This window comes from Panicum hallii, chromosome 9 (assembly GCF_002211085.1).
Source record: "Panicum hallii strain FIL2 chromosome 9, PHallii_v3.1, whole genome shotgun sequence".
Taxonomy (NCBI): domain Eukaryota; kingdom Viridiplantae; phylum Streptophyta; class Magnoliopsida; order Poales; family Poaceae; genus Panicum; species Panicum hallii.
The window spans coordinates 32,480,721-32,552,809 of record NC_038050.1 but is presented as its reverse complement, the minus strand read 5'-3'; the positions used below and the strand labels follow the sequence as shown (position 1 = coordinate 32,552,809).

General features: G+C 45.7%; 2 protein-coding genes across 2 annotated transcripts; both read left to right on the top strand.

Annotated features, from left to right (window-relative positions):
* Window positions 1-36,379: 36,379 nt before the first annotated feature.
* On the top strand, window positions 36,380-38,592 carry LOC112877474 (cytochrome P450 78A11). The gene is made up of 2 exons (XM_025941782.1): window positions 36,380-37,396; window positions 37,530-38,592. The coding sequence occupies exons 1-2, from the start codon at window positions 36,380-36,382 to the stop codon at window positions 38,151-38,153; spliced, it is 1,641 nt and encodes a 546-aa protein (XP_025797567.1). The 3' UTR covers window positions 38,154-38,592.
* A 10,255-nt stretch (window positions 38,593-48,847) lies between these two features.
* On the top strand, window positions 48,848-49,162 carry LOC112873004. Its single transcript, XM_025936034.1, has one exon. The coding sequence runs from the start codon at window positions 48,848-48,850 to the stop codon at window positions 49,160-49,162; it is 315 nt and encodes a 104-aa protein (XP_025791819.1).
* Window positions 49,163-72,089: the final 22,927 nt, after the last annotated feature.

The window sequence follows — 72,089 nt, the reverse complement described above, 5'->3', positions numbered from 1 at the left end:
TGTGCATTAATTGCCCCAGTTCGGCCCATATTGCACCAAAGCTCGTGCAATAACGAAAGGTTCTGAAATGCCCAAAACATGAGTTTGGTGAAAATATGAGTTTGGGGTTCGTGTAGTAATGAAACAATTTGAAACGCCCAAAAATATGAGTTTGAGGTTCAATGTGGTGGATCGGGTGCGTTCGTTGCGAAAAATTTGGACGCAACTTCGTTGCCCGAACTTGTGCATTAATTGTACCAGTTTGGCCCGTTTTGCACCGAAGTTCGCGCAGTAATGAAATGTTCCGTAACGCCCGAAAACATGAGTTTGGCGACCAACGGGGTGGATTGGTTACGTTCGTTGTGAACAATTCCGACGCGACTTCATTGCATGCACCCGTGCATTAAGTGCTCCAGTTCGGCTTATTTTGCGCCAAAGTTCATGCAGTAACGAAATAGTCTGAAAAACCCCAAAACATGAGTTTGGGGTCCAAGATGATGGATCAGGTGCGTTTATTGCGAAAAATTTGACGCGAACTTGTGCATTAAGTGCTCCAGTTCGGCCCATTTTGCACCAAAGTTGGTGAGTAACAAAACATTCCGAAACGCCCCAAAACATGAGTTTGGGATGCAATGGGGTGGACCGGGAGCGTTCGTTGTGAAAAATTCCGAAGCGACTTCGTTCAACGAACTTGTGCACTAATTGCACCAATTTGGCCCATTTTGCACCGAAGTTCGTGCGGTAACGTAACATTCTAAAACATCCCAATACATGAGTTTGGGGTCAGAAGGGGTGGATCGGGTGTGTTCGTTATGAAAAATTCCAACGCAACTTCGTTGCACGAACTTGTGCATTAAAGGCACCAGTTCGACGCTTTTTGCATCTAAGTTCGTGCATTAACGAAACAATCTGAAACGCCCCAAAACATGAGTTTGGGGTCCAATGGGGTGGATCGGGTCTGTTCGTTGCAAAAAATTCCAACGCGAATACGTTGCACGAACTTGTGCATTAATTGCTCCCGCTCGGCCCGTTTTGCACCCAAGTTCGTGCAGTATCGTAACTGAACGAGACCCCACAAAACATGAATTTGGGGTCTAATGGGGTGGCTTGGGTACGTTCGTTGCGAAAAATTCTGATGTGAGTTCGTTGCATGAACTTGTGCATTAATTGCACCAGTTCGGCCCAATTGTCACCCAAGTTCGTGCAGTAACGAAGCGCTTCTAAATGCCCCAAAACATGAGTTTGGGGTCCAATGGGGCGGATCGGGTGCACTTGTTGCGAAAAATTCCATTGCGACTTCGTTGCACAAACTTGTGCATTCAAGACACCAGTTCGGCCGGTTTTACACCGCAGTTCGTGCAGTAACGAAACAGTCCGAAACACCCCAAAACATGAGTTTAGGGTTCAATATGATGGATCGGTTGCGTTCGTTGCAAAAAATTCCGACGCAACATCGTTGCATGAACTTGTGCATTAAGTGCTCCAGTCCAGCCCATTTTGCACCAAAGTTCGTGCAATAATGAAACGTTCTGAAACGCCACAAAACATGAGTTTGGGATCTAATGGGGTGGATCAGGTGCGTTCATTGTGAAAATTTTCGACGCGACTTCGTTGCATGAACTTGGGCATTAAGTGCTCTAGTTCAGCTTATTTTGCTCCCAAGTTCATGTAGTAACGAAACGGTTCGAAACGCCCCAAAACATGAGTTTGGGATCCAATGGGGTGGATCGGGTGCGTTCGTTGCGAAAAATTCCGAAGCGACTTCGTTCAACGAACTTGTGCACTAATGGCACCAATTTGGCCCATTTTGCACCGAAGTTCGTGCGGTAACGTAACATTCTGAAACATCCCAATACATGAGTTTGGGGTCAGAAGGGGAGGATCGGGTGCGTTCGTTATGAAAAATTCCAACGCAACTTCGTTGCACGAACTTGTGCATTAAAGGCACCAGTTCAGCCCTTTTTGCATCTAAGTTCGTGCATTAATGAAACAATATGAAACGCCCCAAAACATGAGTTTGGGGTCCAATGGGGTGGATCGGGCCTTTTCGTTGCAAAAAGTTTCGACGCGAATACATTGCACGAACTTGTGCATTGATTACTCCAGCTCGTACCGTTTTGCACCCAAGTTCGTGCAGTAACGTAACGATCTGAAACCCCACAAAACATGAATTTGGGGTCCAATGGGATGGCTCGGGTACGTTCGTTGCGAAAAATTCCGATGTGAGTTCGTTGCACGAACTTGTCATTAATTGCACCAGTTCGGCCCAATTTTCAAACAAGTTTGTGCAGTAACGAAGCGCTTTTAAACGCCCCAAAATATGAGTTTGGGGTCCAATGGGGCGGATCGGGTGCGCTCGTTGCGAAAAGTTCCATTGCGACTTCGTTGCACAAACTTGTGCATTCAAGGCACCAGTTCGGCCGGTTTTGCACCGCAGTTCGTGCAGTAATGAAACAATCCGAAACACCCCAAAACTTGAGATTGGGGTCCAATATGATGGATCGGGTGCGTTCGTTGCGAAAAATTTGGACGCAACTTCGTTGCACGAACTTGTGCATTAAGTGCTCCAGTTCGGCCCATTTTGCACCAAAGTTCGTGTAGTAATGAATCATTCCGAAACACCCCAAAACATGAGTTTGGGGTCCAATGGGGTGGATTGGGTGTGTAGGTTGTGAAAATTTCCGACTTCGTTGCATGAACTTGGGCATTAAGTGCTCCAGTTCGGCTTATTTTGCTCCCAAGTTCATGCAGTAACGAAATGGTTCGAAATGCCCCAAAACATGAGTTTGGGATCCAATGGGGTGGATTGGGTGCGTTCGTTGCGAAAAATTCCGAAGCGACTTCGTTGCACGAACTTGTGTATTAAGTGCTCCAGTTCGGCCCATTTTGCACCAAAGCTCGTGCAGTAACAAAACGGTACAAAATGCATTGAAACATGAGGTTGATGTTCGATGGGGTGGATCGGGTGCGTTCGTTGCGAAAAATTCCGATGCGACTTCGTTGGACAAACTAGTGCATTAAGTGCCCCAGTTCGGCCCGTTTTGTACCGAAGTTTGTGCAGTAATGAAACGTTCCGAAATGCCCCAAAACATGTGTTTGGCAACCACTGGGGTGGATTGGTTACGTTCGTTGCGAACAATTCCGATGCGACTTCGTTGCACGAACTTGTGCATTAATTGCACCAGTTCGGCCCGTTTTGCACCGAAGTTCGTGCAGTAACGAAACATTCTGAAACGCCCCAAAATATGATTTGGGGTCCAATGGGGTGGAACGCTTACGTTCGTTGCAAAAAATTTTGATGCGACTTCGTTGCACGAACTTGTGCATTAAGTGCTCCAATTCGGCTTATTTTGCTCTGAAATTGTTGCTGTAACGAAACGGTCCGAAACGCTGCAAAACATGAGTTTGAGGTCCAATGGGATGGATTGGGTGTGTTTGTTGCGAAACATTCCGATGCAACTTTGTTGCACGAACTTGTGCACTAATTGCACTAGTTGGGCCCATTTTGCACTGAAGTTTGTGCAGTAACGAAACGTTCTAAAACGCTGCAAAACATGAGTTTGGGGTCCAATGGGGTGGATCGGGTGCTTTTTTGCAACAAATTCCGATTCGACTTTGTTGCACGAACTTGTGCATTAATTGCACCAGTTTGGCCTATTTTGCACAGAAGTTCGTGCAGTAATGAACCGTTCCGAAATGCGCCTAAACATGAGTTTGGCGACCAATTGGGTGGATCGGTTACGTTCATTGCGGACAATTCTGACGTGACTTCATTGCATGAACTTGTGCATTAATTGCTCCTATTCGGCCCATTTTGCACCAAAGTTCATGAAGTAAGGAAACAGTTCGAAACCACCCAAAACATGAGTTTGGGGTCCAATAGGATGGATCGGGTGCGTTCGTAGTGAAAGTTTCCTACATGACTTTGTTGCACGAACTTGTGCATTAAGTGCTCCATTTCAGCCTATTTTGCCCCAAAAGTCGTGCAGTATCAAAACGGTCCGAAACGCCCCATAACATGAGTTTAGGGTGCAATGAGATGGATCGGGTGCGTTCGTTGTGAAAAAATTCCAACGTGACTTCATTGCACGAACTTGCGCATTAATTGCACCAGTACGACCTGTTTTGCACCGAAGTTCGTGCAGTAACGAAACGTTCCAAAACTCCCCAAAATATGATTTGTGGTCCAATAGGGTGGATCGGGTGCGTTCGTTGCGAAGAATTCCGACGCGACTTCGTTGCACGAACTTGTGAATTAATTGCTCCAGTTCGGGCTAATTTGCCCCAAAATTCGTGCAATAACGAAACGGTCCGAAATGCGCCAAAACATGAGTTTAGGGTGCTATGGGATGGTTCGGTTGCGTTAGTTGTGAAAAATTCCGATGTGAATTCGTTGCATGAACTTGTGCATTAATTGCACCAGTTTGGCCCGTTTTGCACCGAAGTTCGTGTAGTAACGAACCGTTCCAAAACGCACCAAAACATGAGTTTGGCGACAAATGGGGTGGATCGGTTACGTTCGTTGCAAGCAATTCTGACGCGACTTCATTGCATGAACTTGTGCATTAATTCCTCCTATTTGGCCCATTTTGCACCAAAGTTCATGAAGTAACGAAACAGTCCGAAACACCCCAAAACATGAGTTTCGGGTCCAATAGGATGGATCAGGTGCGTTTGCAGCGAAAGTTTCCAACGCGACTTCATTACACGAACTTGTGCATTAAGTGCTCCATTTCAGTCCATTTTGCCCCAAAGTTCGTGTAGTAACAAAACGGTCTGAAACGCCCCAAAACGTGAGTTTAGGGTGCAATGGGATGGATCGGGTGCGTTCGTTGTGAAAAATTTCCAACACGACTTCATTGCACGAACTTCTGCATTAAGTGCTCCAATTCGGCTTATTTTCCACCGAAGTTTTTGCAACAATGAAACGGTCCGAAATGCCGCAAAACATGAGTTTGGGGTCCAATGGGGTGGATCAGGTGCGTTTGTTGCGAAAAATTCTAACGCTACTTTGTTGCACGAAGTTGTGCACTAATTGCACCAGTTGGGACTGTTTTGCACCAAAGTTTGTGCAGTAACGAAATGTTCTGAAACGCCCCAAAATATGAGTTTGGGGTCCAATGGGTCGGGTCATGTGCGTTCATTGCGAAAAATTCGGATGCGACTTCATTGCACGAACTTGTACATTAATTGTACCAGTTTTTCCCATTTTGCATCGAAGTTTGTGCAGTAATGGAGCATTTCAAAACACCCCAAAAACATGAGTTTGGCGACCACTTGGGTGGATCGGTTACGTTCGTTGCGAACAATTCCAGTGCGACTTCGTTGCATTAACTTCTGCATTAATTGCCCCTATTCGGCCCATTTTGCACCAATGTTCATGCAGAAATGAATCAACTCGAAACATCCCAAAACATGAGTTTGGGGTCCAATGGGATGGATCAGGTGCGTTCGTAGCGAAAAATTCCAACGTGACTTCGTTGCATGAACTTGTGCATTAATTGCACCAATTCGGCCTATTTTGCACCGAAGTTCATGCAGTAACGAAACGTTATGAAATGGCCCAAAATATGATTTGGGGTCCAATGGGGTGGATCGGGTACATTTGTTGCGAAAAATTCCGACAGGAATTCGTTGCACGAACTTGTGAATTATTTGCTCCACTTCGGCCCATTTTGCCTCAAAGTTCATGCAGTAATGAAACGGTCCGAAATGCCCCAAAACATGAGTTTGGAGTCCAATGGCATGGACCGGGTGCGTTTATCATGAAAAATATCCGATGCGACTTCATTGCATGAACTTGTGCATTAAGTGCTCCAGTTCGGCTTATTTTGCACCGAACTTCATGCAGTTACTTAACAGTTCGAAATGCCGTAAAACATGAGTTTGGGGTGTCCAATGCGGTGGATCGGGTGCATTTGTTGTGAAAAATTCCGACGCGACTTCGTTGCACGAACTTGTCCATTAATTGCTCCTATTTAGCCCATTTTGCACCTAAGTTTGTGCAGTAACGAAAAAGTCTGAAACACCCCAAAGCATGAGTTTTAGGTCCAATGGGATGGATCAGGTGCGTTCATTGCGAAAAATTCCGATGCGACTTCGTTGCATGAACTTGAGCATTAAATGCTCCAGTTTGGCCCATTTTACACCAAAGTTCGTACAGTAACGAAAGGATCCGAGACGGGCCAAAACATGAGTTTGGGGTCCAATGGGGTGGATGGGGTGCGTTCGTTGCGAAAAATTACGATGCGACTTCGTTGCACGAACTTATGCATTAAGTGCTCCTATTCAGCCCATTTTTCACCAAACTTCATATAGTAACCAAAAAGTACGAAACACCCCAAAACATGAGTTTGGGGCCCAATGGGATGGATCAGGTGCGTTCATTGCGAAAAATTCCACCACGACTTCATTGCATGAACTTGTCCATTAAGTGCTCCAGTTCGGCCCATTTTGCACTAAAGTTCTAGCAGTAACGAAACGGTCCGAAACACCGTGAAACATGAGTTTGCGGTCTAATGGGGTGGATCGGGTGCATTCGTTGTGAATATTTTCGACGCGACTTCATTGCACAAACTTGTGCATTAATTTCATCAGTTCATCTTATTTTGCACCTATGTTCTTGCAGTAACGAAACGGTTCGAAATGCCCCAAAACATGAGTTTGGGCTCCAATGGTATGGATCGGGTGCGTTCGTCGTGAAAAATTTCCGACGTGACTTCGTTACGCGAACTTGTGCATTAAGTGCTCCAGTTCGGCTTATTTTGCACCGAACTTCGCGCAGTAACTAAATGGTCCAAAATTCCGCAAAACATGAGTTTGGGGTCCAATGGGGTGGATCGGGTGCGTTTGGTGTGAAAAATTCAGACGCGACTTCGTGCACGAACTTGTCCATTAATTGCTTCTATTCGGCCCATTTTGCACTGAAGTTTGTGTAGTAATGAAACAGTCCAAAACACCCCAAAACATGTGTTCTGGGTCCAATGGGATGGATCGGGTGCATTCGTTGTGAAAAATTCTGACGCGACTTCGTTGCATGAACTTGTGCATTAAGTGCTCCAGTTCAGCCCATTTTACACCAAAGTTCTTGCGGTAACGAAACGGTCCAAAACGCGCTGAAACATGAGTTTGGGGTCCAATGGGGTGGATCGGGTCCGTTCGTTGCGAAAAATTCCAACGCGACTTTGTTGCATGAACTTGTGCATTAATTGCCCCAGTTCGGCCCATATTGCACCAAAGTTCGTGTAGTAATGAAGCGTTCCGAAACGCCCCAAAACATGAATTTGGGGTCCAATGGGGTGGATCGGGTGCGTTCGAAGTGAAAATTTCCGACACGACTTTGTTGCACAAACTTGTGCATTAAGTGCTCAATTTCGGCTTATTATGCACCCACATTCGTGCAGTAATAAAACACTTCCAAATGCTAAAAAACATGAGTGTGAGGTTCAATGGGGTGGATGATGTGCGTTCTTTGTGAAAAATTCCGATGTAGCTTCGTTGCACAAACTTGTGCATTAATTTCGTTAGTTCCGCCCACTTTGCACCGAAGTTTGTGCAGTAACGAAACGTTCTAAAACGGGCCAAAACATAAGTTTGGCCTCCAATGGGGTGGATCGGTTACGTTCATTGCGAGCAATTCCGACGCGACTTCGTTGCATGAACTTGTGCATTAATTGCTCCTATTCGGCCCATTTTGCACCAAATTCATGCAGTAACGAAACAGTCTGAAACACCCAAAAACAAGAGTTTGGGGTCCAATAGGGTGGATCCGGTGCGTTCGTTGCGAAAAATTCCGACGCAACTTTGTTCCATGAACTTGAGCATTAATTGCAACAGCTCGGCCCATTTTCCACCGGAGTTCGTGCATTACGAAATGCTCCAAAACGCCCCGAAACATGAGTTTGGGGTCCAATGGGATGGCTTGGGTGCGTTCATTGCGAAAATTTCCGACGCGACTTCGTTGCATGAACTTGTGCATTAAGTGCTCCAGTTCGGATTTTGCACCCAAGTTCGTGCAGTAACGAAACAGCTTGAAACGCCCCAAAACATGAGTTTGGGGTTCAATGGGGTGGATCGGGTGCTTACGTTGCCTAAAATTCCAACTCAACTTCGTTGCACGAACTTGTGCACTACTTCCACCGGTTTGGCCCATTTTGCACCGAAGTTCGTGCAGTAGCGAATCGTTCCGAACGCCCCAAAACATGAGTTTGGCGACCAATGGGGTGGATCGGTTATGTTTGTTGTGATCAATTTCGACGCAACTTCGTTGCACAAACTTCTGCATTAATTGCTCCTATTCGACCCATTTTGCACCAAAGTTCATGCAGTAACGAAATAGCCAAAAACTGTCACAACCTAAAATATTTAATTTTAGGATATGAATCCCTTTTATAATGCGCTCCTCTATCAATGGGATTTTCCGAGAATTTTAAAGATCTTTTTGCCAATTATTCTATTTATCCTAGAGCTAGATCCATTTTTATTTATTTATTTTATTTGGAAAGCTCTAAAATTCTTTTCATGTGTCCCAGATATTTTATTTGGAATCCTCGTGTCCCAAATTACCTTCCGAGTTTCCTCGGAAATTTTTGGGATTCTTCCGGATATAATTTTCATGGGTTAAAATATTTATCTGGACTTTTCTAGATTTATTTTAAGCTTAAAAATATGTTCTGAAAAATAGGTCTATTTTGATTCTCATCGTAGTCTGACCGAGCCGTATCTTGTTGTACATCCTTTTAATCTTGTCTTCTTCGAGTTCTTAATATGCCCCATCGAACTCCCGATTCTTTATTCTTCCTTCCCGATCAAATCTCGCTCGAAACGAAATCGTGCCTCGACTTTGGCATTTTCCGGTGATACTTCATTATCGTCAACGTCAGCTCTGGTGCCTACCGTCGCACAAGAGCTAGGCCGTAACGACTCGGTGTTCCCTAAGCATGAACATCTAGAATTCGGTGGCCATATCTGGACCGGTCATGTGCGTCTCACTCTTCGCGTGCCTGTGCCGCAGAAAGAAGAAAGACGGGGAGGTGGAACCGCACCGGCGCAAATAGACGGGCCGTTTGAGAGCGAGCCCGCACCAAACGAACCTGCTCGGCCAGCCCAGGTTCAGCTCTCGGCCCATGGCCGAAACTGTTTTGGCCCACGACCGAGCCCCTCAGCCTCGCACTGTTTTTCCCTGCTCGCTAAACCCTCCTGCGTGCCCTATAAATCGTCGCGTAACTCTAAGCCGCATCTTCTCTCCTTGTGTTTCCCCCTGTCGCCACACGACCTCCTGTTCGCAAGGCCAATCCCTGAGCCCTGCGCCCCTGCCCCTATGCGCCGCCTTAAGGTGCGCCTGAGCCCTGCATCACCGTCACCTAGCCCCTGGTGTCGCCCCTGTACCCGTGCTGCCCTGTGCCCCCTGCACGTCTGGCCCCGCACCTGAGTTCCTGCCGCCAGCGGTTGTTGCTACAGCCGGCCCCCTCCTGTTGCCGCGCCACCATGACACCTCCCTCCTGTTTCCCGTGCACCTAGCGCCGCCCTCACCCCTGCCGCTCCTCCCTGCAGGCCACCACCATAGGGACAGGCGCCAGCCGCCCAGAACAGACGAGCAAACCCGCCGCCATGACTTCCTCCGCAAAATTCGATCGCCTCGGTGCTCCTCCGCTGCGGGTAAGGCATGGAATCGAATCCCCTCCCTCTCCTCTTTCTTTTCCCCCACTCCCCGCGCTCTCCCGTGGCCGAAATCACCGGAATTTCGGCCAACAGTGGCCGCCGGCGCCATAGGGTCTATGCTGTGAAGTTTTCGCAATTTAATCCCTGAAGAATTCTGTAATTATGGCGTAAATTTCTATGTCTTGCGAAATTTGCAGAAACCCCCTAGATCTATTACATCTTCTCAATCCAGCCCCACCGTGGAATTTTTTTAGATCTAACCCTGAACTTTTCCTATTTTGCAAGCACTATCTTCTGTGTCTTGTAATTTTTTCCTGCTAACCCCCGAAGTCTATAGTTAATTACGTATAGGTCCCTGCAGCACTGTTTCATGCATAGTTTCCGCGTTTTAGATCCGTTTCGATCCTTTTTTTTGCGTTAGTCTTCTAAAACCCTAAGCTATCGTTTAGTAGTGTTGTTGTACCATAATTCATGTTTTTAAAGTTAGATATCAATTCAATTTGAATAATATCCTCTCATCTAGTTTACTGAAATAAAATCCAATTAAGTCTTTACTCCGGTTTTCATAATTAATGTTAATTTGATTAATATCAACTTAAATATGTTTGTAATTTAATTTGTTTAGTTCAACTTGAATCATAAAGTTCGATGTTTAGATGCTCTCACCGGTTTCTTTCTAATTAATTGTTTAATTCAGATAATTCGTACATAGACAATTATATATAAAATTTGATTAAGTTGTATCTCGTCTTTATAGATACAAATATAATATGAGTTAATTATAATTAGGGATATTTCTCTTTTATATCTTTTACATTAGTTTTCTAAATTAAAATAAATGAAAGCCTATAGTTCTTTTATGTCTTTTATAACGTAAATCTTCCGATAGTTGTTTCTTTTCAACCCTAACTCCGTTTTCTGTGTTTCTTGCGCTCTCGTGATCGTAGCAACGAGTCCTATCCTTTTGTACGCTCTTTTAGGGCATGTTTGGGAGCACTCCACTCCACAAAAAATTGTTCCACTCCACCAACTCTACAAAATTGCCATCCAAACATATACAGCTCCACCAACTCCAGCTCCAGAAAAAAGTGGAGTTGAGGGCCAGATCCACGTTTTTTGTGGAGTATCTCAAGAGATGCTCCAAAAACATTAGTTTCATACCAACTCATGGAGTTGCGAGGTAATTACCCACCATACCACTGGTTACAGCGTAACGGTTCGATCGATCTCCTGCCTCTTTCCTCATCCTGTCGCCTCCTGCCCCTCCCCTCCTGCCGCCCCCTACTCCCCCCAGCCCGCGCCGCCGCAACCCCCTGCTCCTCCCCCCCCGCCCCCCCCCCCCGCACCGCCGCCGCTCCCTGCTCCTCCCCCGCGCCGCCTCCTGCTCCCCCTCCGCGCCGCCCCCTGCTCCCCCCACCTTCGCGCCGCCCCCTGCTCCCCCCCCCCACGCGCTGCCCCCTACTCCCCCTCCGTGCCGCCCCCTGCTCCCCCTGCTCTTGGCCTGGAGTAGCTTTCCTTCCCCTTGCTGTTCTCCCCTAGACCCGCCCTCTGCCCCCTGCTGTCCTCCCCTAGCCCCGCCCTCGGCAAAAATGGAAGGCTCTGCCGGTGCTCGCTCTCCATTTGTTCCGCCGGCTCCTGTGGCCAGCCTGGGTAGCGGCGACCTCGGCGACGAAGTGGAGGAGCTAAGCTCCATCGGCGGCCGAGCTGGACCGGGCAGCGTGGGCGGCGGCCGTGGCCGGGTTGCATTGGGCGTCAGTCGTGGCCGTGCAGCCCTAGGCACAGGCCGTGGACGAGGTGCCCTGGGCGTAGGCCAGGGCATGTCCGATCTTGGCAGCCAGGCTGGCAAAGATGTGAATGGCCTTGGCAGCCAGGCGATCGCCCAACTATGTATGCCTTTCGTGATGAGTTGGCCACATCACTCTCTATCGCTTGGAACTAGTTTGTAATGAAAATATTGATTTTGTACCATAATTATTGCGATCTTTAATATTATTTGGTTGAACAATGACATTGGAACATTATTGGGCTAGTTTTTTTTGGAATGAACAGTGCGCGGGTACTGTAGCATATTGTAGCAGCGGAAAAAACAAACCAACCCTTCATCAAACCACCATGGGAAAAATAAACTATTCCTAACAAATTCTCATATTTCTGGAGCTGGAGCACCACAATCTCCCAAACACGTATGTCAGCTCCAAGTTTGCATAGAAAAGATGGAGTGGAGCTGCTAAAAGGTGGAGCTGGTGGAGTGGAGCTTGTTTTTGTAGAGTGGAGTGCTCCCAAACATGCCCTTAAAGCTTTCTTTTTGTTTGGTGCATTTGTTCTTAGTCGTTCTTATTTGTTTGCTTGTATGCTTAGGCCCGATGCTTGTGTGACGTTAGAAGGAGCGTGATTCAAGAGCTTTGAAGATTTAGAGTTTCAAGAACAAGAGTTGAAGACTCTGAGCAGCTATTCTCTAAAATAAAGGCAAGTGTTTCCTTAATCATGCTTTTGTCCTAATAATCACAATAAATATAACTTTTTCTTTATATGCATGCATGTGTCTTAATTTTGATGGATCCAAATTAAGGATATGCCTAGTCTTTATGATCATTCCTTATCAACCTGGGTTTTACCTTTATTGTTGGGTAGCTATTGCTTAGTTGCTAAAACTGGTTCTGTTTTGAGAATAATATATAACCATGATGACAACAATGATGATGTTACACCTGTTTTATCCATGTTCATGCTCGTTGTGTTGTTAATCACAAGACAACATGTCTTAATCGGAACATGGAGAACCACCTAGAAAACAATGCAACCACAATACTATATGGCTCTGGTTTTGACTGATTAATTAGAAACACTAGCTTATGACGATCTTACCGAAAGGGCAAGAGGGGTTGCATCGTCGAGGTATAGCTCGGTCCTCCTAAGGGTATGATATGGTCCTGGTTAAGGCGTCTGCCTCATTAGAGAGAGTTATGACCGCTTTGACTTGAAACTTTTGCGGATTGTCATGAGTTAGGGAATCTTTGTAAAGACCTCGTAGTGAATCCCTTGCCACTCACCTCGGAAGTGTATAAGAGGCTAGCTACCTCAAGCAAATCAGGAGATGCGAATTGTGGGTAAAGTGTACAACCTCTGCAGAGTGAAAACTGATATATCAGCCGTGCTCACGGTTAAGAGCAGCTTGGACCCTCACATGATAATTGGACTTGAAGACAAATTAAATCTTGGACCATGTTTATGGTTATGGTTATGTTTATGCTGTATCTCTCCTATCTCTTTTAATGTGGGTTTTGGTATAAACTTATACCATAGTAATAAGGTGCTAATAAAACTTGAACTAAAATTGCTTATCGCAGTAAGCCAGTCAGCCTTTCCTTGATTTTGGCCTTCATGTCATATAATTCCAACCACTTGCTGAGTACCAACCATAAGTGTACTCATATTTGTTATAATTGCTGCTCAAAGAAGAAAGTGATGTGAAGTCTTTTGAAGATGATGCTGAGTTCTAGGCCTGCGCAACCCCCGGTCGATTGCCTGTGAAGTTTGGAGTCTTCATTTCCAAGATAAGCTGTATAACTCTGATAATCTTTATAGTCCTTTAATTCTCTTTTCGTGATACTGTTGCTGATTATTCACTGATGAAGTCACTATATGTATAGAATTTGATCCTAGCATACATATAGTTACGTATTCGGTTTTGTCTTTAAAAACCGGGTGTGACACAAACATCCCAAAATATGAGTTTGTGGTCCAATGGGATGCATCGGGTGCATTCATTGCAAAAGTTTCCGTCGCGACTTCATTGCACATACTTGTGATTTAAGTGCTCAAGTTCGGCCCATTTTGCACCAAAGTTCGTGTAGTAATGAAACGGTCCGAAACACCCCGAAATATGAGTTTGGGGTCCAATGGGGTGGATCAGGTGTGTTCGTTGCGAAAATTTCCGACGCGACTTCGTTGCACGAACTTGTGCATTGAATGCTCTAGTTCGTCTTATTTTGCACCGAAGTTCGTGCAGTAACAAAACAATTCAAAACGCCCCAAAATATGAGTTTAGGGTCGAATAGGGTGGATCGGGTGCGTTTGTTGCGAAAAAGTCCGACGCAACTCCATTGCATGAACTTGTGTATTAATTGCAGCAGTTTGGCCCTTTTTGCACCGAAGATAAGGCAGTAACGTAACATTCCGAAACACCCGAAAACATGAGTTCGGGGTCCAATGGGGTGGATCGGGTGCGTTCGTTGCGAAAAATTCCGACGCGACTTCATTGCACGAACTTGTGCATTAATTCCTCCAGTTCAGCTTAATTTTCACCCAAGTTCGTGCAGTAACGAATCATTCAAAAATATCCCAAAACATGAGTTTGGGGTCCAATGGGATGGATCGGGTGCGTTTGTCGCAAAAAATTTCGACGCGACTTCGTTGCACCAACTTATCCATTAATTGCACCAGTTGGGCCTGTTTTGCACCGAAGTTTGTGCAGTTATGAAACGGTCCGAAACGCCATGAAACATGAGTTTGGGGTCCAATGGGGTGGATCGGGTGCGTTCGTTGCGAAAATTACCGACGCGACTTCGTTGCACGAACTTGTAAATTAATTGCCTAGTTCAGCCCATATTGCACCGAAGTTTGTGTAGTAACGAAACATTCCGAAACACCCCAAAACATGAGTTTGGGGTCCAATGGGGTGGATCGTGTGCGTTCGTTGCGAAAAATTCTGATGCAACTTTGTTGCACGACTTGTGCATTAATTGCACCAGTTTGGCCCATTTTGCACGAGGTTCATTCAGTAATAAAATGTTACGAAACAACCCAAAATATGAGTTTGGCAACCAATGGGGTGGATCGGTTACGTTCGTGGTGAACAATTCTGACGCGACTTTGTTACACGAACTTGTATATTAATTGCTCCGTTTCGGCCCATTTTGCTCCAAAGTTTGTGTAGTAATGAAATGGTCCGAAACGCCCCAAAATATGAGTTTGGGGTGCAAAGGGATCGGTCGGGTGCTTTCATTGTGAAAAATTTCCAATGCAACTTCGTTGCACGAACTTGTGCATTAAGTGCTCAGTTCAGCTTATTTTGCACCGAAATTTTTGCAATAATGAAACGGTCCGAAACACCACAAAATATGAGTTTGGGGTCCAATAGGGTGGATCAGGTGCATTTGTTGCGAAAAATTCCGACGCGACTTCGTTGCACGAACTTGTGCACTAATTGCACCACTTGCGCCCGTTATGCACCGAAGTTTGTGCAGTAACAAAACATTCTGAAACACCCCCATAACATGAGTTTGGGATCCAATGGGGTGGATCGTGAGCGTTTGTTGCATAAAATTCCGACGCGACTTCATGGCACGAACTTCTAAATTAATATCTCCTATTCGGCCCATTTTGCACCAAAGTTCATGCAGTAACGAAACAGTCTGAAACACCCCAAAACATGAGTTTGGGGTCCAATGGGGTTGATCCGGTGCGTTCGTTGCAAAAAATTCTGACACAACTTCGTTGCACGAACTTGTGTTTTAATTGCACAAGTTCAGCCCGTTTTGCAACAGAGTTCATGGAGTAATGAATCGTTTGAAATACCCCAAAATATGAGTTTGGCATCCAACGGGTTTGATCGGGTACGTTCGTTGCGAACAATTCCGACTGCGACTTCGTTGCACGAACTTGTGCATTAATTGCTCCTGTTCAGCCCATTTTGCACCAAGTTGGTGCAGTAATGAAACAGTCCAAATTGCCCCAAAACATGATTTTGGGGTCCAATGGGATGGATCGAGTGCGTTTGTTGTGAAAAAATCCGACGCGACTTCATTGGACGAACTTGTGCATTAATTGCACCAATTCGGCCTGTTTTGCATCGAAGTTCGTGCAGTAACCAAACGTTCCGAAACATCCCAAAATACGAGTTTGGCAACAAAAGGGTTTGATGGGTTACGTTCATTGCGAACAATTCTGACGCGACTTCGTTGCATGAACTTGTGCATTAATTGCTCCTATTTAGCCCATTTTGCACCAAAGTTCATGCAGTAACAAAACAATCCTAGACACCCCAAAATATGAGTTTTGGGTCCAATGGGATGGATCGGATGCGTTCATTGTGAAAGTTTCTGACGCGACCTCGTTGCACGAACTTGTGCATTAATCTCACCAGTTCGGCCTGTTTTGCACCAAAGTTTGTGCAGTAACGAAACGTTCCAAAACACCTGAAAACATGAGTTTGGGGTCCAATAGGGTAGATCGGGTGCGTTCTTTGCAAAAAATTTTGATGCTACTTCGTTGCACGAACTTGTGCATTAATTGCCCCAGTTCGGCCCGTTTTGCACCGAAGTTCATGTAGTAATGAAACGTTCCGAAACGCCCCAAAACATGAGTTTGGCGACCAATGGGGTGGGTCAGTTACGTTCGTTGCGAACAATTCCGACGCGACTTTGTTGCACGAACTTGTGTATTAATTAGTCCTATTCGTCCCATTTTGCACCAAAGTTCATGTAGTAACGAAACAGTCAGAAACTTCCCAAAACACGAGTTTGGTGTCCAATAGAGTGGGTCGGGTGTGTTCATTGCGAAAAATTCTGGCGCGACTTTGTTGCATGAACTTGTGTATTAATTGCACCAGTCCGGCCCATTTTGCATCAAAGTTTTTGCAGTAATGAAACGTTCCGCAACACCCGAAAACATGAGTTTAGGGTCCAATAGGCTGGATCGGGTGTGACTTCGTTGCACGAACTTTAGCATTAATTGCCCCAGTTGGGCTTGTATTGCCCCAAAGTTCGTACACTAATGAAATATGCCGAGACGCCCCAAAATATGAGTTTGGGGTCCAATGGGATGGATCGGGAGCGTTCGCTGTGAAAAATTTCTGACACGACTTCCTTGCACAAACTTGTGCATTAATTGCTCCTATTTGTCCCATTTTATACCAAAGTTAGTGCAGTAACGAAACGGTCCGAAACGGTACAAAACATGAGTTTGGGGTCCAATGTGGTGGGTTGGGTGCGTTTGTTGCGAAAAATTCCGAAGCGACTTTGTTGCACTAACTTGTCCATTAATTGCACTAGTTGGACCCGTTTTGCACCGAAGTTTTGCAGTAACAAAATGTTCGGAAACGCTCCAAAACATGAGTTTGGCGTCCAATGGGGTGGCTCGGGTGCGTTCGTTGCGTAAAATTCCGGCGCAACTTCGTTGCACGAACTTGTGCATTAAGTGCTCCAGTTCAGTCCATTTTGCACCAAAGTTCGTGCAGTAACGAAACGTTCCAAAACGTGCCGAAACATGAGTTTGGGGTCTGATGAGGTGGATCGGGTGCGTTAGTTGTGAAAAATTACGACTCGAGTTCATTGCACGAACTTGTGCAATAACTGCCCCAGTTCGGCCCTGCACCAAAGTTTGTGCAGTAAGGAAATGTTCGAAACGCCCCACAACATGAGTTCGGGGTCCAATGGGATGGATCGGGTGCATTGATTGCGAAAATTTCTGACGCGACTTCGTTGCACGAACTTGTGCATTAATTGCCCCAGTTTGGCTTATTTTGCACCCAAGTTCGTGCAGTAATGAAATAGTTCGAAACGCCCCAAAACATGAGTTTGAGGTTCAATGGGGTGGATCGGGTGCGTTCGTTGCATAAAATTCTGACGCAACTTCATTGCACGAACTTGTGCATCAATTGCACCAGTTCAGCACATTTTGCACCGAAGTTCATGCAGTAACGAAACGTTCCGAAACGCCCCAAAACATGTGTTTGGCATCCAATGGGGTGGATCGGGAACGTTCGTTGCGAATAATTCCGTCGCGACTTTGTTGCACGAACTTGTGCATTAATTGCTCTAGTTCGACCCATTTTGTAACAAAGTTTGGGCAGTAACAAACGGTCCGAAATGCCCCAAAACATGACTTTGGGATGCAATGGGATGGATCGGGTGCATTCGTTGCAAAAAATTCTGACGCGACCTCGTTGCACAAACATGTGCATTAAGTGCTCTAGTTCGGCTTATTTTGCACCCAAGTTGGTGCAGTAATGAAACATTCCGAAACGCCCCAAAACATGAGTTTGGCGTCCAATAGGGTGGATCGGGTACGTTCGTTGCGAACAATTCCGTCGCGACTTCGTTGCACGAACTTGTCAATTAATTGCTCCAGTTCGGCCCATTTTGCCCCAAAGTTCGTGCAGTAACGTAATGGTCCAAAATGCCCCAAAACATGAGTTTAGGGTGCAATGGGATGGATCGTGTGCGTTCGTTGTGAACAATTTCTGACGCAACTTCGTTGCATGAACTTGTGCATTAATTGCTCCTGTTCAGCCCATTTTGCACCAAAGTTCGTGCAGTAACGAAACGGTCCCAAACGCTGCAAAACATGAGTTTGCAGTCCAATGGGGTGGGTCGGGTGCGTTTGTTTCGAAAAATTCCTACGCAACTTCGTTGCACAAACTTGTCCATTAATTGCACCAGTTGGGCCCGTTTTGCACCGAAGTTAGTGCAATAAAGAAATGTTCCGAAACATCCCAAATCATGAGTTTGGCGTCCAATGGTGTGGATCGGGTGCGTTCGTTGCGAAAAATTCCGATGCGACTTCGTTGCACGAACTTGTGCACTAAGTGCTCCAAGTCGGCCCATTTTGCACCAAAGTTCGTGCAGTAACGAAACGATCCAAAACACGTCGAAACATGAGTTTGATGTCCGATAGGGTGGATCGGGTGCGTTCGTTAAGAAAAATTCCGACGCGACTTCATTGGACAAACTGGTGTATTAACTGCCCAGTTCGGCCCGAATTGCACCAAAGTTCGTGGAGTAACAAAATGTTCTGAAACGCCCGAAAACTTGAGTTTGGGGTCCAATGGGATGGATCGGGTGAGTTCATTGCGAAAATTTCAGACGTGACTTCGCTGCACGAACTTTTGCATTAAGTGGTCTAGTTTGGCTTATTTTGCATCGAAGTTCATGCGTAACGAAACGGTCCGAATTTCCGCAAAACATGAGTGTGGGGTCCAATGGGGTGGATCGGGTGCGTTTGTTGCGAAAAATTCCGACGCGACTTCGTTGCACGAATTTGTCCACTAATTGCACCAGTTGGGCCCGTTTTGCACCAAGGTTTGTGCAGTAATGAAACGTTCCAAAATGCCCCAAAACATCAGTTTGGGGTCCAATGGGGTGGATCGGGTGCTCTGGTTGCAAAAAGTTCCAAAGCGACTTTGTTGCACGAACTTGTGCATTAAGTGCTCCAGTTCAGCCCATTTTGCACCAAAGCTTGTGCAGTAATAAAACAGTCCGAATGCCACGAAACATGAGTTTGAGGACAAATGAGGTGGATCGAGCACGTTCGTTGCGAAAAATTCCGACGCGACTTCATTGCACGAACTTGTGCATTAAGTGCACTAGTTCTGCCCCTATTGCACCAAAGTTCGTGCAGTAATGTAACGTTCTAAAACACCCGTAAATATGTGTTTGGGATTCAATGGGGTGGGTCGGCAGCGTTCGTTGCAAAAAATTCCGACACAACTTCGCTGCACAAACTAGTGCATGAATTGCACCAGTTCGGCCCGTTTTGCGCCGAAGTTCGTGCAGTAACGAAACATTCCGAAATATCCCAAAACATGAGTTTGGCGTCCAAGGGGGTGGATCGGGTACGTTCGTTGTGAAAAAAATCTGACGCGACTTCATTGCACGAACTTGTGCATTAATTGCACCAGTTCGGCCCGTTTTGCACTGAAGTTCGTCCAGTAACGTAACATTCCGAAACACCCGAAAACATAAGTTTAGGGTCCAATGGGGTGGATCCGATGCGTTTGTTGCGAAAAATTCCGACGCAACTTCGTTGCACGGACTTGTGCATTAATTGCTCTAGTTCAGCTTATTTTGCACCGAAGTTCGTGCAGTAACGAAATGGTCCGAACGACTGCAAAATATGAGTTTGGGGTCCAATGGGGTGGATCGGGTGCGTTTGTCGCGAAAAATTCCAACGCGACTTCATTGCACGAACTTGTCCATTAATTGCACCAGTTGGTCCTGTTTTGCACCGAAGTTTGTGCGGTAACAAAACGTACCGAAACACCCCAAAATACGAGTTTGGGGTCCAATGGGGTGGATTGGGTGCATTCGTTGTGAAAAATTCAGACGCAACGTCGTGGCACGAACTTGTGCATTAATTGTACAAGTTTGGCCTGTTTTGCACCGAAGTTCGTGTAGTAACGTAACGTTCCGAAACAACCCAAAACATAAGTTTGGGGTCCAATCGGATGGATCGGGTGCGTTCATTGCAGAAAAATTTCAATGCTAATTCGTTGTATTCGTTAAGAAAAATTCCGACGTGACTTTGTTGCATGAACTTGGGCATTAAAGGCACCAGTTCGGCCCATTTTGCACCAAAGTACGTGCAGTACGAAACGGTCTAAAACGCCGCAAAACATGAGTTTGGGGTCCAATGGGGTGGATCGGGTGCGTTCGATGCGAAAAAATCCGATGCGACTTCGTTGCTCGAACTTGTGCATTAATTGCACGAGTTTGGCCCGTTTTGCACCGAAGTTTATGCAGTAACGAAAAATTTCGAACGCCCTAAAACATGAGTTTGGGGTCTAATGAGGTGGATCGGGTGCGTTCGTTGCGAAAAATTCTATCACGACTTAATGGCACGAACTCGTGTATGAATTGAACATGTTCGGTCCGTTTTGTACCGAAGTTCGTGCAGTAATGAAACCGTCTGAAACTTCTCAAAACACGAGTTTGGGGTCTAATGGAGTAGATAGGGCGTGGTCGTTGCGAAAAATTTTGACGCGACTTCGTGGCACGAACTTGTGCATTAATCGCACCAGTTCGACGCGTTTTGCACCGAAGTTCGTGCAATAATGAAATGGTCTAAAATATCTCAAAATATGAGTTTTGATTTAATGGAGTGGATGGGGTGCGTTCGTTACGAAAAATTGCAACGCGACTTCGTTGCACGAACTTGTGCAGGACTTGCAAATCTTTTGCCCAACAACACCCCATACCCAATCACTAAATATATCACTACTTAATCACCGCAGCTAATTTAGTTGACCCGCTATATATAATGTTAATGTTGATTGTAAGGAAGCTTAGATACTTCACGCAGTTCAGTACAATGCTTTGATCTGAAATTGATGTCTGCTCTCGACCCTTCTTGATTTGCAGGCCCTGGGAATTGAGCAGCGGGACATGTCTGCTCTCGACCTTCCTTTCACCGAAGAGGAAATTTGGTCGGTAAATAAGGAACTCAAACCCGATAAAGCACCTGGGCCTGACGGGTTCACTGCAGCATTCTATCAGACAGCGTGGCAAATCATCAAAGGGGACATTTTGTCTGCATTCAATGCTTTTTATACGGTGGATAGAAGACAATTCCGCTGTGTCAATGGTGCCCTCCTGACCTTGCTCCCCAAGATCTTGGTGCCCAAATCACCAAAAGATTACAGGCCCATCAGCCTCATCCATAGTTTCGCGAAGCTCGTGGCTAAATTGTTGTCCAGGCGCCTGTCCCCACACCTGCATACTTTGGTAAGCTGTAACCAAACCGCTTTTGTGAAAGGGAGATCCATTTTAGACAGCTTCAAGTATGTGCTGAGGGCTGCAGTCTTGTTGAGAAAGAGGAAAATACCAAAGTTCCTCTTGAAACTTGACATCTCTAAGGCCTTTGACACGGTGGCATGGCCTTTTGTCTTGAAAGTGCTGGAGGCATGGGGTTTTGGTCAGAGGTGGAGAGATTGGATTGCGCTCTTGCTCTCGAACGCCTCTACCATAATTCTTTTGAATGGTCAGCCAGGTGCACCAATTCACCATCTCAGGGGTTTGCGGCAAGGTGATCCTCTGTCACCGATGTTGTTCATCCTAGCAATGGATGTTTTCAACCGGCTTTTCACCAAGGCTGGGGAGGAAGGGTTGTTGCAACCGCTGGGGTATGGGGCGATCAAATTCAGATGCAGCATGTATGCTGATGATGTTATCTTGATGGCATCGCCTACTGTTCAAGAGGCCCGGAGCGTGGCGGCAATTCTGCAGGTCTTTGGGGCAGCTTCAGGTCTGCATACCAACATGGACAAGTGCTCCATCACACCGATTTTTGGCTGCGACGGCGCCCTTGGGGATATTCAGGAGCAGCTACCTTGCCCGGTAGAATACTTCCCGATCCGGTATCTTGGTCTTTCACTGTCGACAAGGGCCCCAACAAAGGCCCAAATCAGGCCGCTGATCGAAAAGGTTGCAGCAAAACTGCCGTTATGGAAGGGGCCGTTGATGAACAAAGCTGGCCGTCTTCAGTTAGTCAAATCTGTCATGGGTCCGGTGACCACCTACACTCTCACGGCCAACAAGCTACCTGATTGGGCAATCAAAGAAATCAGAGCCTTGCAGAGGAAATTCCTTTGGGCCGGGAAGGATGTTTCCATTCGAGGTAAATGTGCTGTGGCTTGGGAAGCTGTTGCCCGTCCTTTGCTGCGTGGTGGTCTGGGGGTGATCGATCTGAAGCTAGCTGGGTTCGCCTTGAGAGCACGTTGGCTCTGGTTTCAACTCACTGATGATGGGAGAGTATGGTCAGAACTTGACATGCAGTTTGAACCCGAGGTGCTGGCTCTGGTAAATGCTTCAATCGACATCCAAGTCGGAAACGGCAGACGGGTGAAATTCTGGGCTGACAAATGGTTGCATGGGTCGGCCATTTCTGATTTGGTGCCAACGCTGTGCTCTTTGGTCTCTGCGAGAACCAAGAAAAGGCAGACAGTAGCTGAGGCGCTTTGCAATAGGCGCTGGGTAAGATCAATTACTGGAACTCTGTCCGTGCAAGCAATTGAGGAGTACCTGCATCTTTGGAACCTTCTTTCAGAGGTGCAGCTCACTGATGGAGAGGATTCTTTCACCTGGCGCTGGACCAGCGATGGTTGTTACTCGGCAAAATCAGCATACAACCTGCTCCAGCAAGGCAACACTGGTTTTGAGGGGGCCAAGCGCATCTGGCGGTCTTGGGCACCACCAAAGGTTAAATTCTTCACCTGGCTAGCCTCCCGTCGACGACTTTGGACGGCTGATAGGCGGCTGCGGCACGGCTTGGAGGCGCGTTCAGTCTGTTGGTTCTGCGATCAGGAGCTGGAGTCTGCAGACCACATTCTGACCAACTGCAGCTTCGCTCGCGAAGTCTGGTGGAGAGTTCTTAGCAATTGTCACTGCAGCTGCTCTTTCCCACACAACATGTCTCTGCAGGAATGGTGGGCGCACCTGCGTCGGCTTCAGCCCAAGGAATACAGGAAGGGGCTCGACTCGCTGTTCATGCTCACACTTTAGAATCTGTGGAAGGAGAAGAACTCACGTCTATTCCAGCGTTCTTCTTGCACCTGCCTGAGTGCCTGGAGTTGCAAGGCACAATCCTGCAGGAAGTTCTCCCTTGGGTGTCCGCCGGGGCATCGCATCTCGGTCGTATTGTATCGCGAGTAATAGGTTAAGCAGCTAGCCTAGCGGTTGTATGATCATTCTGGGCCACGGCTCGGTTAATGGTCAGCGTGAGCACTTGGCTGCTCCGCGTCGATTTGTAATTTCCAGTAAAACTTAGTTTCTTCTGCTTAATACAAAGATGCGCGTCTCTCCTGCATATTCGATTGATGTTTAATTTTAGCTACCACAATCAATTTTTTTGGAACATTGGCTAGCTAGTTAAATAGGGTAACAGTTGAGTACAGGTACAACAAACATGCAAAACGACGGCACATATTTTGAAGATAAGAAAATAAAATTATTTTATCATGCATATCACAATACAAGATCATAGTATATAAAAATATTATTATTATTATTATTACGTACTCCCCACCATGTGTGCAGAGAGCGTGCGGTGGTGGACGGTGACTGTCGACCCAAGGAGGAGCATACTAGTAGCGACCTGAGTGCGAGTCGTGTCGGTTTGGAGTAAGCATCATGTGTGTGACATGGCACACTAATTTAGTGACAAGTGTGCATGATCAATTAGGTGCTTAATTAACTAGCTAAGCATGCGTCTTGTTAACTAATCCTCCTTGTTTGGCTGCGTGTCGGAGTAGTACTGCAAAGCAGACGCTTCCTTTTTGCAGCTTATTGTTTTGAAGAAGCACCGTGTACAAAGGTGAGACCCTTTGACCAGTTAGTAGTGCGTGGAAGATCCTTACTTAGAGGAGGATGTTTGCTGCCTTCTGTTGTTTGTAGAAGATTCGGTATCATGTGCGGTGCGTGGGAAATTGCACTTCTCCCATTGGCGGCTAGCTACTTCCTCTTACTTAAGTTGCTTCAGTATGGACGGTGCATATATATATCCTTTTCCATCCTCGCAGTTAGTGATATTTTTTTATGTCAGTGATTACTCCCTCCGTTTTTTTACTATAATTATTGTCTAGTATCTTGTATATACTCCTTGCGTCAGTAAACATATACAGAAACATGCTATTTAATTTGTTTGTTGTGTTTTATTAGAAGAGAGGGAATCAGTCAAAGATTTAGCATGGAGATTTGTAAATAACGGTCATCTTTCATCCTTTTCGGTGAGGTTAGGTTTTAGGTCGAGGGTCAACATTTATGTCGGAGGCTTCTTCTAGGCTTGGAGATAAAGATAAAAGGAGTGTTGTGCCATGGTCACGGAAGAGGGAGGATCGTTGGCTTGGGTGCTTGCTGGCACGAGACGCCAGCAGGGATGTTGACGACGAGGCGGCGGAAGGTATTGCATGAATCGGGAGCGGTATTTCGGTGTCAGGAACCAGGGGCGGCGCGCGGCATTGGGATCGAGCAAGTAAGGTACTAGTAGTTGTTAGGTGAAAGAGGCCAGATACTAGCTTGATCGCCAGTCAAAACGTGTACAGTTGCCAGTACCACCGTAGGAGTATACTCTAGCAATTCTCTGATTCATGCCACCTTGTGTGAAGCAACCGGCAGGCCGTATCTGGTAAACTAGTCTCTCTCTCATGTTTGGCCGGCCGTCTGCGCGTCTGTCTGTCGGAGAATCAACGCGCAGCACTGAAGACGATCATATCGATCCTGCTTTGTAAAGCAAGCACGCTTTCTTTGAACGGTGCCAGTAGCTTAATCTGCTAGATAGTAATATAATTCCCAAGCTGCAGCCTCGCCGTTGCATTGCACTGCTTGCCGGCCCCTTTTGGTAGTGCCGATCTGTCGTCTTTTGCTTCACCGATGAAGCAGTATGTAAGTTTTAAATAGCCGGCTACAGGCACCGCTATAGTCCGCTATAGTTTTTGGAAGAAGTGAAGGTTAGGATATCCATCTTTTAGCTCTAAAATGCTAAATCCGTTAATAGCCGGCTATATGCCGCTAATAGCCGCTAAATTAAGAGTTATTTGGCTAGCTAAATCATGTAATTGGTCTTTATTTATTGTTAGTTTAGTATTGAACTTTATCATTTACAAAACGTAGTATTTCGTCAATGATGTAACGAGGGAATGAAGCCCTAGACGTACTTCATTCATGAAATTTTCTTGATTTCATGTTTATATGCAAAATTACTTATAGATTTATGTATGGTATTTACAGAACCGCTAAATGGGTTAGCTAGGTTATACCGCTAAATGTTTCAAATAGCGGGCTATAACCTTTCTTAGCGAGTACAAACACCAACCGACCGCTAAATGTCATAACCCGTTATTTTAAACACCGCTAGTACGGGGAAACTAATTCTAAACCTAATACGGCACATGCCAGCTAATGACCTGTCCTTCACTTTGTTTCGCTAACCAAGGTCGTTAACTAGTTGAGTCGGTTTCACATCCCGCAGAAAGGCTTGTGTCAGCCGCAACGCGGTACTGCGGTGGTGGCTGGTGTTAGCAGTTAGCATGTGTCTTTGCAAATTAGTAGTAGTGTGCTGCGAGTTTCAATTCCCAACCATGGGAGTAAACAACAGCCAGCTGGGTAGGACAGAACTGGAGCCTGAAATTCTCTCCGGATCGGAATTGGGTGTAGATCTCAATTTCAGGTCGGCTCCATGAGCCGCCAACAAGTGTCCTCGAGCTTAATCTGCGTGCCCGCCGCGAGCCCTAGCTCACAAAGTCTGCTGCGCGCGCGCAAACCCAGGTCACAAGCGGCTACAACTTGAAGATTGGAGCCGCCCTACTGCCGACCTAACTTGATCCAGCTACTGGACTAGTACGTATTACTACTACGGCCGGGTTGATTTTTAGCTCCTGGACCATGTGGAGACCCAAAGCATGTACTCATTCGTCCCGTACTCCCGTATACATACTGTGTACGCCTTAGCATCCTCATACCAGATACAATATTAATTATCCAATAAAATAATTTTGCCTTTTGGTTCTCCAAAATAAATCATCAAGTGACTTGTTTTGTTAATTAAAAAATTGTATATATATGATATTGATTGGGAGGAAAAAATGTGAACGAATTCGATAAGATTGTACCAAGAAGTAAAACACAACAATTAGTCAATTCCGGCCTCGTGGTGTAGGGTCAGCTCCTATACGAGTCCTCCAGAAAACATGGGGGCATCACCCCGTTCTGTCAGCAAGCTCTTGCTGGATATACTCCAGCAGCATGCCAGCAGCAATGCAGCATACGTGCACCTTGTTATCACCATGCAGTCTTCCAATTAAACATGCATGGTGACACAAAAATTTAGATCGAGTAGATTGTTAACATGTCACAGCGCTCGAACATTCCGTGCTGATACCAAGGTATATCTATCAGGAAAGACACACATCATAATCGCAAGTTCTTATCCGTAGAACTGACACGTGGCGCTCAACCGCGCATGGCACGTCAGCAAAATCAATTTTGCCCCCCCTCATGATGAATCTAAAGAACTGATCACCAAACTCTCATGGAGGATTAAACAAAGGTCGTCTATGAAGCTTAGAATACACGGAGCAGTTACTATGCAGCCCAATGCAAAGTCAGCTCATGGTTTGTTTAATTGCGATGTGACGAAGGTGATTGTGTGAGGTAAGTGTAGTACTAGTTGCTACAAGTATACAAAGTCTGAGGGAAATAATTTTTGTAAAAATTGGGCAAGGATATCACTTACAGCCTCTATAGCTCGCCACGTAATGATGTTGCATCAGAGAACCGTTTACGCAGTCGTTCTTAAGTGGCTGCAATTTCTTCAGATAGCTTGATTGAGCAAGTAACAATCGGTATCATGAGGGTGATCGATGAGATTACTTTGTAACTTCGTAGGACATTTATTTATACACCGGCATCAAATTAGAACTTACCTTGCTTAATTGCTCAACTGAAATGATCAATTATTATATAGCATGATCACCAAATTAGAGCTAGACATGCTTACTGTCTTGCAACAGATCAGATCTAGACATGCGTAATTGATCAACTAAAATGAATCAATTATCATCATGATAAAGACAGGAAAATTATACGGAACTTTACTAGTAAAATTATGCATTTAACTAGTGTTGTAAACTAGAACAGCATGACCAAACTAAACTAAGAGTATGTTCGTATTTCTTCACTACTGAGAGCACGGCACTAGTGCTGCTGGCTCGTAAACCCCGTATATAACAATTATTGACCCAACAAAAAAGAAGCGACATTTGCCGACCCGCCCATATTTTCACAGCTAAAAATAGAGCATTTGCAAGGGCGGGCCATGCTATAATCTCCCTTAGTAATACTTTTTAAGAGGTGGCCAGTGGCTTCATCCAGCTCCTGGAAATAACTTCTACAGTAAATATCCGTGTTTTACCGCCAAGCCATACCCCCGAGATGGCAGATTGTAGTATCGCGGAGATCAGTAACTCGAAGGTGCAGGCAACATAAGATTTAGACAGGTTCGGACCGTGATATACGTAATACCCTACGTCCTATATGGTGATTTGTATTACCTTGGATCGGTTATGCTTTGGAGGGGGTCTCTGCCCGCCCTTATATACTCTGGGGGGACGGGATTACATGGAATCCTAGCCTAATACTAACTTAGTACTCGGGTAGTTTTCTTTTATACCAACTAGTCATACTCGTATCCGAGTACTTCACAACAGATATAAGGTATGGGACATGTCCTATCCCTTATTCTAAAATATTCTATATCACATGCACAGTCCCGTGGCCCTAGGTCTGAGCTCTTCGGAGTCGAGTACTGCATGCTTTCGAGTACTTCTGAAGTCATCCTCGAGTTCTTTTGAACCTCCATTTTCAAGGTGTCTTCCGAGTGCTTCTTCTGCTGCTTTGAGACTGTGAGGTGCTCATGCCTCAACTAGTCTTCAAGTCTTCAAAAATAATCTTTTATATGGGGTGCGATGAAAAATCTTACTTCATATGGAGTAACCCACGAGTCTTAGGTTGAATCGAAGAATCTGGTTGAGGATCAAATTTATCTTGAATCTTCTTTATTTATCTTCCAAATGTTTTTGAAAAATAAACTGTCAATGACATGTGTCCCGCAGCCCCCGGACGTTGAATCCAAATCCCAGGATTTGGAAAAAGGATGAACGTGGCATGCATTGTAAAGTATCTTTAAACTTGAATTAATGGTTAAAATAGGAAAATTGGTTTGGAATTTGAAAAAACCCCCTTTTTCCGGATAGTAACATGAAAAATGGTGAATCAAATAACTTCCCTAAAATTATCCTAAATTACCGCTCAAAACAAATCTTTATCCTGAGAAAAACTCTTCAGCTTCCGCACAGTAAATTATGGGCCCACCGCTGGTTATTAGGGTTAATCTTACCCTTTCACTTGCCTTTCTACTGTGTAAGCCCTTCGTCTTCCTCTGTCTCCTAGCCGCCGCCATTTCCTAGATCAAAATCTAGAACTGCTACGCTTCTGCCTCTTCCTCCCTCCTACGCTGTAGTCGCTGCTGCCTTTGCACACCCTTGCGCGGATCTAATCTCCTCTCCTCGACCCCCTGAGCGTATGCGAGCGAAGACGCTCGTGACTACAAGGATGGGGAACAAGAAAGCTGCCACCAAGGGAGACAAGCGCAAGGAGGAAGAAGCCAAGTTCGCAAGTAGCGACTAGAACTATAGTAAGTGCTCCAGAAATGACCTCTTAAGTCTTGTTGCCGAGGGTCTTCTTCAAGAGAAAGATGTTGTTCAGTGCCATCCTTCTTTTCGTCAGCATTATCCTCACGATAATGTAGATTAGATCATTCTTTTCCAGCATTTTGTTGAGAGAAGATTGGCCCTCCTGTCTGCGACTTCCTTCGTGGCCTCCTTAATTTCTATGGTCTCCAACTCCATAACCTCAACCCAAATTCCATAGCTCACGTAGCTATTTTCGTTCACCTTTGTGAGGCTTTCCTGGGCATATCGAGCCTCATTTTGCCCTTTTCCGCTACCTCTTCTGGGTGAAACCTTAGCCGACCGCAAAGAACTAGAGTGTAGTCGAAGGGGCCGGTTTTCAGTTGAAGCAGAAGATGGATGAAAAATAAATCAAGTACAGGTTCCCAACTAGTCTGTTAGGTTGGAAGGACTTGTGGTTTTATGTTGGAAATCATAAACCATCATTGCCAGAAAGGACCGGTGGAGTACTAAAATCACAGCCAGAGTGGAATCAGAACCCCCTACATCTAAGATGGAACAAGTCGAAGAGTTGATCAGACTGATCCAAGCGCCAAAGTTGATAGGTGTCACTTGTGCATTTGTGATGTACTCGTTCTTTGAGCGTCGGAGATCAACCCCTGCAAAAGAGGAACTGCTTCGGTTTTGACTACCTTGAGATTGAAGATCCCTCATGCATGTCTTCAGAGGAGTTGCCGTCAGGGGAAGCGCTGAGGCGAGTAGGGTGTGTGCTGATGGATGCACACACTATACTATATGTTCCGCTGCTATTATGTGCCAAAAACCAGCCAAACCCGGTACGCTACCCATTCATTCGAGTACTTTCTATTATTCATGTGTACTGCATCTAATGTGCATTGATAATCTTGCAGGGTCACAAAGACTTGTATAGGAGTTCACCGCCAGTTCCCGAGATAGAGCGCCCCAGCCACTTGAAGCCAAGGGCGCATCAGCCGCCCAGAATTAACCGTCCTGCCATCAATCTAGTGACTGATGAAGAAGATGATGGTACTGATGATGAGCGTACTTTGGTAGACCTCAAGAGGAAGAGGGGCACGAGTACCACCCAAGAAGGTGCAAGTTGTCCTAGTGGTGAACTCTTGCCCAGCCTCCCCAAGAAGCCAAGGGTCACCGCCCGGAAGCGCAAGGCGGTCATCCCTATAGATGGCGATGATAATGATGAACAACCAAGGTGAGTATATTTCTAAAATAGGTGAGTACTTTTGTTAGTTTTCCCTTTTGCTGATTTTTCCAAATACTCTCCCTTTCTCATTTTTTCAGTGCTGCCACTTCTAACCCCAAGCACTCAAAGCGAAGGGTTGAAGAGGAAACAATTAGGGATGATGTTGCAACGAAACAGAATGTATCCTCTGTTACAGTGGACCTATCAGTAAGCGATGCCAGAGCTATGCCGAGGCAAACACCGCCCTTAGCTAGCCTTCAATTGTCCGCAGCTGCATCAGGTGCCCTGCTAAGACAATCTTCGACCTCGGCTGGCAAGCTGACATTAGCGAGTACTTTGGGTGCTGCTCCAGCGCCCAAGGTACTCAAGGTGGAGAAACTAAGTGTTAAAAGTCTTCGTTGTAAGTACTCGAGTACTTCCCAATTCTGTTTTGTAGCTTTGTAATTGATAACAAATATGACCACTCCTCTGCTATGTGTAGGAAATCCTCAGCTCTGGGCTTGGATCAGCCTGGCGACGCCTCGGCTGGTCCAGCCCCTAAGTTAGAAAGAGAATCTGATGTTGCAGCATTGGAGACCGGACCAGGAATCACAACTACTGTTGTGTCGCTGATAACAGAGAAGACTCTAGCGTCCATCACCACTGAGGCCGAAGGATGTGATGCGGATGCCACATCAATCGAGGGAGATGAGCCCGAGACAGCTGAGCCAACCCCCGAGATCCTTTCAGGTGCGCCAATTTTGCCGCCCCGCCCGCGAGCACCATTCCCCCAAAGGCTAGACAAATTACTGCAGGTGAGGTGACTGGTACCCCGCAGCAGCGACCAAGTGCCGGAGATGCAAGCGCTGCTGGTACTTCATCATGTAATATCCTGGTAACATCATCATGTAATTTATACACGCTGTCCCAACGGACCTCATCAATGATCTGATGGTGGCTGCGGAAACCGTGAAGCAATTCCAGGACACATTCAAGGACTTGTATAAATTATTCATGGTATGTATTCTGCTCCACCTGGAACTGGATATATGTTGACTAGTTTTATCATCTGCTGATCTGCATACTTCTCTTGTCAAATAGAAGATGGCCAATCGATCCAGGCTAAAATCAGACAAATTGAGAGCTATTGAAGATTGGCCTTCACCAGTTGCAGGCCAAGGATGCTCAGATCAATGCCCAAATTTACAAGAATATTGAGTTGCAGCGCCAGCTGGGCACCATCAAGTTGGAACGCACTAGGGAGGTCTGGCTCCTCAAGAAGGAAATTGAAAACCTGGCTAAAAAGAACAAGTCTCAGGCCAAGGCACATCGAGGTAACTTTCTCCCGAGTACTTTGTCCAGTTTGTTGCAATCGAGTAGTAGCCTCTAAATTTGTGCGGGTACTCCTCCTTGTCATTTGCTCGCAAAACTCAAAAATATGTTAAAGTCTAAAGAAGAACTGTTGACTGATATGAAGAACCTTGTGTACCATTGTTTAGATGACGTGGGGCTCCTAGCGAAGCAGCTTGAAGATGTTGATAAGCAGCTCATGCAGTGCATGTAATAGATCAAGTCTTTAACCGAGGAGAAGGAGATGAGGCAAAAACAGCTTGAAGACCTTGAGGGCGCTGCAAAGGTAATCGTTGACATGGTGGATCCTCTAGAGGCAGGAGTATCGACAACAGAACTTTGCTGGAGCGTCTTCGTGAAGTCCAGCAGAGAATATCTGGCTAGGTCTCGGAGACCACCAAAACTTACATGGCGCACGTCCTCGGGCTTGTCAAGTCATTTTGGCCCAAAGCCAATTTGAGTCCACTGGCCGATGGTATGGTCGCGGACTGCTTTGAAGAGAAGTTCGCAGAGTAATGTCATTTCTTGTTCATGCTGGGCAGCGCATTTGGTTGTGAATGTGGTGTGGGAAGATCACTTTGCATTTTCTCCAACAGTTCCTCCAGTGCTTGTTGTAGTTCAGTTACTAGATGCTGATCAGCATGCATTTGCTCCGATGGTTCCTCCAGAGACTGTTGCAGTTCCTCCACCATATGTCGATACTGTTCTAATAGTTGGATACTTTGGGAATGTGTGTGTAAGAAAAATGCCCCCATTATTAGGCCATTAATTGTGGTTTTGGTGATTGAGTGATGATGTAGTCGTTCGGACTTAGAAATTTGTTCGGTGTATATTGGTAGGCATTTTAGGTCCCATGGATGAATTCCAAATCATGGCAAGACCATCCAAATCATAGCAAGTGAAAATCATAGCAAAAAACCAAAAAAGAAGTCCAAATTGCTGAAGAAGAAGAAGAAGAACTACAAATGACAGTGGAAGAAATCCCAAGCACCGATGATCCACTGGTACCATTTTTGTGAGCAGCGGATTAATGGGATCTGCAGAAGGCAACAATCTTCTACTTTCTTGAAGGTAGCCGATAAAGGCAGCGGACCAAGTTGTTTCATCCATTGATCTACTTAGTAACATCGAAAAGGTTTTCGAAAAAAAATTGTTGCACCAGATAATCTCATGCTGCATCAACAAGTAGTGGAAGAAGCACCGGATGATTCAATGCTGCATTAGAGGAAATTTGGGCAAGGGGTCCAATGTCTATATGGTTCAAAAGAGGGCAACAGTTTATCCGACGCCTGCCCCATGTGACCACCGAATTATCCGGTGCTACTGTACTTTTACTAGCCCTTGGAGCAATGACTCTTTTGAGTTGTTGGGTTATTTATAATCCCTGTATTCTCCCATTTGGAGTTGTTGGAGTCTAGAGCAACGAATCTTTTGAATTGTTCCGTTTACCATATTTCCACCAGTGCATCGGTTATGCACATAACCAAGGCAAGAGTTTTTCTTTGCTTATCATCAATGCCTAAAGAAGTGTCGTCTTTGATATGAGGAACATCACATTTTTCCACCATTCTTCTTCCTTTTATTCCCAATAGTGTGAGCTCATCATCCCCATAATAGAATTCTTTTTGAAATGACTTGTGTTACATACCAGGCATTTGCTGTCTTTGAATGCTTCCTCACGGTACAAGATACAATGGTTTGAGCACACATGAATTCTTTCCACACCCATAATTGATGGACTGATAAGCTTCTTCGCACGATATGTGTCGGTAGGGATTTTATTATGCTTTGGAAACAGCCAAGCTAAGATGCGTATAAGATTATCGAATCTACTGTAAGTCCAATCATATTTAGCTTTTAGAATCAACACCTCCGGTATGAAGTGAAGCAAGGTCCAGTATTTGGGATAGTCCATTGAATGCTCATATACACCTTCATTCGCTGCCTTTTTTACTATCTCAAATTTTGCTCATATACACCTTCATTCGCTGCCTTTTTTACTATCTCAAATTTTGCTAAGTCTTTTGCACTATCAAATAACATATTAGCTTTGGTGTGGCGCAACAAATTATCCAAAAAAATCTCTTTCATCAAATTCATCTCCACGACTAACACCGCCGCCGCCACCACCATCATCATCACCACAACTGTCACCATGCCATCACCAACACCATCATCATCGCAACCACCAACCTCTTCAAAGGTCTCAACCATAACAAAATTGGGGTCTTCTATCATATTTTCAAACCGCTCATTATCACCTATCTGATTTGTAGCAGTGTTGTGGGTGTTAGACCCGGATGATGGTAGTATTTCACCATGGAATATCCAAATCATTCAGATGTTGCGATCCGCTTCAATACCCTCATATTCTTGTATGTTTTTGCATGGACAACGTATGTCTTTTATCTTCTCAATCATTGCATACTTCTCCGCGGCTGCAATAAATTGGTTCAATCCCCAACAGAAAAAGTCTCATGTCCTTAATGCAGTGTACATACAAGTCTTATCCATCTTTTAACCAAAAGAGAAAGGAATCACAACCTTCACGTCCATTTCAATGATGGGACAAATGTATTTTGAATTATTGTAGATTAAAAACTTTTAAAGTAACTAGAAACTAATGTTGGCCTGTGTAGAAAAGAGTAAAAAAAACCTATTGGTAAATCTAGACAAATAAAATATTAAATTAGTCATTTGGATGTAGAAAAAGTCCTCTCTCTTCATCTATGATCCTAGAAAATGCCCCATTCATTAATAAGCAACTATTGCCTAAAAGATTTAAAATTGAGCTAAAATGATAAAAAAACTCTTAAGCTCCTACTCAACTAAACAATGTTCAGCCAAAAGTATGAGCCAAAATGAGGTCCAAATGACCTAACCACACCATGATCTAGATATGCTCACCAAACCAGAAATGAGTTTTGTTCTATGAAAAAACTTAAAAAATATACAAAGAATTAGCATAGGCTTATCTCTATACCTCCAAAGGAAATGAAGAGAAAAACCTTCCCTTTCCCCTTTTTAAAAATTTTGGTGGCATCTCTATCTTTTTCGGTCAGTCATTGTGCTGATGAGCTTGAGGACGAAAAAGGTGAAGTATTGTTTTGTGCATCTTTTTTAGGGGCAGTTAACACTTCAAACCGCACCTGAAAATGGGTTTTTGATCCAGGGGCGGACCATGCGTGGGATAAGTCAGGGCAGACCGTTGGATGAGTCGCCATAAATATCACCATAATTTTTAGGGGCAGATGGGAACGTGACACGCTCCTGGAAATGTTGATTTTTAGATGTGGTCCATGTTTCCGTGCAGCTCTATAAATCAGGGTATTTGCATGGGTGGTTCATCCGCGGTCAGCTCTTGAAAATCAATTTTTAGGGGTGTATCGGTTGATACAATGCGCATCATGAATATCTGGAGTAGAAAAACTTGTCATCTGCCCCTAAAAGGGACGCTTCTACGAATCATTTCTGTAAGAGTGTTGCAAAGTGCAAATGAAAGTATTTGTGGATGAATGTACCAGCATATAAGCACATATTCCTTTTAGTGCCGGGCATGCAGCCAGTAGTAAAGATCCAGCAGTAAAATCGAGACTTTTAGTCTCAGTTGCTTAGTATCGGTTTACTGATGTATCTTTTCAACCGGTGCTGATAGGCCATGTCGCGTGTTTTGAAGAAAGAAAAAAAAAAGGAAATACCACTGCTCGTTGTTATTCGGTCGTCGTCCTAGTTTGGTTGGGTGAGCGCTGGTGGTGACTGGTGACGGCGCGCACAGTGCCACACCGTCGTCGGCAGCTCCCGAAATTACGCGATTTGCTCCACACATAAAATCGCATATAGTCGTGGATATAAAATGCACCACCGGTCGTTCCCTCCAAATAATTCGTGCGTGCATACATCACATGATTTTCGTTTGGAGATGACGTTAAAATTGGAGATCCTCGCACGTCTTTTCGACATACATCCCCTTACGGCCATACGCTGACATTGTCAAATCAAAATCAAAATAGATACGGCGCCACATGATACGACATGTTTTCTTGGGTAGAGAAAAAGGGACTAAAATACAAAAATAATTATTATGAGGTCGGTGAAGCAAATCTCCTGAGCAAACCTGAGCACCAAAGCAGGGTGCGCGCATGCACCAACAATTAGTCCGAATTTTTAATGCATTTTTGTGTCGAGAGCGAGCTTTTTTGTGTGTAACAAATTTTGTCTAGAGAACGTGCTTTGGCACGTGTGTGTGACAAACTACTATTACTTAGTTCGTAGCAAAGTAGTTTAATGTACGTGTGTTTTAATGCTTTTCCGGTGTGTTTACATCAATTGGCCGGTTCCACTTTTGGGCACGCTTGCCTGTACTAAAGTAGCTCAATGCTCCTGTGTTGTGTGACACTAAATTGTACTACTAGGCAGGACGTTGAGCTATACTGTCGCCAAAGCCCAAAACTCAGTTCACATCATGTCCCCGGCTCTATCACGAAAATCTATTGAGGTCATGGCCCTTAAACACGTAAGCTGGGGCTGCTCTAGTGGGCTCATGGCCCTTTACTGTGTTAGCCTGTAATACACGGGCAGGTCAAGACAACCATATATACAGCCAGCTATCGTAGCTGCCGCTATAGGTGGCTATAACTGCTACAAAGGGCAGCCGTTACGATATTTAGTCCGGTAAACCGCTAAACATCTTAGCCAGCAATTTAAAATCATGGTATTTACTAAGTATTGGTGAAGGAAAGAAAAATGAAGCATAAAGCTAGCAACAATAACAGTGGTATAAAAACTTCGTGAATTTTGTTTTTACAAATTTATCATAATCTACTATACCCACTAATTGGATTCTCCTACCCACTACATGCTTTTGTACTTTACGAGACCACATCAAATTGGATTCTCCTACCCACTAATACGAATACCAAAAGGATGTCAAATACATCATCTACTAGAACATTCATGTTAGAACCAAGGTTTACATGAGTTTCACCATCAAATGCTAGAATTATTATGCTCCATCCCATCAGTTGCCCATGGAGACATGGAGTCACGCTCACATGTTAGCAAGCCCAAGAGAAGCAGTAGCGAACCAAAACTCCCAGACCCCTCGCCGGCCCCGCTCCTCCTCTATAAATACCAGCACTCCCGTTGCCCAAGTTCCTCACCCATTCACTCCATAGCCTCATCATCTCACTGTCTAGCAGCTACTAGCAGCAGCCAACAAGAACACCTCGCCCATGGCGATGGCCGCCTCCTCGTGCACGGACGCCGCGTGGTGGGCGTACGCGCTCCCGGCGCTTCTCGGCGCGGACACCCTGTGCGCACACCCGGCCCTCCTTGCCGCCGCGCTCCTCCTGGCCACCGTCTCGGCGGCGCTGCTCGCCTGGGCTGCGTCGTCGGGCGGGCCGGCGTGGGCGCACGGCCGCGGCCGCCTCGGCGCCACGCCCATCGTGGGCCCGCGAGGCCTGCCCGTGTTCGGCAGCATCTTCGCGCTGTCCCGCGGGCTGCCGCACCGCGCGCTCGCCGCCATGGCGCGCGCCGTGGGGCCCCGGGCCAGGGAGCTCATGGCGTTCTCCGTCGGGGACACGCCCGCCGTGGTCTCGTCCTGCCCGGCCACGGCGCGCGAGTTGCTCGCGCACCCGTCCTTCGCCGACCGCCCCGTCAAGCGGTCGGCGCGGGAGCTCATGTTCGCGCGCGCCATCGGGTTCGCGCCCAGCGGCGAGTACTGGCGCCGCCTCCGCCGCATCGCCTCCACGCACCTCTTCTCCCCGCGCCGTGTCGCCGCGCACGAGCCCGGGCGCCAGGCCGACGCCGGCGCCATGCTCCGGGCCATCGCCGCCGAGCAGTCCGCCTCCGGCGCCGTCGTCCTCCGCCCGCACCTCCAGACCGCCGCGCTCAACAACATCATGGGCAGCGTCTTCGGCAGGCGCTACGACGTCTCCTCTGGCGCCGGCGCCGCTGAGGCCGAGCAGCTGAAGAACATGGTGCGCGAGGGGTTCGAGCTCCTCGGCGCGTTCAACTGGTCCGACCACCTCCCATGGCTGGCCCACTTCTACGACCCCAGCAACGTCGCCCGCCGGTGCGCCGCGCTCGTGCCGCGCGTCCAGGCCTTCGTCCGCGGCGTCATCGATGAGCACCGCCGCCGCCGCCAGAACTCCGCCGCCCCCGACGACAATGCTGACTTTGTCGACGTGCTCCTCTCCCTCGAGGGCGACGAGAAGCTCGGCGAGGACGACATGGTCGCCGTCCTCTGGGTAAGTTCAAATCACTTTCATTCCTCAACAGCACCACGCATACTTCTCGGGTCAAACAGTTTTGTGTCAGTTGTTTGGGGGGAAAAAAGGCTCTGCGTCAGCTTGCTGAAAATAATTTGTTTGGCTTTGGCAGGAGATGATCTTCCGCGGGACGGACACAACGGCGCTGCTGACCGAGTGGTGCATGGCGGAGCTGGTGCGCCACCCGGCGGTGCAGGCGAGGCTGCGCGCCGAGGTGGACGCGACTGTGGGGGCCGGCGGTTGCCCTACCGACGCCGACGTGGCGCGCATGCCGTACCTGCAGGCGGTTGTGAAGGAGACGCTGCGCGCCCACCCGCCTGGCCCGCTCCTGAGCTGGGCGCGCCTCGCCACCGCCGACGTGCCGCTGTCCAACGGCATGGTGGTCCCGGCCGGCACCACGGCGATGGTGAACATGTGGGCCATCACCCACGACGCCGCCGTGTGGGCCGACCCGGACATGTTTGCGCCCGAGCGGTTCCTCCCCTCAGAGGGCGGCGCCGACGTGGACGTCCGCGGCGGCGACCTCCGCCTGGCCCCGTTCGGCGCCGGGCGCCGCGTCTGCCCGGGCAAGAACCTGGGCCTCACCACCGTCGGCCTCTGGGTCGCCCGCCTCGTGCACGCTTTCGAGTGGGCCCTGCCGGACGGCGCGCCGCCCGTCTGCCTCGACGAGGTCCTCAAGCTCTCGCTGGAGATGAAGACGCCGCTCGCCGCTGCGGCGTTCCCGCGCGCCGCCTGATCGCGCCGACGACGCGCGCAACAAGGACCGATGCTTTGCCACGTCACGTCGCGCGTGGTTCGCATGGATCATGGTCTCTTGAGTCTCTGTGTGGTCCTCGCGCTAAGCTTAATTGTTTCGTTGTTGGTTGGTTCGTACCTAGGGTTTGGTTGCTTGCAAGTAGTGTGCGTCTTAGTCTCACCATCACCGGGGCTCCAATTTTGGCAAGGTGCGTGTTAGGAGTTAACCCCTAGATATGTTCGTGTCTCATCACTATCAGGGTCTAATCAGTGTCATCGATGATCAGTCACGGAAGTCGTGTGCTCAGATCTGCTATATTGTTTTGGTTTGGCTAGTTCTCTTCTAGTGTGTGTTATGTATAATCTTGTATTGTAATGTAATGATCAAGAACCGTGTTATATATGTTGCTGTTTAATTATTATATATACTGAATTTTGGTTGTTTATGTGTGAATTACATCCAAGTTCTGAATTCAACGACTTTCGGCTATATCTTTTGAAGTCGCCTGAAGGATTTAAAATCAAAGAAATTCAGTTCAACTGTGTTGAGTTGTTGCTCAAATATATGTCAAACCATGCTTGCGTTCAACAAAAGGGGAAATGTTTGAGATTGTTTCGAGACTAAATGGGGGTTCTTTTGAGTCCCAGGAGATTTGCATCCGATGGTGCTGGTCTATGGGGTAAATGTTGGCATAATAATGAGAACATGCAGTTCATCTTGAGGCGTTATATGGTTTTGTTAATTAAGTTTCGCCGAGATGAAGTCAGCTGAAATGCCATCCAATTCTGAACCCTCATCTCCAATGGTGTGCATGCCCATCTCTGATTTCTGAATTTAATCCTTTCTGTGGCACCAACGAAAATTGACTCTTAACTAATACCTCAAACTACCTCTGCTACATCTAATATTCGATTGAACTTTATGGCACACCAAAATAAGCTACAAAACTTCTTAATTGAATCGACACCGGTTCCTGGCTCTCATAAGAAACTTCGATAACAACAGTGAGACATGACGTCCACTAATCCTCGATTTCTCATGATTAGTCGTCCAATTAGGGAGGGGATAACTACGCCACAGTTAGCGACTGCACATTGATTTGGACGGTTTTCAACTGGCAATTCGGCCCACTAGATTTTAGGTATATGACACACAATTTGGCCCATTAAGTTTCAGTTAATATGGTTGCCTAGTGACCCCAGTACTCCATGCAAGCTCCCGACCTCCCGCTTGCCGTCTACCCGTGTCATCTTTACCGCGCGGTACCATCGGATACCATTCCTGCTACGTGCATAAAACACACTTAGTCAATCTACTAAACCTAAACCCTTCCAACCAAAGTGAAACCCAGGTACATAGCTACCTATTTTCCATGATGACTTCTCAAAACATGCCAATTAGGTATGAGGAAAAGCCCAATTTATTTTCGAGCCTAAAATCAGTTCCAAGCTCGTCTAGTAACTCTATCAGATCTACAAAATCATGTGATCATGTCTAATTCAGACCTGCAAAATCAGGACTGAATCGGACCGGCATAGGACCGTCCATCAATTTTCAAAGTAAAAAAAATGATTTAATTGTTTCAAGCAGGCTCAAGCCATATCGGCTGTCTATCGGGTTAGGGCCGAGCCTACTTTGATCAGTTATAATGCCGATCCTTATACTTTCATTAAGCTCTCATATTTTCCAGTTTACTCATTTTTTATGTTTGATTTTCTAAATCAATTATTCGCTCCGTTCCAAATTGTAGGTAGTTTTTGACAATTTAGATACGTAAATTTTATTATGCATCTAGATATATCTAGGTAGGTGTACAGTAAAAGCTATATATCTTGATTTGACAAAACGAGCTGCAATTTAAAATAATTTACGTAGTCCCGGCTGTATGGTTGTTCCCCGGGCACTAGCTCACGGTGTAACTGTATGAGATGTTTCCGTAGGCGCGTACTTACATGCCGTGGGTTCTCGTGGTGCACGGTACCCGCGTCGTGAGCCCACGCACATGCATGGAACAGAGAACCGGAATTATACACAACACCTCGTGCAGATCCACGAAAGGTTCACAGCTATGTATCCGAGCATAAGTACCGGACAGGAACCTCCGGTTCGGGTTAGCATCGGTTACTCGTCCGGTACAGTTTGGACGGTATAGTTTGGACAGTACTAAAGTAGTATGCATTTAATACCGGATGGTAACACTAGCTGGTATTAAACTGCTCGCCACGCAGGGTGGTTGGGCGACAGTTTAGTTCCGGCTGGTACCAGCAGGTACTAAGTTCATTTTTTTATTGTTTGCTTTTTTCTTTCCTTTTTCTTTTTAATTTTTAATTCGTATCCATATTTGTATTCTATTCGTATCCATCTGCGTATAGCTGGTATTCATATTTTCATATCTCGCATAGCAAAGACTACATATATATTAATCATATATATATATAGTCTATATACACTTCAAATATTACACTTGGGATCAAATGTTACAAGTAGCCAAATAAGTTGTTTCATTACAAGTACTTTAAATTTTACTCATGTTCATCATTTTCCTTATTTTCATCCAATTGTACGGCAACAGAATGAATGTACAAGTATACTGCCTATCCAAGGCCCTGAATATATTATTCTCGGTCCGATTTGGCCATTTGTTTATATTATTCTCATTTATAACATCCGGATCTATGAAGCTGATGTGATAGTACCCCTTTCTTTGGCATTCTTTCACATTCATCCTACATGATAAAAAAAGAGGGGATGAGAACGCACATAAATAGTTGAGCTATAATATAGGAATAAGAGGAAACACTTATATAAGAAGTACACTGATGAGGGACTTGTCCAGGGCGTCTTGATGGTATAGAAACCAAAGACTCACAAACTTGATCCAAACGTCAGCTTGCCCTCGATGTAAATCGCTATCTTTAACCCGAGCTGCAAACATTACATCTCCATCTGTAATGGCCCTCATGTACCATTCATGCAACTCACGCATTCTTGTTGGTAGCATGTTCAACAACTCAGGCCACATAAGAGGTTCCCCATTACAAATGGTTTTCTTCCTGCCCCTAGGTGATTCGGGATTGGAACCTCCCCAAGGAGTTGAGCTTTTGTGAGTTTTGTTTCCACCACAAACTCGGCCGTAGCTTCATCCTCTTTTGAAAGCACTTGGAGGGGAGGTATCGATTGTTGGGATTGTTCTCTGAGCTTGGGAATGTTTTTGCCCCGACGATTACTTTTCTTCTGATAAGACTTTGTGATTGAGTGGTCGTAGTCCGACAGTGTTTCTTTCTCCCTTGGTTGGCACATGGTTACGAAAAATTTCTGCCCGGCTGGATCCACTGGTTGCTTCGGCTCAGGCTTCCTTGGTGCAAATTGTTCTCGAACCTCCTTTCTCACATGCTCATTCAATTCCTCTTCAGTCATTTCGTATGCTAACTTTGGAGGTGGAGGCTTCTCTTTCTTCTTAGCTGGGTTCTTCTTCACCTTAGGAGGTGGCGGCGGACTCATGCTGGGGTCCTTTGGAGTGGGTGGTGACTGTGGATCCATGCTGGGGTCCCTTTGTGTAGATGGTGATGGCAAAACCATGTTGGGGTCCCTTTGTGCGTGTAGTAACGGTGGACCCATGCAGGGTGTTGGCGTTGGCGATCTTGGCCTTGGGCTCTAAGCCGATGCTACAGGATCTATGGCTCCTTACGGAAATCTTATGTAGCGCTTGTTCCAATAGATCCAAGTGTGGAACACATGTTGCAGCTCCCCTTCTCCATCGCCTCCAGGGATCTCGAGGTGGAGGTCTTCCCATCCTTTCTCGACCCGGTCAACCATGACTCTAGCATATCCTTCAAGAATCGGCACGCCATGAATTGTCCCGCCTTGGATAGGTACTTCGGCAATACCGTGAGCCACTAATTTGACCTTTTTCCTCTACTGATAAAGAAGCTCATAGGGGGTCCTCATGGTGATGTCGTCCACAGGGTAACGTTGTTGGTTGTCCGCAACCATTTCAGTTCGGTCTCCACCGGCCGGATGCTCTGTGGAAGCGACGCTACTACAATGTTGAGAGCGAGGGCTGCTCTCCATATTAGGAGCTGAAGGAGGTTCTTGTAGTCATTGGCTAGCTGCTATTGCACCTTCAATCGAAGCTACTCGTTCTTCTAGGGCACGCATCTTCTCTTCCTGTTCAGCCTTCCTTCTACATCGGCTTCGATAAGTGTCGATATCTGCACTGAAGCCATGCTTCCATAGAACTATGCCCATGCCTCAAACACGTCCTGTGTTTCTGGTGTCCCAAGAGTGTATGTCAGCTCGTCTTTCTCTCTGTCAGGCTTCAAAGTGCCTTTGGCAACAGCCTTTAGTGCCATATCGAGCCTGTCGGCCGCTTCTCTTATTCAGTCGGTAGTTACGAACGATCCATTTTCCATGTTTAGTGTGCCTCCATGAGCATAGAAGAAATACTTTGCTCGCAGTGGCCAATTGAAATGTGCCGGTATGATTCCTCTTGCCATTAGGTCTTCTTCCATCTTCTGCCATTTCGGAAACGCCGAAGAATAACCTCCTTGGCCAAGATGATGGAAGTGCTTCTTCTTGCTCACATAGTCTTTGTTCCGTCTTGTTCGCTCCTTGCTGTCCTTGGACAACTTGTACTGCATGAATTCATCCCAAAAAGGACCTTCTTCTTGTAGTTATTCTCAAAGTCTGGTGTGAGGCTTTTTTTGACGTAGTCTTTGTTCAAGTTTATCTTGAACGTCTGGAAAGCAATAACCATCTTCTTCATGACCCAATGCTTCAAGACTTGCTCTTTGTCCTCTGCGAAATTGAAGTGTAGTTTCACCTCTCTCCATAACATTTTCTTCTCCGTGTCGGGGATGATGTCTGCCCCATTACCGGTGACTTTATTTTTCTTCCATAGTTTGTAGCTAATGGGGATGTTTCCCTGCACAAAATATATACATTGATTGACCAATGTCCAGCCAACACCTTATTGTCCAGTCAACACCTTATCGAACAAAATATATATCATGTTAGTTTATATACGCATAAATTTCATATACCTCACCTTGAACCTCTTCCAAAGCAATTTCCATCTGCTCATCATCGCCATCGCCAGTATCATTGAGATATTGGTTACCGTCATCCTCGGGTGCATCATCTTCGAGGGACGGTGGGTGATTGTTACCTTCACGAATTATATAGTGAAGGAACTCATTGTCATCATCACTAGGACTCATTTCGACTCATGTGCGAACAAAATATGCAATGTCTATAATATTCTACAATATTCAATAATTTTCTGCAATAAATACATGAAGTTGTACCGTAACAAATTTACACCACATATAATTTTCTACTATTCCCTATAATTTTTCACCTTCTTCTACAAGATTCTATACTATTCTAAAATTTTCTAAAAGTTTCTACCATTTTCTACAATATTCTAAAAATTTCTATAATTTTCTACAATTTTCTACTATTCCCTACAATTTTTCACCTTCTTCTACAATATTCTACACTATTCTACAATAAATATATTTTTCTACAATATTCTACACTATTCTACAATTTTCTACCATTTTCTACAAATTTCTACCACACTTAAAAAATTTAATAAAACCAAAAAAAAGCTGGCGTCAGCACATTGTAGTGCTGACGTTAGCGTGGGGCTTACATGGGGGGGGGGGGGGGGGGCGGGGACATGATGGTGAGCACGGGTGTGGCGGCAGCGGGCGCGCATGGAGGCCGGCGGCGCGGCTCGACGCGCGCTGAGGTCGGCGGTGAGGGCCGGTGTGCGGCGCAGCGGTGAGGGACCAGGGCACGGCTGCGCGGAGGCTGGGCCCAGGGCAGGGCGGCGCACGGCGGGGAGGTCGGGCCGCGGCAGCGACCGGCCGCGCGCGCGGATCGGAGGCCGGCCGGGACGATGAAGACAGGACAAGGCGCAGCGCGCCGGGCCGGTAGACGACGTGGGGATCGCGGCGCGCGGCGTGGAGGCCTTGCGGCAGCGCAGCGACAGCGTGGAAGCGTGGTGGGTCGGGAGGTGGACCGAGGCGGTGCGACGGCCGGCGACGGAGATGAGAGGGGACCTGTTGTCGATTGAGATCGACGCCAAGTCCTGTGCGCTATATAGGGCAACCCGTTTAGTAACGGGCCGTGGCTGTGCTCGATACTAAACTGGCACAGTCGACGTTTAGTACCTAGCACAGCCACGGCCTCGGCCCGGTACTAAACTGCCTCCAATGGCGGGAAATTTTGGTGGAGGCAGTTTAGTACCAGGCGATGCCTCGGCCCTGGTACTAAAGAGCCGAATTCCGATTTGTTTTATTTCTTGCATTATAGGTGTTTTAGATATTTTTATATGTAATAAATTAACTAAAGGCACAAAAAATACAAATATATAATATTTTGAGCATGCAAAATTATAGTATTGTATAGTTTACATCACTTGGTCACATGACATATAGTTCTATGCACTTAATTCAACATATTGATTCCAAATTGCCTTTTATAAGTGTTTTAAATATTTTTTGTGTATAATAAATTAAATATAGGTGCAAAAAATGCAAATATATAACATTTCGATCATATTTTCTGAATAGTATCGTTGTTCGAAAGATTCAACAACATACATTACATAAATAACCAAATAGAACATAACGGTTACACAAAACTACTCATCATTATTTAATGGAACATTGATAATCTTCCATTTGACAAAGGTCCCTTGGTTGTGATCGCGGTGTAATTAAGGAGCGTCCTCTTTGGATAACAGGATGCTGGGGTCAACATTGACTAAGAATGGAAGAAGGTCATCAAGCTGATCAAAATCTTCTGACCTGTCCAAAATATCCCCAACTCCAATGATTTTTCTGTTTCCTAGAAGAACTATGTGGCGTTTTGGCTCATCGTTCTTGGATTTGCTGGACTTGTCCTTCTTAGTCCAAAATATCCTCAACTCCAATGATTTTTATTTTTCCTTGGAAGAACTATGTGGCATTTTGGCTAATCATTCTTGGATTTGCTTGACATGTCCTTCTTAGGTTTGCTTGGCATGTCCGTCACATAGAACACCTATGTCACATCCTTGGCTAGGATGAATGGTTCATCTTTATGTCCAATCTTTTTGAAGTCCACTATTGTCATCCCATACCGGTCTGTCGTCACGCCTCCTCCAGCTCAATTCACCCATAGGTAGCGAAACAAAGGAATCTTCTCTAGTTCCCATATCTCCTCTATGACACCATAGTAGCTATCCTTTTTTCCATCATTGCCTATTGCATCTATACGCACACCAATATTTTGGTTCATGCCCTTTTCATCTTGGGCTCTAGTGTAAAATGTATACCCATTTATCTCGTACCCTTGGTATTGCATGATTGTGATTGTAGCCAACCATTGAACTTGTTCATCAATCGTGCCGTCACCCATGAATTTTTGTCTGAGCCAAAAAGCAAAGGTATCTATGTGATGACATGTGATCCAGTCTCAGACTTGCCCGGGTTTTCAGACCGTACAATATTCATGTGCTCCTCCATATATGGAGCCACCAGGGATGAATTCTGTAGAACCGTGAAGTTTGCTTTGCGGATTTCATTGTCAAGGATATGCATATTAGATTTCTTCCCTAGTGTGCCCTTTACCTTTAGTCTCCCTTCATGGCGTGACATGGGGACCCCGATCGGATTGAGATCATCAATAAAGTCAATACAAAACTCAATGACCTCCTCTATTTCGTAGCCCTTGGCGATACATCCTTCTGGACGAGAATGATTGCGAACATACTTCTTTAGGACTGTCATATACCTCTCGAAAGGGAACATATTGTGTAGGAATAAATGGCTTAGAATGTTTATCTCTTTCACAATGTGAACAAGGAGATGTGTCATAATATTAAAGAACGAAGGTGGAAACACCATCTCAAAGCTGACAAGACATTGGACCACATCAATCTGTAGCTTTATGAGCTTATTTGGATCTATTTTCTTCTGCGAAATTTCATTGAGGAAGGTGTTAGACCCGGGCCCACGGGACTGTGCACATAGCGTACATTCTCCAGGATAAGGGATGGGATATAGCCCACGCTCTACATTTATTGTAACTACTCGTAGCGTAGTAGGACTACTCATACAGTAGCAAAACTAGTCGGAGACGATAGGAAACTACCCAAAAAGTACTCGGGTAGGACTCCTAGGCTTGTATCCGACTAAGACTTCCATGTAACCCTGTCCCCCAAACTATATAAGGGCGGACAGGGACCCCCTCCAAATAGGAGATCACCCGATCACCACCTAAGGCAATACAAACTACACAGGACGTAGGGTATTACGCTCTGGGCGGCCGGAACTTGTCTAAACTTTGTGTTTCTTGCACCTTCGAGTTCCTGACCTCGGTGACACCCTACCTACAAACTCACCACCTCGGGGGTATCCCTCGGTTGGCGTGGTGATAAAACACCAAAAGCTGGCGCGCCAGGTAGGGGTGTTCATCGAGCATCCACCGGAGAACTCGATGGCATCTCTCAGCTTCACCAGCACCATGCTCGACGACGGTACAACTTTCATCTTCTTCTCCTGGATCTACGTCGCCAATGGTTTGGGTGGCTTCAACAGCCATCTAGTCAACTCCAGGAAGCCGGAGGCCTTTACACCAAGTCGACATAGCGACACCGGCGAGTTCATTGACAACCTCGATGAGTTGCTACTCCCTGATCTGGTCCGGCAGATTGAAAACATGCGACTTCCACTCATGCCGCACCAGAACTTGTCGGATCAGACTCAAACCGATCTAAGGGGACCACACAATCTAAGTCTCTCTCCAACTTGGAGAAGGACTTGGATTTTTTGCTCAATCTCAAGGACGTCGGAGCCACCGCCTATCGGGGGGGGGGCATTTTTGACAACTCCTCGAACTCCAGGATGAGAACGAGGAGCACAGAAGGATCTAGCAGTTGAAGAACGCCAAGCGTGCCCAGCGCAGGCAGAACGCAGAAAACCGTGCTCGCAACCCAATGTACCAAAGGAACCTCAGCAACGCTTTCACAGCAGCTGCGAATCGGGAGTATCGTACACCAATTGGCGCCATTGCAGAAGTAGCGCTCCTAGCTCAACCATTACCACCCAACCCCCAGATACAAAGGCTGCAATATCTAACCCACCGTGCGCTTATGCAACTCGATGGGCACCATCCAGTGTCTTCCGCTCGGAATATGCCCTCGAGGTCTGAGCGCAATGGTGACACCGCGCAGATTAGTCGCACCCCCGGAGGAGGCCTGGGGGACCGGAGGATCAACATTTGCCAGCACAACGAGGGCCACCAGTCCGTGCGTGGCAATGTCAAACAAGAAACAATAATCCACTTGCCAACCTTGTAACCGGCATGATGCAAGGCCTCAAGGCAAAGCCCCACCCAAGGCCAGGCTTCACAACACTCCCACGATCGATCTTAGGCAGAAGATCAATGATGGCCGTGACGTGCGGCGCATCATTGAAGCAATTAGAAGGGACCATCCTGACAGGTACCACGACGATGATGACAACGACCACTTCCCCGCCTTCACCTCCAATATCATTGAAAAAATCCTACCCCAAGGATTTTAAACCAGTCGGGATCCCCAAGTACTACGGCAAGCAAGACCCGCAACAATGGATTCAATGCTACTCCGTTGCCAGAGGTCTCAGGGGGATCCAACTCCACCAAGGCACTCTACTTCCTGGTAGCCTTGGAATCCGCACCCCTCACTTGGCTCGAAATCCTCAAACCAAACTCCATCAACTCCTAGGAGGACCTCAAGCGGGCCTTCATCAATAACTTCTAGGGATCCATGATCAGAGCAGGCACTCGCCACAATCTGTCCCAGCTCAAGCAGGAGATGAACGAGACCCTGAGGTCCTACACCCGGCGCTTCTTCGAGATGCATGCCACCATCGCCAACATTACCAATGAGGACATCATCCGCTGCTTCCAGAATGACCTCTTCTCGAAGCACACGTACCACAACTTCGAACGCAACTAACCGACTAATGCCGTGGAGCTACGTGACATGATGGCAAGGTGGGTTGACCAGGAGGATGAGGAGAACGACCGCTCCCCAAGCGCAACAACGAAAAATAGGGTAATGGCAACAACCACTTCGACAAGGGTCAGCGGAACCATTCGGGAACCCCCGAAAGGGCAAGCCAAACCAAGAAGTCACGGCTGTCGAGCGCAATCCACGTGGTAAGAGGTGGGGAAGCAATGAAGCACAGTTTGAGAAAGTCCTGCACAAGCAATGCCCGATGCACTCGAAGTCTCAACATACGCTCTTCGAGTGTGTCAGCCTCCGCAAGTCACTCAAGGCTCCACCGCTTCCCCAGGCTGGAAAGCCAAAGGACCAAGAGGACAATGATGAGGGTGACAAGTCGGGGTCTCAAGATTTCTAGGACCCGAAGAATGTCGTCAACGTCATCTTCGGTGGAGACGGCGGCTTCCCCTCCAAGCGTGCACAAAAATTGACCTTGCGCAAAATCCTCTCTGTAGAGCCTGCCACACAAAAACCTCTGAGATACAGCGAGGCCCCAATCTCCTTCTCCACGGATGAGCAATGGACCAGCTTCTCCGAGCCGGGAAAATTCCCGCTCGCCTTAGATTCTATCATGGCGAGCTCACAGCTGACATAAGTACTCATTGATGGCGGGAGCGGCCTCAATCTGCTCTTCGCGAGTACTCTGAAGAAGATGGGGCTGGACATTTCCAACATGCTCACCCCTAGTTGTGCTCCGTTCTACAGCATCGTCCCGGGAAATGTGGCCACACCACTCGGTTCAATGGTCCTGCCAGTTACCTTTGGGACAAAGGAGAACTACCGCATAGAGTATATCAAGTTCGAGGTGGCTGACTTCGGGTCGTCATACCAAGCCATCCTCGGTAGACTAGCACTACCCAAGTTCATGGTTGTGTCCCACTACGTCTACCTGCTACTCAAGATGCCAGGCAAGACAGGCATACTCACGTTCCGCGGTGACTTGAAGAAGTCGTACGACTGCGACTAGGAGGTGATTGAGTATGTTGCGACATCACGCATACCAAAGCCCTCTGAGGAAGTATTCACGGCCCCGCAAAATCTCACTGACTCAGAGATGGAGATCTCCAGCCAGAGACCTAGCCAGTCGAGGGTTAAACCCAACCCCAGCGATATTGGCATCAAGGCCATCCAGCTGCAAGAAGGCGACTCATCCAAGACTGCTTTGATCGGAGGAGGCTTGAGCGACAAATAGAAAAGCGTGCTTGTCAGCTTCCTTAGGGCTAACCGTGATATATTGGCGTGGAAACCATCGGATATGCTAGGGGTGCCTAAGGAGTTGATCGAGCATTACCCAAAAGTCGACCCCAAAGCCACTTCGAAGAAGCAACGACTACGATGCTTCCAACAGACAAGAGGTTGGCTATCAAGAAGGAGCTAGCAAAACTACTCACGGTTGATTTTATTAAATAAGAATACCACCTCGAGTGGTTAGCCAACCCTATACTAGTTTAATGAATGGAGGATGTGTGTGGATTACACTGATCTCAACAAACACTACCCGAAGGATCCCTTCGCGCTCCCATGCATTGACCAGGTCATCGACTCTACGGCTTGCTGCATACTGCTCTCCTTCCTCGACTGCTACTCGGGTTATCACCAGATTGCTCTCAAGGAAAAAGATCAGATCAAAACAACGCTCATCACCCCTTTGGAGCATATGCATACACAACTATGTCCTTCGGGCTGAAGAATGCAGGAGCCACCTATCAGCGGGCCATCCAACTATGCCTTGCTGATCAGCTACATCGCAACTTTGAAGCCTACATGGACAACATGGTGATTAAGACCAGATCCTATGACGAGTTCACCCCTGATCTTGAGGAAACCTTCAACAGCTTACGCAACTGTTGATGGAAGCTTAACCCAACCAAGTGCGTTTTTGGCGTCCCACAGGGAACACTACTCGGTTTCATCATTAGTCACCGAGGTATTGAAGCAAACCCGGAGAAGATCGCTGCTATCATAGCAATGGACGCTCCATGGATGATCAAGGATGTCCAGAAGCTCACAGGTTGTATGGCGGCCTTGAATAGATTTATCTCCCGACTTGGAGAACGGGAATTACCCTTCTTCAAATTGCTCAAGTGTCACGAAGAGTTCCAGTGAACCAGGAAGGCAAAGCTGGCGCTGCAAGATCTCAAGCATCATTTGCAGTCGCCCCCCATTCTGACGGACCAGGCAAGAACCTGCTACTCTACATCACCACGACTACTCACGTCGTCAGTACGGCAATCATGGTGGAGCGCCAGGAGGAAGGCCATGCTTTTAATGTGCAGCGGCTAGTCTACTTCATCAGTGAAGTCCTTTCTGAATCCAAGATTCGTTACCCGACCATTCAGAAACTAATCTACGGTATACTCATCACTTTCAGGAAGCCTCGCCATTATTTCGACCTATACAACATCTCAGTGGTCACTGACTTGCCATTGGTAGATATCCTCCACAATCGGGATGCCACTAGGCGCATCTCCAAGTTGGCAGTGGAACTGGGGGCTCTCACCCTCAACTTCAAGGCCTGGACGGCCATCAAGTTGCAGGCACTAGTTGATTTTATGGCGGAGTGGCGAGAAAACCAAGTGGAAGCCCCGGCCAACCAGCCAGAGCATTGGGTCATGTACTTCGACAATTCCATCAAGCTCAAAGGCGGTGGCGCCAGAGTACTCTTCATTAGTCTGATAGGAAAACAACTCAAGTATATGATCCAAATACTATTTGAGGTCTCCAACAACGAAGCTGAGTACAAGGCATTATTGCACGCGCAACGCCTAGCAGTCTCTCTTGGCATCAAGCGACTACTTGTCTACGGCGACTCCTTGTTGGTGGTCCAATAAGTCAACAAAGAGTGGGGCATCAACAAGGACACCATGGACGCGTACGTCATGGAAATATGCAAGCTCGAGAACAAGTTCTCAGGGCTGGAAATCCATCATGTGATTTGCGACAACAATGTGGGAGCGGATGTGCTCTTGAAACTGGGAGTTTTCATTCACGAGTTGCATCACCCATCCATCAAGACACTAGATTCAAGTATCATCATTTAGGGTCCAAAGGAACCCGACCGAGAGGTCTTGATGATCGAGGTTGACTGGCGGGTGACCTTCATCGACTACATCCAAGAGCACAAATTACCCCCCGGCGTCGACCCAAAAAGCGCTGAGGCTACACACATTTTAAGGTGCAGCAATGGGTATGTTCTAGTCGGGGATACTTGTACAGGCGTGGATCAGCGTCAGGTATACTCATGAAGTGTGTCCGCATGAAGAAATGCAGAGAAATACTCTAGGAGATTCATGAAGGTGTGTGCGGGAACCATACTGCTTCTCGCACACTAGTCAGCAAGGCTTTTAGATCTGGTTTCTACTGGCCAACAGCTTTGGCAGACGCCGAAGCACTCATTCGCCGGTGCACAAACTACTAGTTCTTTAGCAAATAGCCCCATGTTCCAGCTCACAACCTTATCACCATACCACCTTTATGGCCATTTGCATGCTGGGGCCTGGACATCATAGGGCCTTTGACAACTGTGCCAAGTGGTTTTACTCACGTGTTGGTGGCCATCGACAAGTTTACCAAGTAGATCGAGTACAAGCCAATCACAACGCTCATCTGCGACATCTTGCACCATTTTGGCTTTCCCAACACCATCATCACGGACCTGGGATCCAATTTCCACTCGCATCAATTCTGGGATTTCTGTGAACGTAGTTCCATTGAGGTCAAGTACATTTCAGTGGCTCACCCATAGGCCAACATCCAGGTTGAGCGCACCAACGGCTTGATTCTTGATGGCTTGAAGAAAAGACTCTACGACGAGAACAGCAAAAGGGGCGGCAAGTGGATCAACGAGATCTTGTCAGTAATCTAGGGCCTTCGCACACAACCAAGCAAAGCCATAGGACAGTCACCTTTCCTCCTTGTATACGGGTCTGAAGCTATATTACCGGCTAACATCATGTGTAAGTCTCCTCGACTGGAGATGTATGAAGAAGGCAAGGCTGACAGCGCAAGACATCTCGAACTTGACTCAGCTGAGAAAATTAGATGCAACGTCTTGCTCCAGTCGACTCGCTACTTACAAGGAGTCCATCATTACCACGGCCAGAACGTTCAATGACACTCTTTCAACGTTGGAGATATGGTTCTTCAACATATCCAGGATTAAACTGGACTTCACAAGCTTAATTCGCGATGGGAGGGGCCCTTCATCGTGCATAAGGTTACAGGACTAGGGTCATATCGCTTACAGTACTCTGATGGCCAGGAGGTTCCAAATTCCTGGAATATCGAGCATTTACGATGTTTTCATCCTTAGCCAACCAAGACATCTTCCATTAGGTACTTGGAGATCAAAACTTCCAGTACAACTCCGTTTTACTAGTTTACGACTGGTATTACACGCAAGTTTGCTGAAGGGCCCATGCTTCCATACTTCCAGTAACAGATTACTAGTTTCTGACTAGTATCCTATATTACTGAAGGGGCCTCACTCCCATACTTCCAGTACAACTCCATTCTACTAGTTTACGATGGTATTACGCGCAAGTTGGCTGCAGGCCTCGCACCCACACTTCCAGTAACAGATTACTAGTTTTCGACTAGTATGCTACGTTACTGAAGGGGCCACATTCCCATGATAAGGCGTTTACTAGTTCTCGACTAGTTTTACGCGTGTTCAACTATTTTGACTACTCGTCTCGCCTACAAATCTAGTCGGAATCAACTCCGACTAGTCGGCTTCATCGATAGTACAAGATCCAACGGCAACCTGCCCAATCCCCAGGCTCGGGGGCTGGCTACGACATGGCTCTCAGAGATCCAGCTTTGATTTGAGCGGTAATATCGGGCATTTTCAGATAAGCTATTTGTTTAACCATTTTTTCAGGGAAGTAATTCCCAAAAAAGCGGTTTTCAAATTTCTAAACCAATTTGCTCATCTTAACCATAAAATCTTGACCGACATATTTCGCAAGCCATGATTCTTTGGATCCTTTATTCAAAACCTTGAGGATTTGGATTCAAGGCTCGAGGACTGCGGGGACACGTATCATGAGCGACTTATTTTTTGAATCTTTTGAAAGATAAGGATAGAAGACTCAAGATTAAATTGATTCTCAGCCTGATTCTATGAGTCAACCTAAGGATTGGAGGCTACTCCATATGGAGTGCAAGCTCAATCGCACCCCATATAAAAGAAGACTTGACAACTACTCGGGGCATAAGCACCTCACAGCCTTGATGCAGCCAAGGAAGTACTCGGAGGACACCTTCAAGATGGAGTTCGGGAGAATACGAAGATGCCTTCAGAAGTACTCGAATGCCTGCAGTACTCGACTATGAAGAGCTTAGGGGCTTGTCAGACCCGGGCCCACGGGATTGTGCATGTAGCATACATTCTCTAGGATAAAGGATGGGACACGGCCCACACCCTACATCTGTTGTAACTACTCGTAGCGTAGTAGGACTACTCACAATATCAAAACTAGTCGGAGACAATAGAAACTATCCGAAAAGTACTCAGGTAGGACTCCTAGGCTTGTATCCGACTAGGACTTCCATGTAACCCTGTCCCCCTAAACTATATAAGGGCAGACAGGGACCCCCTCCAAATTGGAGATCACCCGATCACCACCTAAGGCAATATAAACTACACAGGATGTAGGGTATTACGCTCTAGGCAGCTCGAACCTGTCTAAACTTTGTGTTCCTTGCACCTTCGATTTTCTGATCTCGGCGACACCCTACCTACAAACTCACCATCTTGGGGGTATCCCTCGGTGGGCGTGGCGGTAAAACACCAACAGGAAGGCACATAGCTTCATGATCATCAATCTTACATTCTCCGGTAGAATACCCCTAAGTGCAACTAGAAGCAATTGTGTTATCAGGACGTGATAGTCATAAGACTTTAAGTTTGTGAAGTTCTTCTCTTTCATATTTATTCTTCCTTCTATATTCGAGGAGTATCCAGATGGTACCTTCATACTGTTCAAGCAATCAAACATGTTTTCGTTAACCTCTTTGCAGAGAATGTAGCTAGCAGGACGCAAGTAGTGTTGTCCATTATGTCTCTTTTTAAGATGTAGTTCTTCTCGTTATTTCATTTCTTACAGGTCAAGCCTTACTTCAGTTGTATCTTTTGCCTTCCCATACGTACCTAGGAAACCGAGCAGGTTCATGCAAAGATTCTTCATCAGCTGCATCACGTCAATTGTTGCGGACCTCTAATACTTTCCAATAAGGTAGCTCCCACAATATAGACTTCTTCCACATTGATGCATGTCCGTTTTCATCATTAGGAACTTGTTCGCTGCCACGGCCCTTTCCAAACACTACATGCACATCCTTTATCATCGAGAAAACACGCTTTCCATCATAGAACATAGGCTTAGCACAAGTTTCTAGTTCCCCTTTAAAATGTTTCCCTTTCTCTCTTAAGGGGTGATTGAGGGGAAGAAATCAACGATGGCCCATATACACGATCTTCCGACAATTTTTCAAATACCCAGGAAGGAAGGTTGAACATACATAGAGTCTCAGGCCATGTACTATGACTGCTGCCCCACTCGCCAAATGGATTCATTCCGTTCGTACTTAAACCAAACCTTATGTTCCTTGAATCATTACCAAAATCTAGGAATTTTCTGTCCACCTTCCTCCACTGCAACCCATCTGCGAGCTGTCTCAGCATCAGATCCTGCTTGTGCTCTTCTTTGTGCCACCGCATCAACTTAGCGTGCGCCCTATTTCTGAATAAGCATTTCAAGCCTGGTATTATAGGGAAATAACACATAACCTTAGCGGGTATTCTTTTTTTTTGGCAGGCTCCCTGTTGACATCACTAGTATCATTTTGCCTGATCTTATATCGCTTTGCGCCACAAATAGGACAAACATCCAGTTTCTCAGATTCATCGCGGCGGGAGAGGATATAGTCATTAGGACAAGCGTGAATCTTCTATATATCCAATCCAAGAGGGCAAACAACCTTTTTTGCTTCGTATGTTGTCGAGGGCAGTTTGTTGCCCTCGGGAAGCATGTTCTTTACGATTCATAGTAGCTCCTCAAATCCCCTATCGGTAATACCATTTGCTGCCTTCTACTGCAGCAATTCCAGTATGATACCCAACTTTATGTGATCCTATTTGCAATCTGGATACAACAACTTTTGTGATCCTCCAACATCTTCTCAAACTTCTTTGCCTCCTTCACAGTTTCACTGTCTTTCTGTGCATCTAGCAAAACCTGACCTAGCTCATCTGGTTGCTCTTCTACGATATTTTCTTCAGCCTCGTCTATTGGTTCATCATCAAAGGCTCCTGCTTCATACAAGTGAGCCAAGTCTGGAATGTTGTTATCATCATCAGCATCTTCATCGTCTTCCATCAGAACTCCAGGTTCACCGTGCTTGGTCCAAACAGTATAGTTATCCATGAAACCCCTTTCAATAAGGTGGACGTCTAGAGTGCTTCTTCTAAAGAATTCCTTATTATTTCTATAAATGCGGCATGGACAGCACATGAAATCTTTCGATGATCTGTGGGCCTCATCCACATCGAGAAAGAGCGTCAAGCCATTAAGCCACGCCATGGTGCACCGGTCGCCGTACATCCGTTGCCGGTCCATCTGCAATTATATTATCCACGCCATGGTGCACTGGTCACACTGATTTTAATAAGGAACTACAGTCAAAGATGCATATTTTTAACTATTATAATAACATGAATAATTAAAAGGTCTGAAATCTCCATCACACAACATGAATAATAAATTAAGAGGTCCAGTATTAAAAGGTCCAAATCACACACCATGACTAATATATATACTTGATATTTATTTGGTATTATGAAGGAATTATTTTGACAATCTAATGATGTATTTGTTCAGGCTCCCATGTGTGTATATATCATGGAAATACACATGTCACTTAAAATTAATTGAAAAAAATATTAGCATAATGATATATACACACATGTCACTTGAAATTAATTGAAAAAAATCACTCTACATTTCCCACATGCAAACTAACCACATTCAAATTCTAGTCATCGCTTCTAACTATATATCTCAAATGAATGTGTAAATATCAAAAAAAATCATGCTCATTCTCACTCTTTATAATAGTCATAAATTTCTCTAAGTATAAATCTTGAAATGAAGCATAAAGCCCATCTAAGAATAGAGGATGAAGTTGCTAACCTTTTGAGCACTTGGATGCGTGAAATCCCCACCAATCTTGAGAAAAATGGGCAGCACCTCTTCTCTAAAATACCATGGAGAAGAAGAAGTCCGAGCTCCAAATGAATGGCTCGGGCTCGGGGAGTAAGAAAGATGCTGATATATAGACGAATGCACGTTAGTACCAGCTGGTGGCTCAAGCCAGCACTAGATCTCTCCATTTAGTACCGGCTCGAGCCTCCAGCTAGTACTAAATATCCTTAGCGCCATTTAGTACCGGCTGGAGCCCCCAGCCGGTACTAAAGTGGCACTAGCCGTTGCTCCCCAGCGTCGGTGGCACACTTTAGTACCGGCTGGAGGCTCCAGCCAGTACTAAATGGCTCCTCAGGGCAGTGTTCTCTCGGCCCGATACTAAATGCAGGCGTCAGTACCGGCTTAGCCGGTACTAACGCCAGAGACGAATGCTCACTTGTGTGGCTGTGGGTCCTAAGGCTGCGTAAGCTTTCATATAAAGGTAGATCCCAGCCACAGTACTTGCATGCCACGCACAAATACAACATGGCTGTTGGGCCCCCTCTTTCTCTCTCTCTCTCTCTCAATGTCTCGTCATCTCTGTAAGGTCTGTGTAGAGCTGCCTAGGTACCTCCTAGTTGACCGATTTTTTAGATAAAAGAATATTTAATTTTAATATTCCAGCATTATATCATAGTATGAAATATCCCGCCATTATTAAAAAAAGAGAACTATGTATGAAAGAAAAAATGATAAATTTAGTAAACAGTTATCAGAAACAAAACCTACTACTAAACCGCCACCCATTTTTTTGTGAAGATCTCCATAGCCATGAACTCCCAAGCTCGGCAAGCCTCTGATATAGTATTCCTGTCCTCCTCCTTCTGAAGCAAAGCCCAAAATCTTATCCAGTGTGTCTCCCTGAAAAGGATTTGCAAACAAGGTTGTGGGTTCACTTTATCAAAAACAATATCATTTCTACTTAGCCACATGGCCCAACAAACAGCACTTACTGTCGGTGTTTTACCGCCAAGCCCATAGAGGATACTCCCGAGGTGGTAGGCTGTAGGTAGGGTGTCGCCGAGATCAGGAACTCAAATGTGCAAGGAACATGAAACTTAGACATGTTCGGGCTGCGATGTGCATAATACCCTATGTCCTATGTGGTGGTTTATATTGCCTTGGATTGGTTATGCTTTGGAGGGGTCCCTATCCGCCCTTATATACTCTGAGAAGACAAGGTTATATGGAATCCTAGACTGATACTAACTTAAGAGTTTCTACCCGAGTAGTACTTGGATAGTTTCCTTCCATACTAACTAGTCCTACTAGTATCTGAGTACTTTACAATAGATATAAGGTATGGGATATGCTCCATCCTTTATTCTAGATAATCTACGCCTTATGCGCAGTCCCACTGCCCCGGGTCTCACAAGACCCCCAGCTCTTTGTAGTCGAGTACTGCAGGCTTCCAAGTACTTCTGAAGTTATCTTCGAGTTCTTATGAAACTTCATCTTGAAAGTGTCTTCCGAATACTTTCTTGGTTGGTCCGAGGCTATGAGGTGCTCATGCCCCGAATAACTTTAAGTGTTCAGAAATAATCTTCTGTATGGGGTGCGATGAAAATCGCACTCCATATGGAGTAGCCCCACAACGTTAGGTTGAATCGAAGAATTAGGCTAAGGGCCTCATATGCATTCATGTAATTTTGTGCTTTTATATGGAGTGCGACTTTCGCTGCCATCCATATCACATCCAAGGATGAAGATTACAAATTCAAGATGATCAAAGTTTGAGCTCATCACAGCCTCATAGCAACCTTGAAGCACTTTGAAGATTCAGCCAAAATAAGTACTCAAAGAGAGGTAAAATTATTCGATGGGGATCTGAAAAGTACTCGGAAGGCTGCACTTGGCTATAAAGTGCTCGGAGATAGAACTCTGGGTAATTACAAGGAAGGTACCCACAAGGAAGGAAGAAGACGGACTCCTTCTAGGATTCCTCTGTAATCCTACTAGGACTCTACCCTGTAATCATAGTAGCACCCCTACCTGGCGCGCCAGCTGTCAGTGTTTTACCACCAAGCCCACAGAGGGATTCCCCTGAGGTGGTAGGTTGTAGGTAGGGTGTCGCCGAGATCAGAAACTCGAAGGTGCAAACAACGCGAAACTTAGACAGGTTCAGGCCGCGATGTGCGTAATACCCTACGTCCTGTGTGGTGGTTTGTATTGCCTTAGATTGATTATGCTTTGGAGGGGGTTCCTGCCCACTCTTCTATACTATGGGGGGATAGGGTTACATGGAATTCTAGACCCATAATACCTTAGGAGTCCTACACAAGTAGTACTCGGGTAGTTTCCTTCTGTACCGACTAGTCCTACTCGTAACCGAGTACTTTACAACAGATATAAGGTATGGGACATGCTCCATCCCTTATTCGAGATAATCTGTGCCTTATACGCAGTCCCGCTGTCCCGGGTCTGACACTTACGCCTATAAATATTAAATTCTTTTCCTTCCACCTAATCCCTTGTAACCAAATCCCAAACATATGAATGACATTGTTAGGTTTTTGTAAACCAAAAGTAGTATGAATTATTATCCAAATTAATCTAGCCATATGACACTCAAAAAAGAGATGTTGTATAGTTTCATTATTACTATAGTGCCAATTTTGTCTAGCTAGATTATCTTTAGTTAGAATAACCCCTCGGTGAAGGAACCACGGAAAGAATTTTACTTTTAAGGGGAGTTTTAGTTTCCACAAAGGTTTGTTAATTGAAATGACTCCCCCTTTAGGATCTTTATACATTGATTGAACAGAGAAGATTCCATTTTTTTCAGGGACCATAGGAACATGTCTGGTTGATCCACAAGTTGAACACCTACTACCTTTGTTACCAACTCATGTCAATTCAAAAGATTGTTTCCCCTTAGAGCCCTCCGAAAAGAAACATTAAGAGGAGTCACTTTTTTACTGTATCATGCTTCCTAGTTACCCGATTGTAAAGTGTTGGGTATTAGTTTTTAAGACTAGTGTTTCCTAGCCAATTGTCTTCCTAGAATCTGATTTGTTCCCCATTTTGAATTTTGAATGTTCCGCAGCTAAGGAAATCATTTTTGACCTCCATTAACCCAAACTAGAAATGTGAATCCCTATTTTTTTCTGTACGTGTGCAAATGTTTTGGAGCCTAGGTATTTCCTTTTAAGGATTTGTTGCCAGATTACATCTTCATTAATAAGCTTGAAAATCCATTTACTTAAGAGATTTTTATTCTGCACTTCTAAATCCAAAATTCCTAAACCTCCTTGATCTCTCGGTCTACACACAATATTCCATTTTGTTAATCTATATTTTCTTTTGTGTCCATCGCCTTGCCAAAAGAATCTAGACCTGAAGTAATCCAGTTTCTTAAGAACTTCTTTGGGGATTAAAAAAAGGAGATCATGTCCATAGAAAGTTTGCTTACTTTCTTTAGAGTTTTCTATATGCACAATTTCTCGATGTTTCGATGAGAATTTCTTGACTTTCCATATATAAAAAGAGATAGACTATAAATGACATCTCATATGTTAATAAGACCAAAGGGATGGATATTAAATGATAGGAAGTGCTAGGAAGTGAAATAGAATGAAATAGAGCCACTTTGGGCTTCCCTATGAAATGAGGCATGGAACGGAGCCACTATGAAGAAATTCTGGGAGTTATGAAAGAAGCTTCGGACTCATATTATTCATGGGTTGAGAGCGGGAGTTGAACTCTAGGAGGTTGAATCTCCCCTTGTTCCTCAGTAGCTCAGTGGTAGAGCGGTCGGCTGTTAACTGACTGGTCGTAGAACTGAGTTGATTAGTGTTAGCCTACCTCCATAGGAGAGCATCTTGCTTTTCCATATACTTATTTTTCTTTCAAATCTTTCCTCTATTAGTTTCCAATCTTTGTTGAGGAGTCTAGTATGGTGCATTGGGATACCAAGGTAATGAAAAGGGACCTCCCCGAAAGGACACCCAAAGATATTCATGTAGTCATGTTGGGCCTCCTTCGCCTCTCCATAGCAGAATAATTCACTCTTATGTAAATTTATCTTGAGACCGGAAAGATGCTCAAAAGCTGCAAGCATGAGTTTCATATTCTTAGCCTCTTTGAAGGTATGTTCCATAAATAGAATTGTATCATCTGCATATTAGAGTATGGAAAGACCGCCATCAACAAGTTGTGGAATTAAGCCTGAAATTTGCCCATCCTATTTTGCTCTTTCTATCAAAGTTGCCAACATATCAACAACTAGATTAAAGAGTAATGGGGATAGTGGGTCTCCTTGTCTCATACCTTTGTTTTTTTGGAAGAATCTTCCAACATCATCACTTACCTTAAGGCCCACACTACCTTTTTAAAACGAACGCTCAATTCACTTACACCATTTTCTGTAAAAGCTTTCATTCTCAAGGTTTGTTGAAGGAAAGATCAATTAAACTTATCATATGCCTTCTCAAAATCAAGCTTTAGAGTAACCCCATTCATTTTCTTCTTATGAAGTTCATGTAAGGTCTCATGCAAAATGACCACACCTTCCAAAGTGTATCTTCCAGGCATAAAAGCAGATTGATTAGGCCAGACTATCTTGTCCACCATGCCAGTCAATCTATTAGTTATTACCTTTGTGAAGATTTTGAAACTAGCATTAAGAAGGCATATTGGTCTAAAATTTTGAATTTGAGTTGCATCTATTTTTTTGGGTAGGAGTGTTATGATTCCAAAATTGAGACAGTGGAGGGGCAAAATGCATTTATGGAAGTCAACAAATAATGCCAACAGATCATCCTTGATGACATCCCAAAATGCTTGGTAAAACTCAGCTGGAAAGCCATCCGGGCCAGGCGCTTTGTTGTGTTCCATTTGGAAAATAGCCTCTTTAACCTCATTATAGGAGAACTCGGTGGTTAAAATTTCATTTTCATTTTGTGATACTTGTGATATATCATCTCTTCGACTTTCATCTAGAGTTAAAAGACTAGTCTCAGAAGGTCCAAACAACCCATGATAATAATCAGTGATATATTTCTTCAACTCCTTATCTCCTTTAATAATCCTTCCCTCTTCTTCCAATCGGAAAATCCTTGTTTTTCTATGTTTTCCATTGGCTATTAGTTGAAAGTATTTTGTATTGATATCTCTTTGCAAGAGATTTGTGGTTTTTGATCTTTGGTACCATTTTATCTCCTCTTCTCTAAGGAGTTGGATCAACTTTGAGCATTTCTTTGAGATCTATATCCCAAGGTTGTAGAATTTCTTTTTCTGCTTTTTTATCTAACAAATCTAACTTTGTAGTAGCTGCTTTTTTTCATTTTTATAATGACCACTTTTATTTTTAGCCCAACCTCTTAAAAATTGACGCAATCTCCTTATCTTATTTTGCCATGTTTCCATTGAGGTTTTGCCTTTTCTTTGTTCCATCTGGGCCTTAGCCACCTCCTCATAAAAATCATCCCTAGTCAACCAACCCAATTGAAATCTGAATATAGGTTGTACTGTACTTAGAGAATGATCTCCAAAGGATAACAGTAGTGGCATATGGTCCGATGAGATTTCTCTTGTTAGAGCTTGGACTATGGCATGAGGAAATTTTAATTCCCAATCCGTAGAAACCAAGACCCTATCCAACCTTTCGAAAGTAGGTTCAGGTAGTGAAGTAGCCCACGTGAATTACCGACGGCCTGTTAGCTCTCTCTCTTTTAAATCCAGATTGTTTATATCAGCATTGAAGAGAAAAGGTCATTTATCGTTATAATGATCATTATTTTTTCACTAGGACTTCTGATAATGTTCAAATCCCCTCCAACCAGAAGGGGCAAGGAATCATTTTGGCATCATTGGACCAGCTCAGTTAAAAATCTCTCTTTTTGCTCAGGTTGAGCAGCTCCATAAACTGCAATTAGGTTCCACTGAAAGCCATCAACTTTATTACTTAACTGAAATTTAATCTAGAAATTCCCTTAGAGATGAAACCTGTGTCAAAAACTGTTGGATTGATTCCCAAAAGGATTCCACCAGAGTGTCCCTTGGTTCCTGTCCAACTCCATTGGAATTGTTTTCCCCCACGAATATTGTTGAGTTCTATGTCTATGTATTCAGATCTACGAGTTTCTGAAAGCGCAATGAAGTCGAGTTGTGTTCCTTTGTTATATCCGACAAAAACCGAAATTTAGCTAAGTCTCGAAGACCCTTTTTTCCTTTTGCGAGTCCAAAAGTTGTTGAGACAGTTTTTTATTCTTGTTTTGTGTTTTTTTCCTTTTTCTAACTTGGAAGTTTTTAACTTTCAAGCTGTTGGTTTTTGCCTAGACTCGAATTGATCAATATCACTTTGGTGACTATTATCTTCGGTCAAGCTATCAACCACAATCTTATCACGGAAATGACACAATGGTATGTGATCTAGGCCATCGTCATCCAGCGATTCCAAATCCTCTAAATCTCTGGTGGCTGATGACCGCAGCTTTTTGTAACGCACGAAGCCATGGCCCATGGCGGCCATGCATGCATGTGGATTTGACTAATGCACGGGTGCACGAAGCATGCATGCATAGTCCTACTCTACTATGGTAATGACAAGCAAGGTACCAGCTACAGGTAGCCCGGGTAGGCTGCGTCGAGCTCACCTAATCATGGATGCGTAGGGAGCTAGCTTGACGTGAGAATCTAGCTACTAGTACAGCGTACGAAGAGCTAGTCTGCCTTGGCTACAGGCTTACAGCCGAGCCGACTTGCGGCTACTGTAGTTACCTAGCACCTAGCGTACTTACATACGCTGTACCTGTACGTACTGCATTGTGGTGCCCAGACAAATACTACTCCAGCCTTTCGACGGGTATAGGGAGGGCAACCCAACGGGGTGCAGGGTACGCCGGTACTACTCTAGATCTCCAGCACTGCTATGAAAGAAGTTTTTAGAGACGGTTGAAATCCTATTTCCAAAGATAGGTGCGGTACCCGTCCCTACTTCTCGCAGCTAGAAATGCTATTTACAGAGCGGATAATGCGTCTGCCCTTTGAAACTCATTTTTAAGGGCAGGTCATATCCTCACCTGCTCCTGAAAATCCATTTTCAGGGGCAGATGAACTCATGATCCGCCCCTGAAAATGGTATTTGATATTTTCCATTTCACATAATTATTCAATTTGACATTTCACATTCACACATTCACATTCAAATGAAAAAAAGAATAACAAACAAAATCAAGGCCTAACCGAGGAGTGGGAGGCGCCGGGTGGATGAGGAGGTGCCACGTGCGTGGAGGTGGCCGGCGAGAAGGCCGGCGGCGCGGCCGTGGAGGAGGTGCGGGGGGCCCACGATGCTGGGAGGCGGCGGTGCGCGCATGGCGCGAGGAGGCGCCCGCGGAGGAGGCCATGAGGGGACGAGGCGGCACCGGGGCCCACGGCGCAGATCCGTGTGGAGGGGTGGAGGAGCGCGGCGCTAGGAGGGGACGGGCGCAGCGCGAGGTGGCGGCAGCGTGCAGAGGAGGTGGCGCGGCGGCGCGGGGAGGAAGAAGGCGCCAACGGGGAGGAGGTCCAAATTTTGGTAGCCTAACCGCGTGCCTAGCGATTTCATGAAAACATGCTAAGTCCCGGCCTCAGATACGTATATATAGCAAACCATTTGTAGGGGTGGTGGCGCCCCTACCTACCCCTACAAATCAATTTCTAGGGGTTGGTGGGGCGGGTGACGCCATCACCCGCCCTTAAAAATGAGGCCCATTTCAAAGGGCGGGTGATGGCGCTACCCATCACTAAAAATGCTTTTCTAGAGGTGGGTCGGATGCTATAATACCGCGCTCCTTTAGTAGGCGCGGATTACATTTTGATCCGCCCCTGGAAAAAATAGAATGTTCCTACAAATCGTTTTTTATAGTGCAGCCATTGATGGGTATGCCACTACCTCACCCAAATCCTTAGATAATCACACGCGTAGCGCGCTACTATTACGGGTGAGATTGTTTTCAGAATTGAAGAAGAAGAAGGCTAGGGTAAAGAATTCAGGATTTCGGTTGGGTCAACGATTGTGGGGTGGCGATGATGGTACGAGGGCAACGATTGTGGCGCAGCAGCAAGGTAAAGATTAAAAAGCCCTGTCTGCCGCATGTTAACTAACTCTAAGCAATTTTTGCAAATCTAATAGTGTATTTTGTTTTCGGATGAATCTGCATTGTTCTCTATTGCATAGTACTCCTTCCGTTTTAAATTGTAGGTTATTTTGACAAATATAGATGTATAATTTTTGTTATATATCTAGACACAATGATTATCTATGTGCATAGCAAACGTTATAAAGTTATATATCTAAAATTTTTTAAATAACCTACATTTTAGAAACGGAGTGAGCATATATGTGCTGTATAAATTAAGGCCGTGTTCTCTATACTATCGCGGCTGCTATGTAAGTTTTTCCTAGTTGGCAATACTAGCACGCATGCACGGCGCGGACCCCGGCCCGCCGGCCCCTTTCTAGGCAGGCCGAGTGCTGTACTGCTGTATCTTGCAAGTTGTACTGTTGCAATCCAATGCAACCAATGGGCTCGTCCCGTCACGCCTCGTTCCAAAGGATGATTCTGCGTGCGTGCAAACCCACGTCTTTCTGTATCTACGTGTGCACGTAAAAGCTAAGCTAGCTCATCAACTAACTGATCAATCAGTACACACCACACCACCAACATATAGCTAGCCAACCGGGGTCCGGGCAGCGCATATATTGCATGACCCCCACACAGCTTTATGTTGCAACAGTACTACCAGGTTCCCTCATGCGCCACCACTTGCATGCGACGACTACTGTAGCACCCTAGCTAGCTGCCCTAGCACCCTAGCAGGCAGCCACGACGTGACGCGGAACATGTCCATGCCTGCAATACACGCACGTCCGTCCCTGCAGCTGCAGCTTTTGCCGCCCTTGCTAGCTAGCTAGGCGTGCAGGGCTAGTGGATAGGAGTATGCATGCATGCGCGGGGCTCACTTTACGGCTGCATCGGGGCTTGCAGCTCTCTACGTACGCGTCTACATAAATATACGCGCGTCGATCGGCGGCCGGCCTCAACAAAGTCGGTGGCTAGCCAACACGATCGATGCAGCGGGCGGCCTCAGATTACGGCGGTGCCTCTGCGTGCCGCCCTGTTCGGGCTTTCAATTGGCCTGGGCATGCAGTTGAAGGGCTGCAGGCAGCCACCGCTCCATGCAGTGATGCGGATGATGCTCAAGATAATAACGACCTCCCGGCCACTAACCTCTCTGGCTCGGCTCTCCATCCATCACTATCAAATTGGTTCTTCCTTTTAGCCCATTCCTAGTGTCTTTAAAAAAAAGGCACAAGCATATATGTATTTGCTTGATGATTGTAATGTGTTATTTCATTTTTATCGTTTCGTATATTACACATGCGAGACAGTAAAAATAGGAGATTCTATATAGCAGGCGCCTGCATTCTAAAAGATCACCTCAAGGGACGATTCCCAACCAACGATTGCCAAACAGATTTATGAGATTGTGAGTTCTTCCTCGAGCCAAAATTCTTATTGTCCTACCTTGCACGTTCGCGAACACCCCACCTACCTGCTTCCTATCTTCCACGAACTTACATCCGCATTGCCTTAGGGATAAATTTATCCTTTACTGACGTGCAAGACCTAAATTCAAGCTGTGCATGTGCATGTTCCCTCCATCCTAATATAAGTGCTCTCAAACATTTCTCGGACATACTAGCACAGTTGAGAAATAACCCTAGTTAAAGTTGTTTCATACGTGAACCTTTGCATTTCCCATGAACTATTAATAAGTACTTTCACCGTTCCAAATTGCAGATCATTTTAGCAAATCTAAGATACATAACTTTTGCTATGTATCTAGATATACACCTATATGTAGATATGTAGCAAAATCTATATATTTAGATTTGCCAAAACGATCTAATATTTAAAACTAAAACTTAATGAAAAAGAAAATAACACTACTATATTTACGAGATTCTAAAAAAAGTCGGACTCTCATAGATCTTCTGTTGATATCATCATCCTAGTCTGATTCGTACTGTAGCCCATCGACCAAGTTCAATTGGCTTTGACCGGATCTCTTTGACCGCTTTTGACCAAAATGCTCCATCGGTTCTCTCAGGACTCTTCATCGGCTTCTTTTCATTGTGCTGACCTTCCATAAATATGCTTGCAAAAATTTGGCATCAACAGTTTGGTGCATGGTACCTGAGAAGGCCAATGGAAACGAATGAATGACCTCGTAAACGTCACATATGGGGGTGCTTGTGGACCCAATTAGACGGTCTGAAACATAGAAATACATCTTTTATGTGATAAATTTGAACTCGAAAGAGCACTTATTTTAGGATCGAAGGAACACACCTAGCTAGCTAGTTTAGTGGTCATGGAACGTACCACTAGCACAAACCTAAGAAATGTTAATTTTTTTTCTGTGGAAGGACGGTCGGCCAATGCAAGCTACTAGCTCGGAAATGTGCGGATGCTTGTACGTACATCATCATATAGCTCCTTAGCTAGCTGCACCGTTTCAATGCACCAATGCAATCTGATCTATCCAACATCCATGCGCTGCATGCCAGCCGTTCTTTCTTCTGCGTCCAAAGACGTCGCAACCAGCTAGCGCGCAGACCTGCGCGTACATCGTACGCCCATACCGATCCAGGGACCATGCACGTGACGAGTGGACGCATACGCATGCATGGATACGGATACCAACCTCCGAGTCAATCTCTGATCGAGACGATGCAAGAATATATGTGTACATGCGAGCGCACGACAACGACGTCTCTAGCTATGGTCATCATGTACCGAACCTTCTTGTTGCACGCTTCTTTTTTTTTTTGAAGATGTTGCACGGCGATTCACATGTGTACATTTATGTGCTTGTATCGCAGCTAGCTAGATTTGTTGGCTTGGTCTTTTGAGGTTGCTTATCAGAAAAACAATACGTTCTTGCAGTGTTTATTAAAGGAAATGTTTATGTATGTATGTGTGTATCTGTAGTGTGCATTTTGTTTTCAGTTTAAACTACGTCGATGATATTTGTTCATGTCTTCACGACGAAGCTATCAATCTCCGGGAGTCGGGTCGTGGACACGCTCACGCGAATGTTGGCGTTTACTCCCTAGAGGCTTTTTGACAGCAGGCTTGATTCATCATCAGATCCTACCCGTGGCCCGTGGGCCTCCACTTGCACAGGTGGGGCGCCTGCCTTTGCGGGCCTTGCCAGCCTTGCTCTTCGGTTAAATTGTCTCGGGCGCCGCGCCGCATCCAGCAGCTGGGTCTCGACATTTGCGCCGACTGCTAACCACTATTTCGAGTCACTTCGCACCTCCTGTGTTTTTTACTGTGTCAAGACGCGGAGAGGATGCTCAGGTATATTATTGTCCTATTTTAGAATGTAACACATTGTTATGTTATCTTAAATTTAACACTTTTAGCTTATGTCGAATTTTATTAAATTTATATTAATACACTACTAGGACATACTCACTCCGTCCCAAAATAAGTGTTTATTTAAAAAATTTCAGACATATTACTAGTAGTGAGAAATAACCATGTTATACCTAATTAACTATAGAAGTTGTGAGTAAAAACCGTGCTGTTTATTTGGTTCCTAGAAAAGTAGCATCTACTTTAACATTTGATTGTCTCTGTACCTTTCTCTATATAATTTTTTCTTGGTACCTGACATTGCTTTCATTAAATGAAACTCACTGCAATCTAATCCAACACTCTTTGTGGGATAAAATTTGAATGTGAAACACTTATTTGGGACTAGGGAGTACTTTTTATAATGGATTTTAATTTTTTTTGCGAGCCTCGCTACGATAGGTACGTCATCTACCACTGAAAAATATCAATTAAATCTTAGATTAAATTAAAAAATATGAGCATCCGCGTGAGATAAGAACTCGAACACAGATGGGCAGATTCCACCATAAAGAATTTTACCATACGAGGCACGCTCAGTTGCTGATGAATTCTAATTTAATGCTGTTAACTTTGATGCTTTTTTGTATAAACTTAGTTAGAGATAGAGAATATTGATCTATGACGAAGGCCTTGTAACAAAAGGAAGATATAACTATTAAGGTGACGTACACAAATTACTCGACCGCATCATTGCAGTTGTCACAGATCTACTTTTCAAGGTGATATTCCAAAAGTAAACTAAGATCTTTTAGCCGTCTAATCCTAGCGAAAAGGTTTAATAATCTTTCATTTGGATTAAGCAGCTAAGTACCACTCTATTCCACTGGTAAGTGTTTTTTAACTATGAACAGTCATCTAGTATTTGATATTTATCAGCAACTTTCTAATGATTATCAGTAGTTTCTGTAAGCAGCTGGCCAGAAGTGGGCTTTTCTATAAGTTTAAGCCGTTGAAATAGAACCTAATTTACGAGTCATGATATTAATTAGCGCAACTAAGACATTTTTTCCCCGAGCTCAAACCAACTGAAACGTTGCCACTTGCGACGGTCCGACTCAGATCGGCCGGAGACGGTGGCCGCCGATGCCTCCCATGAGCCGTAGGGAGAGGCCAGCTGCTCCGCTCTTCGACCTGAGTTGGCCGGTACAACTGCGGACTGCGGTGGTTATCAGATGGCTAGGTTGCTCGCGGTGGAGATGATGTTTTCATACAAAAGCTTCGGATGAAAGCTTTATCCTACTCTTGTATCGTGCCAACACCGGCTACGCTCTCTGAGCGTCGGTTTTTCTCCTTTGAAGCGCTGTTGCGATGCTTTCTCCAAATGTCAGCAGTCCTCCCGATAAAAACGTAACTCCAGCTCGTCAGATGGGTAATGATGGCATCTTCAATATCATGTGTTCTCATAGAAGACGTCGTTCTGCAGTTCTATGTATCTAAGTTTATTGTCTAGGTGGAGTTTATTTATATGGTTTCTACGTGAGAAAATTTGGCAAGCAACCAACAATTCAAACGTCAAATTTCTAAATAGATAAGAAATATGTTGGATTAGTACTGCGTATAGTTATTATAAGGTGAAACGTGAATGAAGAAAAGCGTAGTTTTCTAGTTTTTTCTTTATTTTAGAGCTCTCTTTCTTATATTTTTTAACCCCTCATTTTGAGGTTCAGTGCCAAAAAGCTTCTGTATTTCTTGCCGTAAATATCTACGAGTGAATATAAAATACCAGTTTCAACTTTCAACCGTTATCTAAAAAAAACTTGCGACGGTCCGAGAGGACACAGCCACTGCGTCCGTACGCCCTGAAGCAGCGCCCCTGCACGCGACGCTACAGCCAGGCGCCCGGGCGGGCAAGGGCAACACTAGTGTTTCTCCAACAGGCAAGGCTCCAAGGACATGACCTGACACGAATTCCTGTCGACGACCGTGCACAAGGCCAGGGCAGGGCAGGGCAGGGCAGGTGCGTGCGTACGGCGGCGCCCGCGTCCAGATAACCGAAGCCCCACCGGGGAAGGGATCGCCGGCACTGTTGCAGCGGCCGCGCGCGACCCCTCGACTAGACATCCTATCCCCATCGCATGCATCCGCGGCCGAGTGGAGCACAAAAAGAGTGACCCGGCGAGAGCCGAGGCGAGCCCGGCACGCGCACAGTGCCCTCCCTTTGGTAGCACCGTTAGCCACGCACAGGCGATTGAGCCCCGGACACGGGCATGTGGCCGTACTGGCGCAGGTCACTCACTGTCCGTGGGGGGCCGGGGCACGGTCAGTCAGGTCACTTCTATCCACCACTCCATGTCCGGCCGATCCGTCGTCTACAGTTGAAAAAGGCTGCAACTAACGTCGGTGCAGGCAGCCAGCCGCTGGAAACATGCATGCGTGAGCCTGTGAGACAGTGAAGGTCAGGTACGTGAGCAGCTAGCTGCTTTCAGGAGTTTGCACTTGGGGTAATGGGTGGAGCTCACATTTGACACCTTGCTGTGTCTTGCGCATTGCACAACACTACCAATACCATGCGGTCATGTGGGTGAACAATGGCAGATGTTTTCCTGCTGCCTGCCCGGTCAAAGCTTTGCTGTCATCGGCTCAAATTGGCATATTACTGTTATACTGTGTGAGCGTGATATATATTACAACTGTTTCTGTGAGTAGAACGGTAATTTATAGGATTTGAGAGTTGAGTCCTTTAATAGACTCTACTAATTATGAAAGACAAATGTGTTTTCAAGGATGTTGAGATTGACGAATTCAGCGGCAGCTCCTAGCTATCACTAAACACATCACTAACTACTCAAAAAACAACATCATTCGAATTTATTTTTAAATAAATCAACAAAGATGAGGAATCTACTAAATCGATAACTCAACCTAAATGGACAAGGTGGACCCTCAGAAATTGACTTCCCATTGCATCCTCCACCACGGCCCCATGATTGTCGGCGGCTCCTTTACCTTGCTGCAGATGGACTAGCACAAACTAACGCGTGGATCCGATTGCGTTCAGATCCACGCGTAAGTGATCAGAGTCAGAGGAGACTCGTCCATGCTTGTGTGGTGCTCACTCATCCTACCCATTTGTCATCGTCAACCATCCGGACCGGGTTGATAGCTTTTGTCTATCTTTAATATGTCTTTAGTCTATGTCGTACTTAGCATAGCTTGTGTGCTAAAGGGTGAAACGCCCCGGTCTAAACAATCGGAGCTAAATATGTATTTAAATACCAGAAAACAGTCTCCGATGAAAATACATTACACAAGTGGTGCCGCAGTCATACATAGCTTTATTTAATACGTTCGATTATAATAACAATATAAACTAGGAATATAACAGTAGCGGCGATAAACGCAAGGGCGAACTCTTCATCTGACATGGTGGCTTCTACTGCAACGGCACCACTCCAGACTTGGGTATAGGGCACGAACTACTCAACTTCCTCAGGTACGAAATCAGGATCCTCTGCAATAAGTCATAAACGGGTGAGTACAAAAGTACTCAGCAAGTTCCACCTCACCCTACGGGAGGGGAATGACATACAAGATGCATACCATGCACCATCATTTAACAATGTAATCGATTATATGCAAACCTTCTAGACAAAAGCCATAACAGGTAGCTCACTAGTTGTTAGGACCACACCGTAGCCTACCCAAACCATAGGCACGGACCATCAAATGGATTATACACTCTACAGAGGTCGTACACTGTACCCACACGCACGACTGCCCGAACGGACAACCGTCATAGCCGACACCCAGCCATGGTCACGCCCCAGCCCGGCCGCACAAACCCTCGGCCCCTGACCCCAATGGTCTGTACCCGTGAACCATCCCTGCGACCGTCAGGCTAACCAGTGGGATTAGGCTAAGTCCGACCCACACTGGAACTTGTGGTCATACTAAAGTAAGCTAGGTGAGATGTCAAAATAACTCGGTCCTTATGGTTCACTAGGGTAGCAACTGTCCCTCAACATAACCACTCGTGCCTACTACCACGGTAGCACTCACCCGCCAGTCTACCACCACGGTAGCGCCGGCTCTAGCGCACCCAGCTGCCCCAGTCTCAACCAAATCCCTTCATGTTCTAGCCTCAACCATGAATATGTGTAACTACTCATATGCATGCATAAGCACACTCAGTCACTCAAGTACCGATATATGTAATCGATCCTAGATCAAGGCTACAACTAAACATCCTCACTTAGATGCAACCGCTCACGTAGGGGTCGATGGAACTTGCCTTCGC

What these genes read in the sequence shown, in the direction of transcription:
- LOC112877474 (XM_025941782.1), top strand. Translation starts at nt 36,380, where the DNA reads ATGGCGATGGCCGCCTCCTCGTGCACGGACGCCGCGTGGTGGGCGTAC. An exon ending in ACATGGTCGCCGTCCTCTGG is followed by an intron (nt 37,397 to 37,529) that starts GTAAGTTCAAAT and finishes TGGCTTTGGCAG; the next exon opens with GAGATGATCTTCCGCGGGAC.
- LOC112873004 (XM_025936034.1), top strand. Translation starts at nt 48,848, where the DNA reads ATGGGGCTGGACATTTCCAACATGCTCACCCCTAGTTGTGCTCCGTTC.